Source organism: Glandiceps talaboti, chromosome 11, assembly GCF_964340395.1.
Source record: "Glandiceps talaboti chromosome 11, keGlaTala1.1, whole genome shotgun sequence".
Classification (NCBI taxonomy): Eukaryota; Metazoa; Hemichordata; class Enteropneusta; family Spengelidae; genus Glandiceps; species Glandiceps talaboti.
In genome coordinates, this window is record NC_135559.1 from 14,541,383 (window position 1) to 14,613,462 (window position 72,080).

The 72,080-nt window shown below is 35.5% G+C and overlaps 1 protein-coding gene across 1 annotated transcript; it reads right to left on the reverse strand.

Annotated features, from left to right (window-relative positions):
* Window positions 1-34,282: 34,282 nt before the first annotated feature.
* On the reverse strand, window positions 34,283-49,251 carry LOC144442408 (uncharacterized). Its single transcript, XM_078131751.1, has 3 exons — window positions 48,851-49,251; window positions 48,017-48,192; window positions 34,283-35,621 (listed from the first exon to the last, which is right to left on the reverse strand). The coding sequence occupies exons 1-3, from the start codon at window positions 49,202-49,204 to the stop codon at window positions 35,600-35,602; spliced, it is 552 nt and encodes a 183-aa protein (XP_077987877.1). The 5' UTR covers window positions 49,205-49,251; the 3' UTR covers window positions 34,283-35,599.
* Window positions 49,252-72,080: the final 22,829 nt, after the last annotated feature.

Below are 72,080 nucleotides of genomic sequence, written 5' to 3' on the forward strand. Positions count from 1 at the left end.
CACCTATACAGTTATAGGGTTATTTAAAAATCATTATGTTTTATGATAACAATATATCTATTAAAATATGAATGCTAACTCATAACTAACATGACTTACCCGAACTATAGACACTGATATCAAAAGTGAAATACTCCAGCGTTCCGTAATACTTTAATCCCTGCTTGGATTCCCATGCAAGTTCCACTATACCAACAAACTGATGTGTTCCCTCGCCAACATTGTAATCAGTGCTAACCGAGACATCCATACATAATTGAGGCTGATTAGCCAACCAGACGGTATTCATCTCATGAAAGCAAAATGATTAAAAATCTTCTTTTAATATACAATTTGTCAATCTCATAAAACAACCAGCGTGTACGTGATGTACAAGGTTATCTGTACCTTCCAGTGTAAAAGTAACAACTTTAGAGTTGGTTGTAATTATTTAAGTTCTAAGGATATATCATCTTCTTATGCTTGTATGCTCTTCGGAAATAAAAATCATAAAACTGGGCTGTTACCATCAGTTAAAAAAAAAAAGGAATCGTCAGCAATTTCTTTTATGTAGCCATTGTAGGATCTAATATGGCCACAAAATATTGTATGCATTTCGTGAGAAAATAAAACATTGTCAATATTCTTTAAAAAACGAGAGGGTGAGCCCTTTTAAACTGATGATGTAGTAACTAACTGATAACTGATGTAGTAACTATAAACCCGATATATAGTAAATATTTACCGATATTGTATCAAATTAAACATATACTGTATGAATTGACCAAAAATGTAACAAAAATACTACATTATCGGTTAATATTGATACGTTATAATAAATCTTTCTACAATATCGGGTTGATACATTATCGTTTAGTTACTACATTATCAATTGTAAAACAATTCTTTTTATTATTCCAAATGGACCGTGAAAAAGTTTTCATACGACAAACGTTGGAGAGATTTGCTAAGAGTTCGGGAAAATTGCATTAAAAATAGCCTCGATGTTGACAACATTTGTGAGTAGAAAATCAACACATGCATATCTGAACTATCTCATAAAGAGAATAATAATACTAACTTACATGTGTTCGATGAGAGGTTATACTCAAAGACTCTTCAGTTGCCGTATAATGGAGATTGTAATATTCAAAGTTTGTAAGATTTGAGGCGTAAGGTGGTAAATACTGTGTTAATGTAACGTTATAGGCTTTTCTAGCTGATACCTCTGTATGTCCTATACTCACACAGTACGGTATGCTCTCACTGTTGGGGAAATGATATCCAGTGCATGAATTTTAGAAATATTATCCAGTGCATGTATTTTAGAAATATTCGGAATCAGAAAAAACCACCATTATATTATCTTATTATTAATAAAAGGTAGTAATTTTTATCAATTTTATATCAAGTTACTCACTGACAGACGTTCTAAATTGAAAAAAGCTTATTACATTATCTAATTATCATTAGGTATCATTTTTATCAATTTTATATCGTCACTGACTGACACAGGCTCTAAATTTGAAAAGACAAATTTTAAATTATCTAATTATCGATAATAGGTAGTCACATTATCAATATCATGTTTACTTACTGCCCGATGATAGGAAAATTTCTGTTACACAAGTTTGGTTTGGATTAAGACAGATCTCATATCATATAAACCGTCATAGGTCGGTTTAAAAATGTTACAACATTATCGATACAGTTTTACTAGAATGTTGGTTTACAAAACTTGCTGCGTTATCAGTCATGATATTAAACAACTACACTCGAGAGATCTGATTGGTCTAGACATCGAACTAACGCGTCTAAAATGAGCGATAGTGCACAGTTGGCACGCATCCAAATCTTGATGTTCACTGTTCGTCTACGAACGTTGCAGTCCGTGCAGGGATGGGGCCGCAATTGAAACCAGAAAACGTTGCGTCTTATCTTGTTTCCGATATTTCCAATATACTGGTATAATATAATGGCGATAAACCACCCCTGGGAATGGTACACCACTCGGTTTTGACCAGTGAACCCAATGTATGCACTCGCTATCGCTCGTGCATATATTTAGTGCACTGGTCAAAACCTCTTGGACGTACCATTCCCAGGGGGTGGTTTATTGCTTAAATAATATATTGTTCATGGTTCCAAGAATCATGGACAGTACAATATAGTTACTTTGGAATGGTAAATTGGAAACGAATGTTACGTTTCGATCCGCCTACTACGAACATTAATCAAGCAAAAATTTAATTATTCAGGGTTCCGGCAATTCAGAGCTCGAGAGACATCAATAATGAATAATGAAATTATAGTTCGAATAAATAGTAGACGGATCGAAGCTTCGCATTTGTCTCCAATTTACCGTTCCAAATAAAGTAACTATATTGTACTGTTCTATTGATACCTAACACTATCAGGCCTTACTAAAATAATTTAATTTTTAGCCCCACCCAGTGGGTTCCGTCCGTCCGTCCGTCCGTCCGTCCGGCCATCTGTGCGTGCGGGCGTCCGTCCGTATTTACACAATTTCTCAGACGTGCAATATCCGATTTCTTTCAAACTTGACACAAAGGTGGCATATCATGTAGGACATATGCACGTACATTTGATTTTTGATAATTTTTATATGCAAATTTGATGTAATGGTGGCCATATTTGTAGTTAAAAAACAATATTTACTGCATAACTCAAAAACTGTAATACACAGACACTCCATTCAAGTGTCTACCCATAACTCTCAGATAAAAGCTATCTTTGGAGACCTTGACCTTTGACCATGACCTTCAGGGTAAATAACTACAATCAAGCTAATTCATGCCTATCACAAACAGATTGAAGTGTTTACATATTTCTAATTTCTTTTAAATCATGTTTACAAGTAATATTGAAGAAAGGAAGTATACACAAGCAATTATTTTTGGTGGTCATGTAATATTTACTACCGATATATTGCAGACACTTAATAGCAATTATGTGTGGTTAATGTCTTTTAGATCATGGCTACAGATAATGCAGAACCAGATAAATATATATACTAGTACATGTATTACGTTTGCTGCTCGTAACACTCTTTACTCATTGGCATCACATTTGTAGTGAACAACCAATTAACAACCAATTAACCAAAACTGTTAATACAAGGAGACTATATTAAAGTGTCTAACCCTATATTGTCAGGTTTGAACTCTCTTTTTAGACATTGACTTTTGACTTGGATCTGGTTCAGTTACTGAAATTCAGCAATTCCATGCATTATCACAGCCACTATTGTATTTATTTGTTGCCGCCAATTTCTTTCAAATCATGTCTCCATTCAGTCACATTTAAGGATGGGGAACTATGTCTTCTTTATCCTACATTCAACTATGTGATCTCCCCCATTTCTGTTTACTACACTATTTGGTTGATACGTTATTGGTTTTATTGTAACACGCCCAAATAACTACCACTTACCAAGGCCAACAAAAAGAGGTTGCATTAAATTACCTACCCTTGTTCTATACTGCTTGGAGTTGGCGTTACAATAATGTCCTGGATTTTCATATCTGGATCACCGTCTTGGCTACTCGGAATGACTTTTGCTTGTCCAATCCAAATATTCTGTGAGTCATTATACGAAACGCCACTCTCGATCCAGAATTCCGAACCAAGTGCAAAATCGTAATCCTCGAGTACAACTTCGATGATAACACTTATGGCCACTGCTTCAGTCTGTGTTCCGATGGCCGTGACATTTACGATGTTCACTTCGACAGAGTTTTGCCAAGTTGAGTTTGCATCTCCAGAAATGTACGGTCCAATCACTTCTCCAGGCGTAATGGCCCCCAATCCGTTCTCGATAGTTACAATTGCATTTAACACCGGAAGGATATCTGGAAACGTTACTATAAGCTCACCACTGAAAATGGAATCCTGAGGAATTCCTATGTATATTGTTATGTTTTTCTTTTGTCCCGTCACCATATTAAATGGTGGTTGTTCACTTTTGCCGTCGGTGATTGTAAAAACAGGACTTCCTTCTTGAAGGGATGATGCTGTTACATCAGTGTATCCAGGTGGTGTTGTTGTTGATGTTGTTGTTGTTGTTGTTGTTGTTGTTGTTGTTGTTGTTGCTGCTGCTGCTGCTGTTGTTGTTGCTAATGTAGTTGCAGCTAATGTTGAGGGAGGAGTGGTGGCAGCAACTGTTGTGTCCAATTGCGCTGTTGCACTTGTTGTTACTGTGTAATGAAATCAATATAATTATCCCAGGATTTTAATCTCAGGCTCTCGCATTATATTATTTTTTTAAGCACAACTGAACTGATAAGGCTCAGTAGAGCTATAGGCATGGTGCAGTGTCTGTCGTCTACATGTTGAATGGGGCTTAAATTTGGTGGGGATGATTTCGGAGGTGTTATTCTGCAGTTACTGTTCAAAACCATTTGACATAACCAGCCCTAGCAACCATGACGACACCCATAGCAAGAGCCATATGATGGTGTATATTGAAAAATAGTAAACTGTAATAAGTGGGCAAGTGAACAATGATTTAAACAGATTATGCAAATATGGCTAGCAACAAGACCACGCCCATAGTAACAACCAAATGAAGTTGTATATTGCAAAGATATTGGATTAATAGACAAGAGGATATATATTCCGAATATATATATATTATGCATTATACAAAACACCGCGCCCATAACAACAGCTAAATGATGGTGTATGATGTATATTGCAAAGGTAACAACATGGATGGTCAGGCAATTGGATAAACTTAAAAAAAAAAACGTTAAGTCACCCAGCAACGAAGATACTGCCCAGATCAAAAGGTGTATATGGTGTATATAAACATTGTGAAAACAATTAGTCAGAGCGTTTGGAAACCCTTTGAATTGAGTTTGTTGAGACCACCCAGTTCTCATTTACATTTACATTAAAAAATAACACATACAGTGTACTGTTGTGCTACAGTACCATTAGCGCTATTTTCTTATCAATGAAGCCAGGGTTACATTTGATCATTCTTCAGGTTTGGGCCTTCATTTCCTATAACTATGCAATTGTTTTCCACATTTATCTTTTAATCCTAACTCAAACTGGGACTGACTTTAATGTTTACAATATCACTTAAAAAGCATATGCCTTAATACAGAATAAATTGATATACATGAGTTGTAATGATATATTGTTGATTAAAACAAACCGAAACGTAAGCCCTACGGCATAGATTCATCACGAGTATTACTCTCAGATACTCATTTGCATATATTGAAAAACATTAAAATACTGATCCAATCAAAATCGTTCTAATTCATGAAAGGGGAAACACATTTAATGATTAATTAACGTATTTTAATTCATAATATCTCACGACCTTTACACTGTTTTCTTACCAGAAAATGCAATGGTAAATATATATCATTATTATTATTGATTGTCCCACAATAATGATATCATTATGGCGTAATATTCTTATAGAAAAGTACACCACATATTAAAGTATACCCTCTATCTTGACATGGGCCGTAAAACTTTAGTTTACTAAAATAGTTTGTGTATTACATTTTTTTCAGCGCATACAATTTGATATTTCATATCTTTGAAAAACATGAATTGCCAATAACTAAATCAATTATATTTCAATTTTGTATCCGATTCGATATAAAATATCCAGGGACTATGTTTGTTTTATGAATAGTGATCTAATTGCCATTAAAATGCAAAACGTAGAACAGTCATATTGTATCATTCAAAAGATAATTGAACATTCAACGAAATTCGTTAGAAATTGCACTGTGCCTTTGCAATGTCATTTTACCAGTTTTGATTATGCCAGAGGTCATTCAACCTAACAGTGATTTCCGGTTTTCATGGATGAATGAAACTGTGACAATACGACTGGAAATTGGACATTGAACACCAATGGCAAATAAATGAATCTAGTGTTGATATTTACTCAGTTCGGCTTAATTAAGTTTATTCAATTACTTATGGCGAGTAAATGTGAATGGGGTTTTAATCGCCTGGAATACTAATATTCAGCACTTTACAAATTGTATTCAGAACCCACATCACGATTCCGAACCTACCCGTTCATCAGTTAGATATTAACGGCATCGCACTGAGTGTGACAAGCCTATGTGTCGACGACATTTAAAAGTAAAATGTTCGGTTGATTTATCACGTGACAGTTTATTTACGCGCGTCCATTTATTCGCCAACGTTACATCTTTCTTCTATAAATGTGCAATTTCAAAGACTCCCTATGCAATTTTCCCAGTATTTTGATACATTAAATTGGCTAGAGAATTAAAGGTCACAATTAAAATGACAAAGAAAGGTCACATAATAACAGCAAAATGTGAAAAAATAGATAACCAGTCGGAGATCTCCTTAGTAGTTATTTGTCTGCGATACTCAGTTTGCAACGTGACATGACTATAATTAATATTAGTTAGAAGGGCTATGATGATGTTTTTGATTTGTACGGACGATATCCGTACCCCAACCCCTCTTCGAAAAAAGACGCACCCTCCTCGCTTCCTTCCTGCGTGAAAGATTAAAACATATACAGGACTAGCAATATTATTTTAAATGACTTTCACTTATTTAAGCTATTCCGCCACTACGAAATGTTCTTTTTATCTCATAGATTTAAAGGCCATTTTTTCAATCCTAAATGCTTGCAGTCCTGTTATCCTATCAGTGGAGACGTGGGGATTACATACGAGTATTCTTTTGTTCTGGGCCAATTTTTTTATCCCTCTTTCAGATATCTACATTTCACACTTAGGTTTTTATTCTGATCCGAACTTGGCCTTTTTAAGGGGCAGCGTTTAACTTTATGGGTATCAGTGATTTCTTGAAGTATTCACATACAAGCCAATACTAGATAGCGGTGAACCATATCTAGCAACTGGTGGCAATATAAACAGGTATACAAATATAAAATGATATTATGACATAATATTTGGGTTACTAAATAATTAAACAGCGCCACGATTTTGGTTAACAATAATTTGTTATTCAAAGTCAACGCCGATTTGATCCTAAATAACTTCACGAGTGTTTTCGAAATTTGTACACTAACATTAAGCAAAAATGGAATCTCGGTTGCATATGTCACTTTCATAATTTAACTTTAATGTGGTCATGTGACCCAAGTATTGATTTTTATAGTTTTAATTGATAAAGCAACTTAAACTGTGTTTTTTTAAAACTTGAAACAACAAGAAAATGTGAAACAATATAGACTAATCCGTGTCTGTAACTCAATAATTGCGAACAAAAAAATATTGGGAATGTGTAAACCTTGTTCTTGTACGTAGAGGAAGTTATATTTGTAAACAAACAGAGTGAACACTTGCAATCACTATGTTATATGCCAAGTCAGTGCATACATCTTCCACTTCACACATGTATTGAAATGACACCGTGCACAAATAGTTTGATTTTTTTTACCCGATAACTCTATTTGTAAATAACTGTCTTTACGTACAACGGCAACTTTTAACACATTTGTTTCAGTTTTGTTGCAAGTAACTGAGTCACAAACACAAACTTTGGCTATGTGTTTTACAAGGTTTTTTTTCAATTAGAAAAACATGGTACGGCCATTCTATTTATGGAAAAACCCAAAACAAAACAATCATATGCAAATTTCCCATCCATATGCCAACTTTAAAATGCAGCGTGAACTTACCGACTGTATCACATGTATCCATGAACTGAACGTCACTCGTTATCAGCTCCGTATTACTAGATGTAAAGTACGTGATGTCATATTGTACCGTTACACCTGTGCTCGCTGTGACTCTCACACCAAACGGGACATTTTTCGTCAAAGGTTTACCATAAAATCCACCACTGTTAATTGACATGGATATCCAACTGTCGTCTTTAATTTCCATGGCGGTAACAGGGTAACGTATGTCAACTGCTTTAATTTGGAACCAATATTGATTTGATCCACTCTGAAACTGAAAAGAAAATCAACTGCATCACGTCCATTCGTCCACCCTTTCTGTCTGTCTGTCTGTCTGTCTGTCTGTCTGTCTGTCTGTCTGTCTGTCTGCCTGCCTGCCTGCCTGCCTGCCTGCCTGCCTGTCTGTCTGTCTGTCTGTCTAATTATGAGTGAACGATCTTGTTATTCCAGCCTTTTCTCTCGAGAAACTAACCTTTGGAAGCACTTTCAGTTTCTTTCTGTCATGTTCTGATAATAGCATTGTTATGTATGGTGCCACGACCTTCCGTAGGTTACCAACTATTTGTAGGGCTATACCATACCCCTTTTTGTAAAATTTGGTTAATTTAGACGAATATAATTGGAAAATAGAGGCGGGTATGTGTCTTCGAATGCAGAAGACTTGTTTTTACAATATCTCCATACCTGAAATTTCATGTTCCCCACGGACGGACATCGAGTTATTTCCCAGGTCACTGCAGTAGGTATGCTATTTGCAATCTCGCCGTACACACCTTCGGGTAATAAAATATCTGTTGAACTTCCTCCCCCATAATCCTCGATAATAGTAACAATCACTGAGCCTATAGGTCCGGTTACATTGATACACTGACCACATGCCTGTACAAAAAAAAACAAGTGAAATAAAATGTATGCTTACTTGGTGACATGCTTTGACTCTACATAGGTCATGTTTGGAAAAATAGTCATTAAAATTTCGCCTCGTAAACATGCTGACAAGTTCTATGGATATTGTCTTCAGAATACAACTAAATATTGGTGCCACATGTTAACAATATACTCCCAATGTATCATAAAAAACATTGTGCCCAATAATGCTAAAAAATCACATTTTAATATTTAATTGAAAGTTAAAAATGTGGAAGACATACATACACAGTGTATTTGCAACACGTTAATGTGTTGAAGCAAGGTGGGCCGGGTATTGTTTGCATATTAAATGGCACGATGCTACCGTAATTTTGGTAGGATAATCCATCACACGACATTTATCGCGGGAAATTATTCAGACACCTCTAAAAAGTGTCACGGGGAAAACCCAGATAGAAGGGTCTTTATTGAGTAATGAAGTCCTGTAGAATCGCTGAGCATAGACATGCAAAGAAATATAACAGAGGAACCTACGTTGAAAATCATCTAAAATGTTTCCGAGTTTCATTTGACAGTTTTTGCATTGGTTTGATCTCTTTTGTACTTGTCAAAACAAATATTATTGTAAAGTTGTCGTCATCAATAGGTGTTCCCATAAACCATTGCAGGAACTTCCGTTGTTAAACTGACTGAACATTGTCAAGTGCTGTAGGAATTTTGCTTATTAATATCTTACCGTACAATATTAAATTTAAATTGATAGCAGTAATCAATACTTGCAGTGTACTTAAGGCAGCCACACACCTGACTGACCTTTTACGTTCAGTTAAAAAGTATTGATTTTGTAATAGTGTGATCAATTGAGTGAATTACAAACAGCGCATCAATTGATTATCACATCATCACTTCGTTTTCTTTACTTGGATTGATTTGGCTTCAACTGTTAAATATTGTTTTACCATGCTTTTAAATCTATTGTATGTATAGCGCTTTTGAATATCAATAAATAGAAAAGGCACTTTAGAAAATAAATAAACTTTAAAACTTTAAACTTAGAATAGAATAGAATAGAATAGAATAGAATAGAATAGAATAGAATAGAATAGAATAGAATAGAATAAAATAAAATAAAGGAATACGCTAGTAAAAAGTAGAATGCAGTATATAATATAATATAATATAATATATAATATAATATAATATAATATAATATAATATAATATAAGACAATATAATACAATACAATATAACACAATATAATATAATACGGTAGTACAGAATAAAATACAGTGGTGAAAAAAGAGAGTAAAATGTCACATAAAGACGAATTAAATAGTGTATTATGAAAGTGAATCCAATTGAGAGATTTGTATGCATATCAACATTATTTACAAGGGCAAAATACGTACATAAACTGTTCTTGAGGAGACATGTTAAACAAAGAATAGAATAGAATAGAATAGAATAGAATAGAATAGAATAGAATAGAATAGATTATAATAAAATAGAATAGAATGGACTTGAACAGAACGAAGCAGAATAGAATAGAATGGAAATGAACTGAATTTTTTAATGAGAATTTTGCATTAAGACTAATATAAGCAACTTTTGGTGAAAGTAATATAAAGATTTGCATTTCTATCAGTCTGTTCAAGAATAGGGCTATATATGGTCAAAAGGAAACATTAGAAGCAAAAAGATGCAATATGAAATTACAATATCGTTTTTAAAAAAGATTTACATTGTGGTTAAGGAAATATTTGCATCAGACACGTTATAATAATTCTAAACAGAAGTAAAATTAACTTTTCATTTCAGTTGTCCTAGTGTATAGTCCTATCTTACCTGCCCATTTCCAAGGTTGCCTATGCCAGCAACGTAGTCTCCTGCGTCAGGTATTTGACATGCACCACTTGAAATTGATCCCGAAGATGTTGCTGAACCACTGTATGGCCCGCCAAGATTATCACACGTTATGGCGACTGCCGCCTGACACTCGGCTTTGTAATATAAATATTTAACAAACTGCATATTATTATTAAATGAGAAACAAAGTTGAGGTTGATTTTATTTCATATGCATTGATTTATGGTTAGCATCCTAAGAACAGCAGTTATGTGCATCAATCCTGCATCGTGCAGCCTCTCCTTAAATAGAGTTATACAAAAAATAGGCAACATCTGGCTTAGAGGAGGCGCCTGGACACTGCCACAGAGCATTCTGAGAAACATACAAAGTGATGATTTATTTAATCTGTACAAACTTTGCTGAAAACGATTAATTATGCAAATGAATTATTAATATATAAGGCTATAATAACAAGCTTTATCGTCATTCTGTTTATACTAAATAATTTGAAATATTTGATGTTTGGAAAATTACCAAAAAGCTGTAATTACGACAACCTTTTAATAACCATATATAATCAATTCTTTTTATTCTCATGATATTATAGAACCGATTTAGATTTAGATTGTTTTAGTCGACAGGCAGGCAGATTTAGAAACACAACAAACAAACAAACAAACAAACAAACAAACAAACAAAAACACTCACATATACGTGCATACTTACTTAGCTACCCACCTACCTACCCACCTACCTACCTATATATATACATACATACATACATACATACATACATACATACATACATACATACATACATAAAACAGGGGGAGACTGACAGAGAAGACGGACAGTCAGACATGATTCTTCCCCAAACAAGTGTACGTACACAGTTTGTATGTCAATTTGTACATATTCAAAGAAGGTAACTTGAATACATTTCTTGAAGGCGAAACTCCTAGAACATCCACAGCTCAATAAGTCAAGTCGGAAAGTACAATGGAAATTTGCATATTGCGATTGACAGCTTGTTAAGATAACAGTAAGCATTGATTTATCCATACTATATTCATTTCAGGGATGCACACATTAACACCTTACTGTTAAATCGATTGTAAATTCAGTTAATGTGACGTCAGAAAACTAATTAGTCATGGGCGACAAAGACTCTAGAATTAATCGTTGGGAATAAATACACTGCTACTCCCAGCTCAATTCTTGAACTATGTATCGAAAAATGAACGTTGTAGTGTTAGAAAAATAACTCTACTCAACTATCGATATATCGAAAAGCAAAAAACATCTGTTCCGTCCGTTGTACAGAAAGTACGTTAGTCAGGGCGTGTTTTGGTTTGACTCATGCATTTTTACAAGGGAATGGAGGGAGGGGGCGGGGGTGAAGGGTTCACTTTTTACAAATTGTTTTTTTTAGCAAATGGGATAAGTGGAGGGTTAAATTTCTCTTTGACTCTGAGTCACCATATTGTGCATTTTGGGGAATTTGGTATCCCACTGCCACATCGGTTAGGGATAGGGTTAGGGTTAGGGTTAAGGTTAAGGTTAATGTCGGGATTATAATTAGGTACCACAATATCATACCATGTCAATCAAATTGCTGTTGACATCATGTAGTGAATCAATTGTTAGATGTGATGTGAGGAGAGAAGTCACAGTGGGTCTCACAGGAGTAAAACGGGAACAGATTGGTACGATATTGGGGATAATATAGTGGAGAGATTATCAGGAGTGTGTCCATCTAGTGTTTAATAGCAAGTTAATGTCCTGGCCTTAAGCTCAAATAATGAGATCCAAAAATAGGTATTGATTAATGCAGTACCGATTTCACACAAATGCATTCCGGTGGTAGTAGTTGGAAAATAACCGATACCGTTGACGGTGGGACGAAGTCCTTTAAACCATTGATTCTGGTCTAGAGTCGTTTTCCATGTCGTACAGCATTTAAACCATATTTTGAGAAAAAATATTTTAACGTTGGACGACGGTCATGTTTTAGGGAAAGAGAATAGAGGTCAATTTTAAACACTATGGAATCGGGGAGTGCCATAATTTACACAACAGCCCAGGCCTGATTCCTCCCCGGCCCTCCACCCGTGTAGTTACTGAAGGCACCCTTACTCACCCATGGTACCTTATCCCAGTGTAACCAGACCGCTTCTGAGCAAAATTTGACAATTTTAACATCTCAGTGCATGTAGTTTGGCCAATGTAAATGAGCGACTTAAAACTGTAACCATATTCGATGAAATTTTCCAGTCGATAAGATAACAGGCATGATATCTGTATTAAGCACAACAGTTGTCTAAATGATATCAGTGCCCTCATTTGAGGTTACCATAGTAACGACCTTCTACTCAGTAAATCCAATTTTGTACATGATAGAAAACGTAACTAAATTACTTGATATATGTTTGTTTTGTTATACCTTTTAAGACAAATGGATTTTCGTGTGTGGTGACCTAAAAGTGGTAATAAATATTAGTAGATTCTTACATGCAAACCGATCTATACTCACATACTGTATTCTCCTTTTGGGATTGAATGGAATTATTTAGCTCTTTAGTTTTCTTTTCGTAGTAATTGTTATGGACATTTAGATATCATTACCCAATTTTTTATTCGTTCAATCATGGAAACTGTGAGTTGCCTAAGGGGTCTTGTCACGACGAGTCGTTAGGAATAATATATTATTATACAATCTCAGGCAATAACCTGGCTTGTCCATATTTTAATATACATCATCCTCTATTGCATAAAATGCCATCTGTAGACACTCTGATGAATTGTTTATATACGCAGTATCAATATTTCATATATAGTCTAGTTCCTGACTGTTTTACAACTGGTCAAGTAATATTTTACCTTGGTTACATGAGCTCTCGTCCAATCGGAATGACGCATTAACTTGACTGATACAATAAACATCAAATAATGCAAATTATTGAAAAAGAAAAAAGAGCAATTCGACATCATAATTTGCTTAGACGTTTTCAAAAACCGGATCGATAAATCATATTGATAGAGTTTGTGATCAAACATGTCTCGAAACGGATCGGATCGGAGACGCAAAAGTAAATGTATTGTAGGCAAATAGTGACCTGTAGTGCTTGACGTAAGCTTTTGCTCTTCAAATGGATATTTAAACAAAGACTTTAAGAAAATAAGTCATTATGGACCTTGCAATCCATTCTAAGTATACTAAGATGCAAAGTACTATAATATATCCTGTAATATCCAATCAAGGGAATATATGTACTAATAAAATCTCCTGTAAGGGTACCTGTAACTAAGACCAATTTATCTGCGGTTACAAAGAATATGGCAAAGTTGTTTACAACAATGGTTGATTCATGTGTATCAGCACATTTCAAATAATGAACCCTCCACAATGTTCAAGTAACTGTTTATTAAGTAGTTGCTGCGTAACAGCTCTAGATTTCATGGCAAAACACGTCTAGTCTCCCAGTGCCCTCATAGCCAGGCACTACGTGTATAATATTCCTCGCCAAGGTTTAGCACTAAAGTGTGCTAGAACGTATTAGATCTACAGTCAGAGTGTTTACAATAGTAACGGTCAGAAAACTATTTTTACCAAAATATCATAAATTGGTAATGAAAAATCCTCTGTACTGGTAATTTTAAACTTAAAGTTTTGTTCCAAACACAAACTTGAATATTGTGAATATTGTTAACCGTAATTTTCGACTGCACACGTCAAAGACTGACGTATGCAGTTACAGATTTCGGACTATTTTTCTTTTAAATGTTGTGTTTAACACAAACGTTTGCCTTACATAATATCATATAATTTGTAAACTTGCCGTAGGATGGTAAAGCATATTGTAGCAACCCCCCCCCCCCAAAAAAAAAAAAAAAAATAAAAAAAAAATAAAATAAAAAAACAATTAAAAAAAATTCAAAATCAAAATCAAAGTTCAAAACAAACAGATACAAAAGAAGAACGAGAAGGAATAAAAACAGGAGCATGTCACCTAACAGTAAATACCTGAAATGCGTAACTCGTCCACGAGTACATTTTGCTTTTCTTCAAAGTTCAAGTAAATGCAGCAGTCACACGCGAATAGTGTTCCCACGGTATGTCAGCCTAGAGAGCAACTAGAAATGCTCAAAAAACCTTTTTTTTGTTACGAAAGATGTTTCCCCCAAGTGAACCCTGATGGCATTCAAATAAGTGATATTCAACATGCTGGTCGGACATCAGATAGCAAGGAGCTTAAATCTAAGTTTAAGCCTACGCATCCTGTTTGCCAACAAACAGAAACTTCCCCACTGCACAGCTATGGCGATGCAGGTGGCACTAAGGCTAAATTTGAACGGACATTTTATGATACACTTGAAATAAAGATTTACCTGAATATTTTGCATCTGTGGAAGCCGTGTCTTGCCCAATCAACAATTACATACTTTAAGCAAAAAGCACTTCAGCCAGACATGCGTATCGGAATACCAGTGGACTTTATATTAACCATAGTAAGCAAAATAAAGCGAGAGACGTGTACACTTACCGTTAAGTAGGAGAATAACGACGACGTATAGGGCAACCATTGTAGTCAACTAAGAGTCACGGGAATGATCCATAAAATGTCTCCGTGCCACGGTCACAGTCGTTGTTTAAAAGTTAACAATCAAATTATCAAATTCAGGTTTCTACCCGTTGATTTGCAGGTTGAATCAGCAAAGAATATGTCTACTATTTGTCTACTTCAAATCAAATGAGGTTTGTTTTTGAATAAGGATATACAGCTAGACATAGCGAGTAACTAGGCCCTCGAAGAAGACAACAGTACATGGTGGATAGAATAAACAGTATACGTCATATGCATATTATTATAATAGCATAGGATGTCTAGTGGTCAATATCTTTGTACGTTGGTTTGTTTCATTTCTCTCAATGATAAATTGGCGAGCACTACAAACATTGAACCTTTTTTCTCGACTGCTCAAATTAAATGGGAGCTTTTGATCATGACTTTCCATATTGATGACGTAATTGACCCAGATCGATTGTTAAATGGAGTACTTGAATTACCTAAATATTCGAATTACATTTACAGTTCACAAATATTCACCAGTCGTTTCCACGCATTTTAAGTAGTGTATAACTACAGACGATCAGAGTAAATGTCACGGCCTATTTCCTCGCTGAAAGATATCTCTACGCATTTTGCAAGATCAAAGTGTGCAGCCCAGTGTCACAACATTTACGAGGCATTAATTATTTTACCTAATACTGGATGAAAATATGGTTTAACAGACAAAAGCTGTTATACAAGTAAATAATAGAACAATGACGAACTCGATTACATTTACTGTACCGCATATTACAGCAACAATAAATCCACAGGTGATTGAAAATCAACACTGTTCAAGGTTTACTATATTATTAGTAAGTCAATTCTATTTAACATACAAACATGTTGAAGCTGCAGATAGTGCAGTTTTAAACAAATACATTACTTTGCTACTAGTACACTTAAGGGGCGCCCTTCACTTGATAATGCCTCCTGTGTGTTCATCATGAGATATAGAGACACATCCGTTCAAGACTGTAGCGAAAAAAACTGGACCAAATACATCATCTACCTTGAATAGGTCACTATACGACGTGACACCTTGCTACATAATAGTTTCGCTCAAATTTGCATAGCTCTGAAGTTTCCGCACGCGTTTCAGACTGAAAGCATCATCGTTGTGTATAATCCTTCAAGCACTCTCATCACCCTCGGGTTTAGCGCCAACAACGACAAATGCGTGTGTTTGATACCGGCTTTACGCTTAACTTCGAAAGAAAATGCCTGGGAAAGGAATTTAGGAAGGATGGGCCTTTGTAACGATTTGCTTGAAAATGAACGTTTATCATATCACTGCAAACTTTGCCATATGAAAGCTTGTCCCTCGTCCTTTTGAAATATTATAAGACATTTTGGATTCGCCGTGACGGTCTTGTTTTCAAAATGAAGTCAATCTTTATTTTCCGAGTTAACATAGTATTTTTCGGCCATATTGGTTTCTAAAATGAAGAACTTCTTGAATGCTATTTCAAACATTTCTACGGTCAACCCAGAATTTATAAATGGTGATTTTTCACTGAGAATAGGCTTCTATGGAGTGTATTGACATGATAAGTGTAGATCTTGATACTGAGACAGAATTGTCAACTTGCGCTACAAGAAGACTACAGTCTTTCTCTATTAAAGGAAATGAATATGGAGATACTCATTAGAATAAGGAACTTGCAAATCCGCCATGTTGAATGTTGTATCATGGGAAATGTGATAATAAATACTCATCAATTAGCATTATAAACAATGTTGATACATTGGTTGTAACCACAAATAATCAATTCATAGTTACCCTGACCATTGTGGGAGGTTTATTTTATCGGTGGCTCCAGATTAGGTATTACGATAACCTCAGATAATCCCATAATCCTTTGCGTCTGAGCATGCTCAGTCTGGATTGCAAGTTCCCTATTGGACAATATCAATACCAGAAGCATACACACATGATATACATGTATACATGTAAATAATTATGCTAATTAAAACAATTCACTTATATTTAGTGATACTCACAGCCTGCTGATACTAAGAAGCCTGTCATCCTTTACGTTACACCTAAATAATCAAAATCAACACAACGGCCAAAACTTTCTTCTATACTAAATATGATCCTGTGACATGACCCAGATGATTGCTTTAGAATCAGGAAATAGTGATCGTATTTTGCTTCGAGTTCTCTTGAACAAAGTATCAGCGTTATTTTGAAATCTGCATATTTGTTTTTCTTACATGTTGTTATTGTCGAGCTCTTTCCGTCTCGTAATGTTCATAAGCTTGAAATGTGTGCACCGTACGTGTCATCTTTCTATTGTACTAATGACTTTATATATACTTGTTGTACACAATAGGATAATGTTACAGAACATAACGATTATCATATTGCAGCGTGTGATAATGAGTTTATATAACTTACTATTTCCTCGTTGTATGGAGCGTAATCCACGTCAAAAGTCGAACTCGTCAAGTGATAAGTCAGGTACATCAAGTGACAAGTCAGGTACATCAAGTGACAAGTCAGGTACATCAAATGACAAGCCAGGAACGTCAATTGACAAGTCAGGAACGTCAAGTGATAAGTCAGGTCCGTCAATTGACAAGTTAGGAACGTCAAGTGATAAGTCAGGTCCGTCAATTGACAAGTCAGGAACGTCAAGTGATAAGTCAGGTCCGTCAATTGACAAGTCAGGAACGTCAAGTGATAAGTCAGGTCCGTCAAATGACAAGTCAGGAACATCAAGTGATAAGTCAATTTGTACGGACGTTGTATCATTTTTGGCAATTGATAATTCAATGTGGACAGTTGACAATTCATAGCGTGCAGTTAAATCAAAGCGTACGTTGAAGTTTGCACAAAGCACCCCAGCTTGCTTGGAAGTGAATACACGTCAACTGACGACTACTTTACAGAACGCATTTGGAAATCGTAATACCAATGTCTACAAAGCTAGGTATGCTCGTGACAAGTTATATGACCTAGGTCATGACCCGGAAAAAAAACATTACCCGTCTTACATCCAGTAATCATGTGTGCGCTCGCACATCTTTGCCAGTTTAGGCATTTTGCGGAATTACTTCAAAACGATGTTGAAGTAGTAGGCCGAGTTCAAAGTCGTGTATGTCTACTGTGTCAGTTGAATGCCATAGGTATGTGTAATAACGAAGTTGTCCAACTCATTCAAGAATACCATGGCCAACGAACTGTATCATTCCACACTGATTTCAAGCCGACTCAGGACTATTAACTGATGAAGAATTAGACGAGAAAATCCGTGAAATACAAAGAGATTTTCCTAACTGTGAGGTGTGGCTGTAGACGAATGATTGGTTTTCTTCGCTCGAGAAATCTTCGTGTACAACAAAGAAGGGTTAGAGATGCCACAGAGTTGATACGCATGTTGTTCTGATATGGGCACTTGAGGTACGTTCAGTACGCAGAAGCTTGCCATATCACGTGCACTCACCTTTAGCTCTATGACACATTGATGGAAATCACAAACTTATTCGGTAAGTTTTAAAATATTACTTTATTGTTTATTGTGGAATTATTTTTGATACATAGTTTTTATGGTTTTGTTGTGTCTTGATGATGATGATGATGATTAATTATTATTATAAACATAGAGAGAGAAAACATACAAACTGTGTTAGGCTCTCTCTCTCTCTCTCTCTCTCTCTCTCTCTCTCTCTCTCTCTCTCTCTCTCTCATTCTCTCTTGTCCTCTTACACACTCTAACTGTTCATTTAAATATATATATGTAAAGTGTATAATTATATTTATAATATACCTTGTGATATTGCTGCGCCATGATTCACTAGAATCAGTCACGTGATAGGAAAATAGAATGACTATTTCCCTAGGGAAATAGTTCCATCAGCTATTACATGGTCACATGACCATCGCAGGTCAAAATGGCAGCTTCTGATGATGTCGTCTGCCACTGCGAGTTCACAGCAAGAGGTATATTACAAAACACATATTGCTTGGCCTATATTCGGGCTATAGCACCCGTTCATTATCCCCTGTGGTTCATTATCCCCTGTATTAGGTATGTTTTGTCAGTTTCCCAAAGTAGTCTTATTAACACACTAACACTAACAGGGTTGTATAGATATATTTATACTTACTTGTTCTGTGGATAGGAAGACCTCCCTTCCAACTGTACCACTGGAATTTGCAAAGGCTAAAAGACCACTGGCCCATACAGTTTAAAAACATGACTTTTCTGGAGTAACCATCAATTCCTCCATGAATAATAAAACGCCACCTATAAGTATATAACACAATAATGGCTTGATTGAAATACTCAAAATTATGTAAAGGAACACTAAAATGGATCATAAATGCTAAGCAAGAATACATATTGCACAAAAACACCACTAGCATACATGATATAGATATAAATGCTAGGGCAAATAGATGTAAATACTAGGGCAATCAATTGGGCGGCTTTTGCATTCAAGTCACACACACACACACACACACACACACACACACACACACACACACACACACACACTGACAGACAGACAGACAGACAGACAGACAGACAGACAGAAAGACACCACACCATGATATAGCACTAGCAATTGTTCAGTTGTGCTAACAAGTGACTAAAATCATCACTACAAAATATTCTTCCCAATGTTTTTGACTTCTAAGTTTCTTTAAATTTAAGTCAACCACACATATAGGCAGACAGACAGATATTCATTGGCAAGACTATTTATCATGTCTGTAGCATGAATGCACCTGTTTTAATCATAGACAGTGTCTATGATTTAATTCAGCTGTGCTAAAATTTCCAAGCAACCGCAAACCAAGGTTAAACTTTATGCATTGACACATTGACATTGAGATGTTAAGTAGCCCACAACAGATTTAAACGACATTAATAAAACAATAACTAACCTTTCATTTCTAGGCCTGGTCAAGGCATTTTCCCACACCATGAATCACATTTTTTGACCCAAAATTCACATCTCTGTTGTGACCATTTTCATTTGAACAATTTGCAATCTACACACCCTGACCACCAAATACTAGGCCCATCAGTCTGTCAGTTTTCAATTTTATGTCATTTACACACACACACACACACACACACACACACACACACACACACACACACACACACATTTCACCATGCTCATAAGTTATAGCACAAGTGAACCTCTGTTCAGTAATGCTAATAATTAAATATTAAATAATAATAATACATACACACACTATATATGTATATATATTGAACACATATTGCCTGGCCATGAGGGCTATAGCACCAGTTTATTACACCAAGGAGACTGTGAGTTACCAGAATCACATGCTATTTCCTGAGGCTGAAGGGCGAGGGAAATAGCATATGATTCTGGTAACTCACAGTCATGAGGGGATAATGAACGGGTGCTATAGCCCGAATATAGGCCAAGCAATATGTGTTTTGTAATATACCTCTTGCTGTGAACTCGCAGTGGCAGACGACATCATCAGAAGCTGCCATTTTGACCTGCGATGGTCATGTGACCATGTAATAGCTGATGGAACTATTTCCCTAGGGAAATAGTCATTCTATTTTCCTATCACGTGACTGATTCTAGTGAATCATGGCGCAGCAATATCACAAGGTATATTATAAATATAATTATACACTTTACATATATATATTTAAATGAACAGTTAGAGTGTGTAAGAGGACAAGAGAGAATGAGAGAGAGAGAGAGAGAGAGAGAGAGAGAGAGAGAGAGAGAGAGAGAGAGAGAGAGAGAGCCTAACACAGTTTGTATGTTTTCTCTCTCTATGTTTATAATAATAATTAATCATCATCATCATCATCAAGACACAACAAAACCATAAAAACTATGTATCAAAAATAATTCCACAATAAACAATAAAGTAATATTTTAAAACTTACCGAATAAGTTTGTGATTTCCATCAATGTGTCATAGAGCTAAAGGTGAGTGCACGTGATATGGCAAGCTTCTGCGTACTGAACGTACCTCAAGTGCCCATATCAGAACAACATGCGTATCAACTCTGTGGCATCTCTAACCCTTCTTTGTTGTACTTAACCAGCACTATGGGTGCTGCCCATGGACTATGCGACTCACGAATAGCTCCACATGCCAACATGCCTTCAAGAAGAGATCTGACTTCATCATACATAGCAGGGGGTAGACGTCGATGTCTCTCACATACCGGTTTGTCATCAGTCAAAGGAATCCTGTGTTGCACAGCTGTACAGAAACCAAGATCATTGTCATGTTTGGAGAATATCTCAGACTTACGAGCAAGTAAATCTTGGACTTGTTTACACTGTGATGTAGTAAGTGGAGACTTACTAAGATCAATCTCTGTCAACAAAGAGTCAGATGTGTTCACTTCACTAGTAGGAGTAGCTGTTGCTAACTGTTGGTAGTTGTTTGGTGATCCAACCCAAGTCACGGCACTCACTTCACCAAGTACATCACCAGGACGAATAGTCACTGCCTTGGTTGACAGATTCTGCACCTGCACTGGCAATCTACTTTTTCTACCATTACACTGTAACTTTGTTGCCAAGGGGCTGACAATTAAATTACCAGAAAATCTTCTTTTGGTAGCCTCACAAGTAACCAGGTACTCATCACCCTTTGGTCCAGGTTTTGTCTTACCAACCAGGTTCAAAATAGTGTTTGGTTCTATCTGTACTGGTCTACGCAACTGGGCTCGTGCTACTCCAATCTTGCCATTTTCACCACAGAACTTTTCTCTGGCATCTAGATGGTCATATGCAGCTTGAACAGCAGCCGATATTCTCAAACTCTGTACATTCTTTGACTTTTTATACTGTTTGGTCTGTCTCCGGCAATAGTTGATAAGATTTGTACCAACACAGAGGGGAACTTCCCTATTGTATGCTGTATCAAGAACAACTAATACCAGGACATCCATTCCATTAGCAGTACCAAAGATCCTACTTGGAAAAGAAATGTTTACTTCAATATAACCAAGAAATGTGACTGTCTGTCCCTGTGCACCTGTAATTGTTAACAAATCTTCAATAGGCTGAATGGAGCATGATGATGAAAGATGTGTCTTATAGAATGACTCACTAACAGTTGTTACTTGTGATCCTGTGTCAATCAAACTGCGACAATGAACTCCATTTATGACAGCATCTTCCTCATTAGGATCTCCAACAATACGATCAAGGACGGACTGACTATGTACAATGATGTTGTTCCGGGCTTTCTTGACTCTAGTGCCTACCACTTGCCCACTAGTGGAGGCACTTGGGTGTTTAAAGATTCAGTACTGGCAGTACTATCAGTAGTGGTTGACTGGTTGTTATCAGCTTTAAGGTTTCTACAGCCTCTTGCTATGTGACCATCTTGACCACACTTGAAGCAGCGAATATTACCATGAACACGACCTGCTCCTTCAGGACTTCTCTGTTGTGCACGAGGTGACCGTTGTGAAGTTGTTCTGGTTCTTCCCCTTCCTCTACCACCATCTGTATACTCCATCAGCTGTTGTTGACCATCCACTGTAGTTGGTACCTCTCTTTTCTCTAACTCTGCTAATTTGGCTGTCAACAACTGTACACTCTGTTGTAATTCTTTTACCATGGGATCAGCTACCTTTGTCACATTAGACTGCTGAGGAACTGAAGACTGGTGAGTAATGCCTGATCTGGGCGGCTTAGAATAAAGGGCAGATTCTCTTACTTCCTGTTCAGCTACTCTTGTGATGCGAAGTAATTCATCGAAAGTCTTGGCTTGATCATACCTATGTCTTGCTACATTCTTAATCTGCTCACCAAATAAACCCTTCCAGAAGACAGTCTTTAATGCTTCATCTACAGCTGGTGCAGCTAATCCACCTCTTTCTCTGGCTTTATTGATAGCTACTTCCAAACGACAACCATATGCAGCTACACTTTCTCTTTCCTCTTGTTTGCTGTTGTAGAACTGCTGCAAGAGAGAAGCTCCAGATTCTACCACTCCATAGATACCAACTAGTTTCTCTACAATTGCCTCTATTGATGTATCAACACCCATATGCATGACTATTTTACTGGCCTCTCCACGCAATGACCTTCTGACAGCCGTCGTAAGAATTTCTCTGCTATGGGATCCATCTCTCAGAAGACAGTCAACTTCATACTTCCATGCCTCAAAATCAGAATCACCCTTGTTTTTAGGATCACCCGAAAATGTGACAATCCGTGGTGGTTGAAACAATGATGCAGGTAACATAACACTTGACTGATCAGAAGACATTGGACATGTCACTGATGGGCCACTGTATCCTGTTTTACTCGAAGTACCACTGGGATTGTTGTGCAATGGAGTGACATCATGACCTGCTTTTCTTACAACAGATATCATATGATCGAGATCTGCTTGACTTACTACATTATCATAGTCTAATGTAGGTGTAGACATGCTAGGACCTATAACAGACTTGGTTTTACGTCTATAACTAGGCATCATGAGTGGGCTTGTAACATACATAGGAGACATACAATACCTAAGTTCATCCTTCATGTTTGATGGGACAAGTGACACTTCGACTTGCTTATCCATAAACATTTTACCACTCAATATTCCAAGAGCAGTTTTCGCTGTTGCAATATCAATGAATTGACAAAATGCATAATCTCTACTACATGATAACTCTGGGTCAAATGGTCTTTCTATTCTAACAACTTCACCAGCAGATGAACAAAAATCTCTCAGTTGCTGAGAGGTTGCACTAATAGCAATACCCTTAATGAAAACTGTACTGTCTATTGGGTTATGACTAGGTGTACATGGTGGTGTATCCATGTTTAGTTTCACTTATGATTAAAATGTTATACAAAAGGGTGAAATGTAGCAAAGAAAAAAAATATTACAGATCAAACTTCAACCAAAATTATTGTACATACACTAGATGACTAAGAAATCTATATCAATGTTGTAAATGCAGCAAGGGTTCAAATCTGTGTCACTATTTATCAGGGTCCTTTTTAAATTTGATAATATTAACACAGTATTCAGCTACAAACAGCTAAAAAGATACAGGACTTCTTGATCGCATCAGCTTTTGGTCTTCTAGCTCCAGTGTAGTGGTAATACAGCTCCACAAAATACAGCTCCACAAAATAGGAATCTGGGTTATCATGCAAGTATCACTTGGTCAGTAGCAGCAGGCTTTACACATCAGCAAAGGAGTACTGCTAATATAGACCATTCAAACTTCCAGTTCTCCAGTTAACTAACAACAGTCTGTATCGAGGCACCATCAGCTTAAGTATCTTGTCTATACTTTAGCATTAGGGCCCCACGTTGGGCGCCAAATTATGTAACCAGTTTAAAGAGAACTCTGTGAATGAAGTAGAGAGTTGTTACTTAATGTAGGATGGATGAGTAACCATTCTACGGCAAATCTTGAGGGAAATACAAATAACAGGCAGAGAACAAAGTTTCTCCGTTCACTCAAGAAATAGTTTAATGGAATCTGCTTAAAATAAAATATACAATAGACAAAATAATATATAGACTTTACATAATGAATCTCTCTCAAAATAAACTTGATTCATCTTATAAGTACAGATATGCTAAATTAAGATACAAGTAATGGTGCCAAACTTATGTAATTGACTCGCCTCTAGGTGGCAGTGTAACAGTACAATGATTCAGATAGGCAATGTATTTTGGCAAAACTGACAGGAAACTCTATGCAAAAATACAATAGACGCTCTAAAAGTACTCATTACAATGAAATAGAAACTCGTAATCATCATTTGGAAAGTATCGCTAAAGTTACAAGTACAAAGTGTCTCAAACTACAATATGCATCAGTTGACTCGTGTAACGGCTATAAATAGAACACATGTAAGAACTGCATGGCGTCGCTAACTTTTGGAGGCAATTCACACGATCAAGTTCTAGTTCAAAATGCTACACAATAAACACTATAGATAATGTCTAAACATACCTGTGAATGAAGTAGAGAGTTGTTACTTAATGTAGGATGGATGAGTAACCATTCTACGGCAAATCTTGAGGGAAATACAAATAACAGGCAGAGAACAAAGTTTCTCCGTTCACTCAAGAAATAGTTTAATGGAATCTGCTGACGTAGCAAGACCCCACGCGTGGTTGTCCTCTCCCACCCTGTCACCTGGTGGCGTCACACAACCCTCCGTTACAGGCTTGTACTGAGCAATACTTGACACATGTATACTTAATAACAACTAAACCTTATACTCAAAAAGTGAAAAATGGAGTAGGTTACACATACATAGTACTACTAGTATACATAGTAGTACAGCTGTACCATACATAGTACTAGACATAATAGTAGTACAGCTGTACCATACATAGTACTATAATAGTAGTACAGCTGTACCATACATAGTACTACTAGTATACATAGTAGTACAGCTGTACCATACATAGTACTACTAGTATACATAGTAGTACAGCTGTACCATACATAGTACTATAATAGTAGTACAGCTGTACCATGCATAGTACTATAATAGTACAGCTGTACCATACATAGTACTACTAGTATACATAGTAGTACAGCTGTACCATACATAGTACTACTAGTATACATAGTAGTACAGCTGTACCATACATAGTACTATAATAGTAGTACAGCTGTACCATACATAGTACTACTAGTATACATAGTAGTACAGCTGTACCATACATAGTACTACTAGTATACATAGTAGTACAGCTGTACCATACATAGTACTATAATAGTAGTACAGCTGTACCATGCATAGTACTATAATAGTACAGCTGTACCATACATAGTACTACTAGTATACATAGTAGTACAGCTGTACCATACATAGTACTACTAGTATACATAGTAGTACAGCTGTACCATACATAGTACTACTAGTATACATAGTAGTACAGCTGTACCATACATAGTACTATAATAGTAGTACAGCTGTACCATACATAGTACTACTAGTATACATAGTAGTACAGCTGTACCATACATAGTACTACTAGTATACATAGTAGTACAGCTGTACCATACATAGTACTATAATAGTAGTACAGCTGTACCATACATAGTACTGTAATAGTAGTACAGCTGTACCATACATAGTACTATAATGATACAACTGTACCATACAGAGTACCATACATAGTAGTACAGCTGTACCATACAGAGTACCATACATAGTAGTACAGCTGTACCATACAGAGTACCATACATAATAGTACAGCTGTACCATACAGAGTACCATACATAGTAGTACAGCTGTACCATACAGAGTACCATACATAGTAGTACAGCTGTACCATACAGAGTACCATACATAATACTACAGCTGTACCATACATAGTACCATACATAGTAGTACAGCTGTACCATACAGAGTACCATACATAGTAGTACAGCTGTACCATACAGAGTACCATACATAGTAGTACAGCTGTACCATACAGAGTACCATACATAGTAGTACAGCTGTACCATACAGAGTACCATACATAGTAGTACAGCTGTACCATACAGAGTACCATACATAGTAGTACAGCTGTACCATACAGAGTACCATACATAGTAGTACAGCTGTACCATACAGAGTACCATACATAGTAGTACAGCTGTACCATACAGAGTACCATACATAGTAGTACAGCTGTACCATACAGAGTACCATACATAATAGTACAGCTGTACCATACAGAGTACCATACATAGTAGTACAGCTGTACCATACAGAGTACCATACATAGTAGTACAGCTGTACCATACATAGTACTATAATAGTAGTACAGCTGTACCATACATATAGTACTATAATGATACAACTGTACCATACAGAGTACCATACATAATAGTACAGCTGTACCATACAGAGTACCATACATAGTAGTACAGCTGTACCATACAGAGTACCATACATAGTAGTACAGCTGTACCATACAGAGTACCATACATAGTAGTACAGCTGTACCATACAGAGTACCATACATAGTAGTACAGCTGTACCATACAGAGTACTATACATAGTAGTACAGCTGTACCATACAGAGTACCATACATAGTAGTACAGCTGTACCATACAGAGTACCATACATAATAGTACAGCTGTACCATACAGAGTACCATACATAGTAGTACAGCTGTACCATACAGAGTACCATACATAGTAGTACAGCTGTACCATACAGAGTACCATACATAGTAGTACAGCTGTACCATACAGAGTACCATACATAGTAGTACAGCTGTACCATACAGAGTACCATACATAGTAGTACAGCTGTACCATACAGAGTACTATACATAATAGTACAGCTGTACCATACATAGTACTATACATAATAGTACAGCTGTACCATACAGAGTACTATACATAATAGTACAGCTGTACCATACATAGTACTATACATAATAGTACAGCTGTACCATACAGAGTACCATACATAATAGTAGTACAGCTGTACCATACAGAGTACCATACATAATAGTAGTACAGCTGTACCATACAGAGTACCATACATAATAGTACTGCTGTATAGCATGAGTTATAATACCAGTTTGAAACTTGTTTCACATTCACTCACCAAGCATTTGTCTTGAGTTGCCTCAAGGGCCTAAGTAGAAGTACATTTATGATAGATGAATAATAAATTCACTACTTCTTGCCTCAAAGCATGCAGTTGCGAAAAAAAGAGCTCAGTTTAATTGATTATTACAGTGGGTCTGTTAGTCCGTCCATAATGCATTTCTCAGACATGCAATATCCAGTTACTTTTAAGCCAGGCGCAAAGATGACTTGTCATATGGGACATGTGCAAGTCACTTCAGTTCACAACATACACAAGTGTCCAAGTGGCATGCCAGCCATGTTTGTTGTTAACAATGACTATTTATGGCATAACTCGAAAACTTGAATACATAGAGACTACATTATAGTGTCTATCCCTAAATTATTAGGTGTAAACTTTCATTGGAGACCCTGACCTTTGACCTTGGCCAAATGGGTCAATTATCTAAATCCAGTCCTATCCCGCATGTCGCAGACACTTTTATAATACATATAAAATTTATTAAAATTTTTTCCTATTTATTACTAATGTCATTTAAAATCATGATAGAAGTAAAGCATGTGAGGGAGTGCATTTTTGATGAAGACTTGTGAGTCCAAACTTAATGTCATTTTTTGCTTTTGATACAGTAATTGGGTCATTGGCTCATATATCAGGTACAAATGTATATTATTCACAAACACAAGTTCTCTTTGACAACTTTGATTGAAATACAGACATGCTTTGAACAAATAACCTTTACATCTCCAGTTTATTCAAATTTTGATCATTCTGTCAGATCCGGTTTAACTGAAGAAGGATATGTCAAGTCATTAGTTCAAAACATGCCTGTTTCAGATTCTAAAGTGGAAGAAGAAAACTTGTGTTTGAATCGCCATGCTTCTATGATGAACATACACTTATGTCATTGTCATTACACATCATCACCCTTCAACTAGTAAGGACCAATGGCTATATGGGCTCATATGCTCCTTCCTGGAAGGTAATGGGTTCTGAAATAGCATAGGTTAAGTACCAATATAGCCAGACTTAACATAATCATGGAGTATTGGTTAATTGTGGGCAACCGTAAGGACTAAGAGAGCTAGTTTATTCAGAAATTAGTTAACATATCATAAAAAACTGTTGCATATAATATATTTTATTCTCTTTTTTCCCAGATACCAAACCCTCTATCCATGATGTTTTGCAGTGTATAACAGGCGACAGGAATATGCCCTGGAAAATTTTCATATGGTTCAGTAGCATACCAATATCTACATTGCCAGACCCTGGTGTTTGTACCAAGGAAGTGCAGCTTCATGTCAGCCATGAGTCTTACCAAACTTTGAAAAACTCCTTTGATACAACTGTCACATTCCAATGTGTAGGTTTTGGGTGGTATTAACACATATTTTCTTGATCTACTTTTCAGCTGTGGAATTAATATGTTAAGATGATTTTCAGACAACATACACATGCAAAGAATGCTAGTAAGGTGCTGATTAAAAATATGCCTCATTTTGTGGTAAAATTCTTTAAATATTCACGGGTGCAACTTTAATCACAGTTGTAGTAAGTTACCAGAAATAGTGTATTCACTGGACTGGTGTAAGTTTAACCACAGTTGTACTAAGTTACCAGAAATAGTGTATTCACTGGACTGGTGTAAGTTTAACCACAGTTGTACTAAGTTACCAGAAATAGTGTATTCACTGGACTGGTGTAAGTTTAACCACAGTTGTACTAAATTACCAGAAATAGTGTATTCACTGGACTGGTGTAAGTTTAATCACAGTTGTACTAAGTTACCAGAAATAGTGTATTCACTGGACTGATGTAAGTTTAACCACAGTTGTACTAAGTTACCAGAAATAGTGTATTCACTGGACTGGTGTAAGTTTAACCACAGTTGTACTAAGTTACCAGAAATAGTGTATTCACTGGACTGGTGTAAGTTTAATCACAGTAGGTAGTAAGTTGCCAGAAATGTAATTTTGCATCATTTTTAGAAACATAGATTGCAAGAGGATTGCATTAGTTGTTTTCATAATTTCTAACATTATCTTTTTTTCTCTACAACACACAAAACTCAATCCAGTGTCTACCTATGATCAATGTAACCTTAGAAATTTAGTTGTGTTTTCTCCAATTCAATGTATTGCATAAACCTGAAGTATCTTTCCATTTTTGATGTCATCAATCCTCTCTAATGCTTCTCACTACACTGATTACAGATTAGATTTAGGGGCTAAGTGACAATATCTTGGAAACAACAAAGGGTTACTGCTTCGGTTCTACATTAAGAAGTCCAGAGAGTCGATTCATATGCTGCTAAAAATTATATCATTGCACTTTGTTTTAGAACAGGTGTGAAAACTTATGATTGAGGTGACAACTTCTGATGATGAGTTACTTGTCAAAGACTTTAATCAGTTAGATAGTTGGGACAAAATTAGCCTTAACTTTGATGCATTTAATAGGTTAATTTCAGTAAGTCCTTTCAAAAAGTATTTAGTTTTTTGAGAAGTTTTGAGAAATTTTGAGCTTACTTATAATAAAAATGTTCTCAGAAAATTCTTGTGTCCTTTACTGTCATAATAATTTTAGGATACTGACTTACAGGGAATGAAAACATTACATGTACTCCAAAGCTTGCACTATGAAAATCAAAACATACATACATCTGCAAGTTATACTTGGTCATCATGAAATGTTTATTCATTTTATTAAAATATACATGTATACCATGATACATTTTTGTTAAAATAATGTTACATGTTCACAATAAATTTAAATGACATGACAGCACTATCACAAAGTACAATTACTATCCGTGGTACTATATCACTGTCAAAGCCATCTATAGACCTGACGTCAGTCCAAACCCCCCAAAAGCATCAAATTCTATGAATATCTAGATCGATATAGGATCATATCACAATGACTGCGCGATAAACCTGCACAGATCTTCTGCTGCATTGAATGTCGTAAGGTAAGCCCACTAGGTGCCCTATGAGAGTAACGACACATAAGGATCTGAATCCACTTTTTTGGCTGAAATACTGAAAGCAATATTTTTGCCTGAGAGTTGTGCATAATCATTGATAAGGTTGGACAGAATATAGGTCAATAAGAATTGCACACAACACTTTTCGTGATTGTTCAAGAGTTACCACTTCGTTCCATTACTGTATCAGACAGCTGAATACAATAATATATTCATATTTCCCTGTCTTTTTGTTGTCCTTCAGTCAGTGTCTTGACATCAAACATAACATGACCTTGACCTTTTTGAATACTCCATTAATTTGTAACCAATATTCAACCATTGGTACTTTATCATGACAGGAAAGAGTTAACTATGTTAACTACATATATATCAATCCCATTACTTGATAATTCTGCAAGTGGGTCGATCAACATGCACAATTCTCTATATTTCTCCTCTTCAAGTGGTATTGTCACATCAGGAATTGTTACACTTACAAGTTCTGGTACATTTGTTAGAGTTGGGCCTTCCCAATCAACACCATATTCCAAATCCTGTCAAATGAAAATTGAAAATGAGATAATGGAAACCTGACTTTGCCAAACTTACTGTTGCAAAAGAATTTGGTCTAAATAGAAGAAAATTAAGTTAATAGTTTCAATAATACAACCCTGCCAATAGGTGTTGTTCTGTCCATATGTATGTAGGACGGTACTGTATATGAATGTCAATACTACATACTTATCAAAAATAATAAAACAATTATAGTAAAACAACTCACTGGATATATGACACAGAAGTGTTGCAAATAAAGAATTAATAAAGATTTCTGCACATCATGAAGTATTGAGGCAAAACAATTGAATTCCATCACACATACAATCTATATTTCAATACTTAATTAGCAAACTGAGACTGTGACAGAAAAGTAGGTGTGAGTATCTAGGAACATTTTGAAGGAATAATATGTGAGATTGAAATACATGCAGGATTAAATGTTATGCCAACTAACATATGCAATATTACATAGGAACATTGTATATCATGTCCATGTTGCAGGGTATGTTTTGCTACTGCTCTTCCACATGGTTGTCAAAAGTATACCTACTACACAGATATGCATTTCATCTCTATGCATAGACTGTTATACACATCTCTGAACCATAGATGCATGTATGTTTTGTTGAAATACAAGTTGCTAAACAGGTTGACACTATACGAAAAGTGGTATAGCCACACATATATCCTGTACAGGGTTGTGGACATGACTGTATTAGCCATGTGGTGGTATAGCCACACACATATCTAGTACATATTTGTAGACATAACTGTATTAGCCATGTGGTGGTATAGCCACACACATACCTAGTATAGATTTGTAGACATAACTGTATTAGCGATGTGGTGGTATAGCCACACACATACCTAGTACAGAGTTGTAGACATAACTGTATTAGCCCTGTGGTGGTATAGCCACACATATATCCTGTACAGGGTTGTGGACATGACTGTATTAGCCCTTTGGTGGTATAGCCACACACATACCTAGTACAGATTTGTAGACATAACTGTATTAGCGATGTGGTGGTATAGCCACACACATACCTAGTACAGAGTTGTAGACATAACTGTATTAGCCCTTTGGTGGTATAGCCACACACATACCTAATACAGGGTTGTAGACATAACTGTATTAGCCCTGTGGTGGTATAGCCACACATATATCCTGTACAGGGTTGTGGACATGACTGTATTAGCCATGTGGTGGTATAGCCACACACATACCTAGTACAGATTTGTAGACATAACTGTATTAGCCATGTGGTGGTATAGCCACACACATACCTAGTACAGATTTGTAGACATAACTGTATTAGCGATGTGGTGGTATAGCCACACACATACCTAGTACAGATTTGTAGACATAACTGTATTAGCCCTGTGGTGGTATAGCCACACACATACCTAGTACAGAGTTGTAGACATAACTGTATTAGCCCTTTGGTGGTATAGCCACACACATACCTAATACAGGGTTGTAGACATAACTGTATTAGCCCATAGTTGTTGTAGCAGCTTTGGATAACATATCCCAATAACTGCTTTGGTGTGCACAAGACTTGAGACATACTTTAATTCAATCAACCTGTTTAGCAACTTGTATTTCAACAAAACATACATGCATCTATGGTTCAGAGATGTGTATAACAGTCTATGCATAGAGATGAAATGCATATCTGTGTAGTAGGTATACTTTTGACAACCATGTGGAAGAGCAGTAGCAAAACATACCCTGCAACATGGACATGATATACAATGTTCCTATGTAATATTGCATATGTTAGTTGGCATAACATTTAATCCTGCATGTATTTCAATCTCACATATTATTCCTTCAAAATGTTCCTAGATACTCACACCTACTTTTCTGTCACAGTCTCAGTTTGCTAATTAAGTATTGAAATATAGATTGTATGTGTGATGGAATTCAATTGTTTTGCCTCAATACTTCATGATGTGCAGAAATCTTTATTAATTCTTTATTTGCAACACTTCTGTGTCATATATCCAGTGAGTTGTTTTACTATAATTGTTTTATTATTTTTGATAAGTATGTAGTATTGACATTCATATACAGTACCGTCCTACATACATATGGACAGAACAACACCTATTGGCAGGGTTGTATTATTGAAACTATTAACTTAATTTTCTTCTATTTAGACCAAATTCTTTTGCAACAGTAAGTTTGGCAAAGTCAGGTTTCCATTATCTCATTTTCAATTTTCATTTGACAGGATTTGGAATATGGTGTTGATTGGGAAGGCCCAACTCTAACAAATGTACCAGAACTTGTAAGTGTAACAATTCCTGATGTGACAATACCACTTGAAGAGGAGAAATATAGAGAATTGTGCATGTTGATCGACCCACTTGCAGAATTATCAAGTAATGGGATTGATATATATGTAGTTAACATAGTTAACTCTTTCCTGTCATGATAAAGTACCAATGGTTGAATATTGGTTACAAATTAATGGAGTATTCAAAAAGGTCAAGGTCATGTTATGTTTGATGTCAAGACACTGACTGAAGGACAACAAAAAGACAGGGAAATATGAATATATTATTGTATTCAGCTGTCTGATACAGTAATGGAACGAAGTGGTAACTCTTGAACAATCACGAAAAGTGTTGTGTGCAATTCTTATTGACCTATATTCTGTCCAACCTTATCAATGATTATGCACAACTCTCAGGCAAAAATATTGCTTTCAGTATTTCAGCCAAAAAAGTGGATTCAGATCCTTATGTGTCGTTACTCTCATAGGGCACCTAGTGGGCTTACCTTACGACATTCAATGCAGCAGAAGATCTGTGCAGGTTTATCGCGCAGTCATTGTGATATGATCCTATATCGATCTAGATATTCATAGAATTTGATGCTTTTGGGGGGTTTGGACTGACGTCAGGTCTATAGATGGCTTTGACAGTGATATAGTACCACGGATAGTAATTGTACTTTGTGATAGTGCTGTCATGTCATTTAAATTTATTGTGAACATGTAACATTATTTTAACAAAAATGTATCATGGTATACATGTATATTTTAATAAAATGAATAAACATTTCATGATGACCAAGTATAACTTGCAGATGTATGTATGTTTTGATTTTCATAGTGCAAGCTTTGGAGTACATGTAATGTTTTCATTCCCTGTAAGTCAGTATCCTAAAATTATTATGACAGTAAAGGACACAAGAATTTTCTGAGAACATTTTTATTATAAGTAAGCTCAAAATTTCTCAAAACTTCTCAAAAAACTAAATACTTTTTGAAAGGACTTACTGAAATTAACCTATTAAATGCATCAAAGTTAAGGCTAATTTTGTCCCAACTATCTAACTGATTAAAGTCTTTGACAAGTAACTCATCATCAGAAGTTGTCACCTCAATCATAAGTTTTCACACCTGTTCTAAAACAAAGTGCAATGATATAATTTTTAGCAGCATATGAATCGACTCTCTGGACTTCTTAATGTAGAACCGAAGCAGTAACCCTTTGTTGTTTCCAAGATATTGTCACTTAGCCCCTAAATCTAATCTGTAATCAGTGTAGTGAGAAGCATTAGAGAGGATTGATGACATCAAAAATGGAAAGATACTTCAGGTTTATGCAATACATTGAATTGGAGAAAACACAACTAAATTTCTAAGGTTACATTGATCATAGGTAGACACTGGATTGAGTTTTGTGTGTTGTAGAGAAAAAAAGATAATGTTAGAAATTATGAAAACAACTAATGCAATCCTCTTGCAATCTATGTTTCTAAAAATGATGCAAAATTACATTTCTGGCAACTTACTACCTACTGTGATTAAACTTACACCAGTCCAGTGAATACACTATTTCTGGTAACTTAGTACAACTGTGGTTAAACTTACACCAGTCCAGTGAATACACTATTTCTGGTAACTTAGTACAACTGTGGTTAAACTTACATCAGTCCAGTGAATACACTATTTCTGGTAACTTAGTACAACTGTGATTAAACTTACACCAGTCCAGTGAATACACTATTTCTGGTAACTTAGTACAACTGTGGTTAAACTTACACCAGTCCAGTGAATACACTATTTCTGGTAACTTAGTACAACTGTGGTTAAACTTACACCAGTCCAGTGAATACACTATTTCTGGTAACTTACTACAACTGTGATTAAAGTTGCACCCGTGAATATTTAAAGAATTTTACCACAAAATGAGGCATATTTTTAATCAGCACCTTACTAGCATTCTTTGCATGTGTATGTTGTCTGAAAATCATCTTAACATATTAATTCCACAGCTGAAAAGTAGATCAAGAAAATATGTGTTAATACCACCCAAAACCTACACATTGGAATGTGACAGTTGTATCAAAGGAGTTTTTCAAAGTTTGGTAAGACTCATGGCTGACATGAAGCTGCACTTCCTTGGTACAAACACCAGGGTCTGGCAATGTAGATATTGGTATGCTACTGAACCATATGAAAATTTTCCAGGGCATATTCCTGTCGCCTGTTATACACTGCAAAACATCATGGATAGAGGGTTTGGTATCTGGGAAAAAAGAGAATAAAATATATTATATGCAACAGTTTTTTATGATATGTTAACTAATTTCTGAATAAACTAGCTCTCTTAGTCCTTACGGTTGCCCACAATTAACCAATACTCCATGATTATGTTAAGTCTGGCTATATTGGTACTTAACCTATGCTATTTCAGAACCCATTACCTTCCAGGAAGGAGCATATGAGCCCATATAGCCATTGGTCCTTACTAGTTGAAGGGTGATGATGTGTAATGACAATGACATAAGTGTATGTTCATCATAGAAGCATGGCGATTCAAACACAAGTTTTCTTCTTCCACTTTAGAATCTGAAACAGGCATGTTTTGAACTAATGACTTGACATATCCTTCTTCAGTTAAACCGGATCTGACAGAATGATCAAAATTTGAATAAACTGGAGATGTAAAGGTTATTTGTTCAAAGCATGTCTGTATTTCAATCAAAGTTGTCAAAGAGAACTTGTGTTTGTGAATAATATACATTTGTACCTGATATATGAGCCAATGACCCAATTACTGTATCAAAAGCAAAAAATGACATTAAGTTTGGACTCACAAGTCTTCATCAAAAATGCACTCCCTCACATGCTTTACTTCTATCATGATTTTAAATGACATTAGTAATAAATAGGAAAAAATTTTAATAAATTTTATATGTATTATAAAAGTGTCTGCGACATGCGGGATAGGACTGGATTTAGATAATTGACCCATTTGGCCAAGGTCAAAGGTCAGGGTCTCCAATGAAAGTTTACACCTAATAATTTAGGGATAGACACTATAATGTAGTCTCTATGTATTCAAGTTTTCGAGTTATGCCATAAATAGTCATTGTTAACAACAAACATGGCTGGCATGCCACTTGGACACTTGTGTATGTTGTGAACTGAAGTGACTTGCACATGTCCCATATGACAAGTCATCTTTGCGCCTGGCTTAAAAGTAACTGGATATTGCATGTCTGAGAAATGCATTATGGACGGACTAACAGACCCACTGTAATAATCAATTAAACTGAGCTCTTTTTTTCGCAACTGCATGCTTTGAGGCAAGAAGTAGTGAATTTATTATTCATCTATCATAAATGTACTTCTACTTAGGCCCTTGAGGCAACTCAAGACAAATGCTTGGTGAGTGAATGTGAAACAAGTTTCAAACTGGTATTATAACTCATGCTATACAGCAGTACTATTATGTATGGTACTCTGTATGGTACAGCTGTACTACTATTATGTATGGTACTCTGTATGGTACAGCTGTACTACTATTATGTATGGTACTCTGTATGGTACAGCTGTACTATTATGTATAGTACTATGTATGGTACAGCTGTACTATTATGTATAGTACTCTGTATGGTACAGCTGTACTATTATGTATAGTACTATGTATGGTACAGCTGTACTATTATGTATAGTACTCTGTATGGTACAGCTGTACTACTATGTATGGTACTCTGTATGGTACAGCTGTACTACTATGTATGGTACTCTGTATGGTACAGCTGTACTACTATGTATGGTACTCTGTATGGTACAGCTGTACTACTATGTATGGTACTCTGTATGGTACAGCTGTACTACTATGTATGGTACTCTGTATGGTACAGCTGTACTATTATGTATGGTACTCTGTATGGTACAGCTGTACTACTATGTATGGTACTCTGTATGGTACAGCTGTACTACTATGTATAGTACTCTGTATGGTACAGCTGTACTACTATGTATGGTACTCTGTATGGTACAGCTGTACTACTATGTATGGTACTCTGTATGGTACAGCTGTACTACTATGTATGGTACTCTGTATGGTACAGCTGTACTACTATGTATGGTACTCTGTATGGTACAGCTGTACTATTATGTATGGTACTCTGTATGGTACAGTTGTATCATTATAGTACTATATGTATGGTACAGCTGTACTACTATTATAGTACTATGTATGGTACAGCTGTACTACTATGTATGGTACTCTGTATGGTACAGCTGTACTACTATGTATGGTACTCTGTATGGTACAGCTGTACTATTATGTATGGTACTCTGTATGGTACAGCTGTACTACTATGTATGGTACTCTGTATGGTACAGCTGTACTACTATGTATGGTACTCTGTATGGTACAGCTGTACTACTATGTATGGTACTCTGTATGGTACAGCTGTACTACTATGTATGGTACTCTGTATGGTACAGCTGTACTACTATGTATGGTACTCTGTATGGTACAGCTGTACTACTATGTATGGTACTCTGTATGGTACAGCTGTACTACTATGTATGGTACTCTGTATGGTACAGCTGTACTACTATGTATGGTACTCTGTATGGTACAGCTGTACTACTATGTATGGTACTATGTATGGTACAGCTGTAGTATTATGTATGGTACTCTGTATGGTACAGCTGTACTACTATGTATGGTACTCTGTATGGTACAGCTGTACTACTATGTATGGTACTCTGTATGGTACAGCTGTACTATTATGTATGGTACTCTGTATGGTACAGCTGTACTACTATGTATGGTACTCTGTATGGTACAGCTGTACTACTATGTATGGTACTCTGTATGGTACAGTTGTATCATTATAGTACTATGTATGGTACAGCTGTACTACTATTACAGTACTATGTATGGTACAGCTGTACTACTATTATAGTACTATGTATGGTACAGCTGTACTACTATGTATACTAGTAGTACTATGTATGGTACAGCTGTACTACTATGTATACTAGTAGTACTATGTATGGTACAGCTGTACTACTATTATAGTACTATGTATGGTACAGCTGTACTACTATGTATACTAGTAGTACTATGTATGGTACAGCTGTACTACTATGTATACTAGTAGTACTATGTATGGTACAGCTGTACTACTATGTATACTAGTAGTACTATGTATGGTACAGCTGTACTATTATAGTACTATGCATGGTACAGCTGTACTACTATTATAGTACTATGTATGGTACAGCTGTACTACTATGTATACTAGTAGTACTATGTATGGTACAGCTGTACTACTATGTATACTAGTAGTACTATGTATGGTACAGCTGTACTACTATTATAGTACTATGTATGGTACAGCTGTACTACTATGTATACTAGTAGTACTATGTATGGTACAGCTGTACTACTATGTATACTAGTAGTACTATGTATGGTACAGCTGTACTATTATAGTACTATGCATGGTACAGCTGTACTACTATTATAGTACTATGTATGGTACAGCTGTACTACTATGTATACTAGTAGTACTATGTATGGTACAGCTGTACTACTATGTATACTAGTAGTACTATGTATGGTACAGCTGTACTACTATTATAGTACTATGTATGGTACAGCTGTACTACTATTATGTCTAGTACTATGTATGGTACAGCTGTACTACTATGTATACTAGTAGTACTATGTATGTGTAACCTACTCCATTTTTCACTTTTTGAGTATAAGGTTTAGTTGTTATTAAGTATACATGTGTCAAGTATTGCTCAGTACAAGCCTGTAACGGAGGGTTGTGTGACGCCACCAGGTGACAGGGTGGGAGAGGACAACCACGCGTGGGGTCTTGCTACGTCAGCAGATTCCATTAAACTATTTCTTGAGTGAACGGAGAAACTTTGTTCTCTGCCTGTTATTTGTATTTCCCTCAAGATTTGCCGTAGAATGGTTACTCATCCATCCTACATTAAGTAACAACTCTCTACTTCATTCACAGGTATGTTTAGACATTATCTATAGTGTTTATTGTGTAGCATTTTGAACTAGAACTTGATCGTGTGAATTGCCTCCAAAAGTTAGCGACGCCATGCAGTTCTTACATGTGTTCTATTTATAGCCGTTACACGAGTCAACTGATGCATATTGTAGTTTGAGACACTTTGTACTTGTAACTTTAGCGATACTTTCCAAATGATGATTACGAGTTTCTATTTCATTGTAATGAGTACTTTTAGAGCGTCTATTGTATTTTTGCATAGAGTTTCCTGTCAGTTTTGCCAAAATACATTGCCTAGCATACTGACTGTCTGAATCATTGTACTGTTACACTGCCACCTAGAGGCGAGTCAATTACATAAGTTTGGCACCATTACTTGTATCTTAATTTAGCATATCTGTACTTATAAGATGAATCAAGTTTATTTTGAGAGAGATTCATTATGTAAAGTCTATATATTATTTTGTCTATTGTATATTTTATTTTAAGCAGATTCCATTAAACTATTTCTTGAGTGAACGGAGAAACTTTGTTCTCTGCCTGTTATTTGTATTTCCCTCAAGATTTGCCGTAGAATGGTTACTCATCCATCCTACATTAAGTAACAACTCTCTACTTCATTCACAGAGTTCTCTTTAAACTGGTTACATAATTTGGCGCCCAACGTGGGGCCCTAATGCTAAAGTATAGACAAGATACTTAAGCTGATGGTGCCTCGATACAGACTGTTGTTAGTTAACTGGAGAACTGGAAGTTTGAATGGTCTATATTAGCAGTACTCCTTTGCTGATGTGTAAAGCCTGCTGCTACTGACCAAGTGATACTTGCATGATAACCCAGATTCCTATTTTGTGGAGCTGTATTTTGTGGAGCTGTATTACCACTACACTGGAGCTAGAAGACCAAAAGCTGATGCGATCAAGAAGTCCTGTATCTTTTTAGCTGTTTGTAGCTGAATACTGTGTTAATATTATCAAATTTAAAAAGGACCCTGATAAATAGTGACACAGATTTGAACCCTTGCTGCATTTACAACATTGATATAGATTTCTTAGTCATCTAGTGTATGTACAATAATTTTGGTTGAAGTTTGATCTGTAATATTTTTTTTCTTTGCTACATTTCACCCTTTTGTATAACATTTTAATCATAAGTGAAACTAAACATGGATACACCACCATGTACACCTAGTCATAACCCAATAGACAGTACAGTTTTCATTAAGGGTATTGCTATTAGTGCAACCTCTCAGCAACTGAGAGATTTTTGTTCATCTGCTGGTGAAGTTGTTAGAATAGAAAGACCATTTGACCCAGAGTTATCATGTAGTAGAGATTATGCATTTTGTCAATTCATTGATATTGCAACAGCGAAAACTGCTCTTGGAATATTGAGTGGTAAAATGTTTATGGATAAGCAAGTCGAAGTGTCACTTGTCCCATCAAACATGAAGGATGAACTTAGGTATTGTATGTCTCCTATGTATGTTACAAGCCCACTCATGATGCCTAGTTATAGACGTAAAACCAAGTCTGTTATAGGTCCTAGCATGTCTACACCTACATTAGACTATGATAATGTAGTAAGTCAAGCAGATCTCGATCATATGATATCTGTTGTAAGAAAAGCAGGTCATGATGTCACTCCATTGCACAACAATCCCAGTGGTACTTCGAGTAAAACAGGATACAGTGGCCCATCAGTGACATGTCCAATGTCTTCTGATCAGTCAAGTGTTATGTTACCTGCATCATTGTTTCAACCACCACGGATTGTCACATTTTCGGGTGATCCTAAAAACAAGGGTGATTCTGATTTTGAGGCATGGAAGTATGAAGTTGACTGTCTTCTGAGAGATGGATCCCATAGCAGAGAAATTCTTACGACGGCTGTCAGAAGGTCATTGCGTGGAGAGGCCAGTAAAATAGTCATGCATATGGGTGTTGATACATCAATAGAGGCAATTGTAGAGAAACTAGTTGGTATCTATGGAGTGGTAGAATCTGGAGCTTCTCTCTTGCAGCAGTTCTACAACAGCAAACAAGAGGAAAGAGAAAGTGTAGCTGCATATGGTTGTCGTTTGGAAGTAGCTATCAATAAAGCCAGAGAAAGAGGTGGATTAGCTGCACCAGCTGTAGATGAAGCATTAAAGACTGTCTTCTGGAAGGGTTTATTTGGTGAGCAGATTAAGAATGTAGCAAGACATAGGTATGATCAAGCCAAGACTTTCGATGAATTACTTCGCATCACAAGAGTAGCTGAACAGGAAGTAAGAGAATCTGCCCTTTATTCTAAGCCGCCCAGATCAGGCATTACTCACCAGTCTTCAGTTCCTCAGCAGTCTAATGTGACAAAGGTAGCTGATCCCATGGTAAAAGAATTACAACAGAGTGTACAGTTGTTGACAGCCAAATTAGCAGAGTTAGAGAAAAGAGAGGTACCAACTACAGTGGATGGTCAACAACAGCTGATGGAGTATACAGATGGTGGTAGAGGAAGGGGAAGAACCAGAACAACTTCACAACGGTCACCTCGTGCACAACAGAGAAGTCCTGATGGAGCAGGTCGTGTTCATGGTAATATTCGCTGCTTCAAGTGTGGTCAAGATGGTCACATAGCAAGAGGCTGTAGAAACCTTAAAGCTGATAACAACCAGTCAACCACTACTGATAGTACTGCCAGTACTGAATCTTTAAACACCCAAGTGCCTCCACTAGTGGGCAAGTGGTAGGCACTAGAGTCAAGAAAGCCCGGAACAACATCATTGTACATAGTCAGTCCGTCCTTGATCGTATTGTTGGAGATCCTAATGAGGAAGATGCTGTCATAAATGGAGTTCATTGTCGCAGTTTGATTGACACAGGATCACAAGTAACAACTGTTAGTGAGTCATTCTATAAGACACATCTTTCATCATCATGCTCCATTCAGCCTATTGAAGATTTGTTAACAATTACAGGTGCACAGGGACAGACAGTCACATTTCTTGGTTATATTGAAGTAAACATTTCTTTTCCAAGTAGGATCTTTGGTACTGCTAATGGAATGGATGTCCTGGTATTAGTTGTTCTTGATACAGCATACAATAGGGAAGTTCCCCTCTGTGTTGGTACAAATCTTATCAACTATTGCCGGAGACAGACCAAACAGTATAAAAAGTCAAAGAATGTACAGAGTTTGAGAATATCGGCTGCTGTTCAAGCTGCATATGACCATCTAGATGCCAGAGAAAAGTTCTGTGGTGAAAATGGCAAGATTGGAGTAGCACGAGCCCAGTTGCGTAGACCAGTACAGATAGAACCAAACACTATTTTGAACCTGGTTGGTAAGACAAAACCTGGACCAAAGGGTGATGAGTACCTGGTTACTTGTGAGGCTACCAAAAGAAGATTTTCTGGTAATTTAATTGTCAGCCCCTTGGCAACAAAGTTACAGTGTAATGGTAGAAAAAGTAGATTGCCAGTGCAGGTGCAGAATCTGTCAACCAAGGCAGTGACTATTCGTCCTGGTGATGTACTTGGTGAAGTGAGTGCCGTGACTTGGGTTGGATCACCAAACAACTACCAACAGTTAGCAACAGCTACTCCTACTAGTGAAGTGAACACATCTGACTCTTTGTTGACAGAGATTGATCTTAGTAAGTCTCCACTTACTACATCACAGTGTAAACAAGTCCAAGATTTACTTGCTCGTAAGTCTGAGATATTCTCCAAACATGACAATGATCTTGGTTTCTGTACAGCTGTGCAACACAGGATTCCTTTGACTGATGACAAACTGGTATGTGAGAGACATCGACGTCTACCCCCTGCTATGTATGATGAAGTCAGATCTCTTCTTGAAGGCATGTTGGCATGTGGAGCTATTCGTGAGTCGCATAGTCCATGGGCAGCACCCATAGTGCTGGTTAAGAAAAAAGATGGGTCTACTCGCATGTGTATTGATTACAGAAAACTAAATGCTAAGACTATTAGAGACTCTTATGCAATCCCACGGATAGAGGAAAGTTTAGAAGCCTTGAAAGGAGCAAAATGGTTCTCGTGTATTGATTTGAAAAGTGGATACTGGCAGATTGGTATGGCGGATGATGACAAATCCAAAACAGCTTTTACGACACCATTTGGTCACTATGAGTGTAACAGGATGCCTTTTGGTTTAACCAATGCTCCCAGTACTTTCCAGAGGCTCATGGAGAAGTGTATGGGAAATTATAATTTCAAAATATGTCTTGTTTATTTGGACGATGTGATTATCTTTTCATCTACTTTTGAGGAACACTTGGAGAGGCTTGAAGCAGTCTTTGACCGTTTACAACAGTATGGCTTGAAAGTGAAAGCTTCCAAATGTCAGTTTTTCCAAAGCAAAGTCAAGTATCTTGGACATGTGGTGTCAGCTGATGGTGTGCAGACAGATCCTGACAAGATTGAAGCACTGAAGTCCTGGCCTGTACCCAAGAATGTAGATCAGCTGAGGTCCTTCCTGGGATTTGCTGGGTATTATAGGAGATTTGTAAAAGGGTTTTCCCATATCGCTAGACCACTTAACGACTTGACTGTTGGTATGCCATCAAAAAAAGAAGAAAGGACAGAAGAAGACTTTGAAGCCAGCAAAGCCACCAGAGTTCATTTGGACTGACCAGTGTCAAAGGGCATTTGATACCATCATTGAGAAGTTGTCTAACCCGCCTATTCTGGCTTATGCAGACTACCATCTACCCTTTGAACTGCACACTGATGCTAGCTATGATGGTCTTGGAGCGGTTCTATATCAGGAACAGGATGGTAAGAAACGAGTGATTGCCTATGCCAGCCGAGGACTATCACGCAGTGAACGAAATTACCCTGCTCACAAGCTGGAATTTCTTGCACTGAAGTGGGCTGTGACGGAGAAGTTCCATGACTATTTATATGGAAACCATTTCAAGGTAATTACTGACAACAACCCTTTGACATATGTAACCACCAGTGCCAAGTTAGATGCCACCGGTCACCGATGGCTTGCAGCACTTTCCACATACAACTTCAGCCTAGCATATCGTCCAGGTTCTCAGAATGCGGATGCAGATGGTCTTTCACGCAGACCGCACGATGGAAATGAAGATGATGGACCCAGTGACCATGTGAGACAGTTCATGGAACGGATGGAGGCTAACAGCAATAGAATGTCGTCAGAGTGTGTTGAAGCAGTATGCCAGTCTTACCTAGCCAAGACCTCTATTCCATTGGTAGAGTCCGTAAGTGTGAGTGCAACGGCAATTCCTAATACACTAGACAAACCACCACCTTTGCCAGGGAGTGAGTCATTGCCTACACTGACCAAGGAAGAATGGATAGCTGCTCAACAAAGAGATCCAAGTATCCAACGTGTTGTTATCTTGAAACAGGAAGGAAAGTCTCTATCTCGTACTAAGAGACAGAGTGAAAGTGTTGAGGTACAACGTTTATTACATGAATGGGATAAACTATGCTTTAGGAATGGTGTGCTGTACAGAAGTCGAACTGTGCACAGGGGAACCAAATCCTACCAGTTGGTACTACCTAGGCAGTACAGGGAAATGGTTTTAAGAGGTGTTCATGACGAGATAGGTCATCTTGGTAAAGAACGCACCTTAGACTTGGCAAGAGCTAGATTCTTTTGGCCATACATGTCTCGTGATGTTGATGTCAAGATTAAGACTTGTGAGAGATGCACAAGAAGGAAGATACCACCAGGTACCAGAATTGCTGCCCCGTTGGTTTCCATCAAGACCAGTCAGCCCATGGAATTGGTGTGCATGGATTATTTGACACTGGAGGAGAGTAAAGGAGGTATAACAAACATCTTAGTCATAACAGATCATTTTACACGTTATGCGGTTGCTATCCCCACCAGTAACCAAACAGCACAGACTACAGCAAAGCATCTGTTTGATAATTTCATGGTTCACTACGGTTTCCCAGCCAGACTTCATTCTGACCAGGGTCGTAATTTCGAATCAGAGGTTATTCAGCAGCTATGTAAGATAACTGGAGTTCAGAAGTCTAGAACAACCCCGTATCATCCCCAGGGTAATGGGCAGACCGAACGTTTCAACAGGACGCTTCTGGATATGCTTGGTACACTCAGTGAACAACAGAAGAAGGACTGGAAGTCATATGTGAGTTCTCTTGTACATGCTTATAATTGTACTAGAAATGACTCTACACATTTTTCACCATACTACTTGATGTTTGGTCGTCACCCTAGACTACCCATAGATGTTTATCTGGGATTGGAGCCTGCAGACAGTATAGAAAACACACATCATGACTATGCAGCCTTGTTAAGGGATCGTCTAGATTATGCCTATGGGCTAGCATCGGAGGAGTCAACTAGAAAGTCTAAAGATAACAAACGGAGATATGACTGTAAGGTTCGTGATTCAGTTCTGGAGCTAGGTGATAGAGTGCTAGTGAAAAATGTCAACATCAGAGGTAAGCACAAGATAGCAGATCGATGGGAGAAAGATGTATTCACTGTCATCAACAAACCTAATCCTGACATACCAGTGTATGTAGTTCGCCCTGAAACAGGTTCTGGTCGAGAGAGGACACTCCATCGCAATTTGCTGTTGCCATGCTTTTCTCTGCCCAGACCACCAGACATGAAACCAGCCATTTCCAAAGAAACTGTTAGAACCAGATCAAGAATAAAGACAAGAAGCTACAAAGCAAGTGACAACAGCAGTGACGATGATAGTTCTGATAGCTGTGAAGATATTGATTTTGTCCGTGTATCTACTAAGTGTAAACCACATGATGTTAGTTCCCATAAACACAAGCAATTGTGTGAAGAAGAGAAGATCGAGATCTTAGGTGAGGTAAATCCTAGTAATGTATCTATACGACACCGACACATTGATGAAACCATTCCTATGGAAGATGTTGAGACACCTTCTGTGACATTGGTTGTGGAGAAAGAGATTCCAACGTCTACAGTGGAAACATCTGTGCAGGATATTACTGCAGAAATGGTGACGTCTCCAATTCCGGATGCACAGGAAGAAGCTCAACCTGATTGTAGTGTTTATGTTGAAAAGGAAGTACAAGAAGAACCCAACAAGGAACCAGAAAGAGAACCCTTACGACGATCGAAAAGAACGATTAAACCACCTGATCGCCTTAATTTAACCCAGGTTTGTGTGAAACCAGATTGGATGGTGAAAGCAGACTACTTGTCATCTCTAGACTTGTCATCTCTAACACAAGATTTAGGTGAAGAGTCAAAGCATAATGTTTGTAGTGCTATCATTAGTATTGTTTCCAATGGATAATCATTGTATGTGATGTACACCATTGTAAGTGAATGTCGGGACGCCATTCCATTAAGAGGGGGAGGGTGTAACCTACTCCATTTTTCACTTTTTGAGTATAAGGTTTAGTTGTTATTAAGTATACATGTGTCAAGTATTGCTCAGTACAAGCCTGTAACGGAGGGTTGTGTGACGCCACCAGGTGACAGGGTGGGAGAGGACAACCACGCGTGGGGTCTTGCTACGTCAGCAGATTCCATTAAACTATTTCTTGAGTGAACGGAGAAACTTTGTTCTCTGCCTGTTATTTGTATTTCCCTCAAGATTTGCCGTAGAATGGTTACTCATCCATCCTACATTAAGTAACAACTCTCTACTTCATTCACAGGTATGTTTAGACATTATCTATAGTGTTTATTGTGTAGCATTTTGAACTAGAACTTGATCGTGTGAATTGCCTCCAAAAGTTAGCGACGCCATGCAGTTCTTACATGTGTTCTATTTATAGCCGTTACACGAGTCAACTGATGCATATTGTAGTTTGAGACACTTTGTACTTGTAACTTTAGCGATACTTTCCAAATGATGATTACGAGTTTCTATTTCATTGTAATGAGTACTTTTAGAGCGTCTATTGTATTTTTGCATAGAGTTTCCTGTCAGTTTTGCCAAAATACATTGCCTAGCATACTGACTGTCTGAATCATTGTACTGTTACACTGCCACCTAGAGGCGAGTCAATTACATAAGTTTGGCACCATTACTTGTATCTTAATTTAGCATATCTGTACTTATAAGATGAATCAAGTTTATTTTGAGAGAGATTCATTATGTAAAGTCTATATATTATTTTGTCTATTGTATATTTTATTTTAAGCAGATTCCATTAAACTATTTCTTGAGTGAACGGAGAAACTTTGTTCTCTGCCTGTTATTTGTATTTCCCTCAAGATTTGCCGTAGAATGGTTACTCATCCATCCTACATTAAGTAACAACTCTCTACTTCATTCACAGAGTTCTCTTTAAACTGGTTACATATGGTACAGCTGTACTATTATAGTACTATGCATGGTACAGCTGTACTACTATTATGTCTAGTACTATGTATGGTACAGCTGTACTACTATGTATACTAGTAGTACTATGTATGGTACAGCTGTACTACTATGTATACTAGTAGTACTATGTATGGTACAGCTGTACTATGTATGGTACAGCTGTACTATTATAGTACTATGCATGGTACAGCTGTACTACTATGTCTAGTACTATGTATGGTAAAGCTGTATTACTATTAATGTATAGTACCCAAATAACATTAAAGGTGACAAAAAACATGAAACCAACAGCTTAAATTCATACAGTACCTCCATGTCAATAACTCCAGTGTTTGGTTCAACGTCAGATTGGTCCTCACTTCACTGATGGACAGATTATCAACATCTACATTACAAACTTTTTGATGATTTTCCAAACAGCCTATAGTAACTTCCTTTCCACAATTCACACAGGATACTTTGGCTGCCTTACTTTCTCGCTCTTCCTAAAGCAGAAAAAAAAATACAAATAATTAAATCTTACTTGATTATTTAATGTTTAATTAAAAAACAGTAGTTACAAACATTTATCAAGCTATACAGGTCTTCCTTAGGGCCACAAGCTTGACTAGTTCCTAGGAACTATTTTTACAATATCCATTTTGTGTAAATTTTGATATTTTGTATATTTGTGGATAAATTTAGAGTATTTTGTAAGTCTATAAATTTCTGGCAATAAAAGTTTTTATATTAGTATATATTAGTATTTGTTAAATGCTGATATCAATTTTTTTTAAGGTGGTATGTATGTAAAAGGTACACAAGTTCTCTTGTCATTTTGTGCCAGTTTTACCAGCTTTCCACCTTTCTATTGCTGGGGTTCCCATACCTTAAACACCGGGATATGGCCAAGGTCAGTTAAAATATAATCGATACACACAAACCAAATAAAATATCTCTTTTGCCAAATCTGATGTGTGCTGAAATGAGTGTCTAAGAAAAATAAATCATCATTCCAGTATTTTCAAAGCTTCAACCTATCATAAGATCAATCTGTATATGTTAGCTATGTGCCCCTTATGTATTAGTCTTTCTTTGTATAAATTTGTTTTAAAATCTATTTCCTTGTTAATACCTATTATTCATTTCACAAATTCCACTTACCTCACAGTGAGCGCTGCTAGCGCTGTGATCTATCTGCATATTCTTTTGCAGGGGTCTCACATAAGCTACAGCGTGCTTTAACACGGACTCGTCCCTAAAATAAGGTACCGAATAGCCACTGCTAGGCATGGGTAGAGGGGTTAGTAGTTTGCCACCAGCATGCATGTTCCTGTATATTATAAATCCACCACCATCTGCCAGTTTAGGATAATGACGGTATAGAGTTTCCTGCAAATGTTCGAAACCACCATCCCCATCAAACGTTATTTTTCGCGTGCCCAGTCCCACCTTCCTAAGTTCCTCTCGTTCCAGTAGGGATGGTACACAAGACGTATCGTCACTGTCGTGGTGCATGTCTTACTGCTTCCGGGTCGATTACCGTTGTGATCCTCAGCTTACTTGTTAGAATCTGAAGAAAACTTCTATGACGAAATATGACGTAGGGTATGACGCGTCGTGACGTAGTTGAGTTGACAATCAGCCATCCTAAGGGGCAACATCAAAAGTTCAATATAATATATCTAACTTAATTGCTTAAGTTAGGTCCCAGACCCCCCCACCCCCCCATCTAACTTAACTGACCTAAAATTGAAAATCGTTTCAGACTCCTACTGTATACTTCCACTTTCAAACAACGTACCAATATAATACTGAATTATAAAAAAAATAGAAAACCATTTTAACTCAGAAAAATACTTTTATTGAAAACCAACAGAACACAACAACACTGAATTTACACGTCAAGTCACATTGATTACTAATACTGGTATGTCTGGTTTCACTTTCTTTTTTGAAATGGGAGACATTTCGTGACTGGGTGTAGGCTCATCAGCAACACTTTGATCGGATGATTTTTGTTTAACTGAAAAATACAGGGCCGGTCGGGAAAGTGTAGGAATCGCCTTTGTTAACTAGTTCGACTAAATTGATTGTACAGATAGATTTGATTCATAAAACTTGACAAGATGTTTTGCAAACAGCAGGATACCACTTCCCATTAAAGGCCATTCCAAAGATTAGATCGGATGTAACCATTTTCACTGGAGTAAAGAACTATATGTAGTAACATTGCAATTCAAACTGTAAAACCCTGTGTAAAACATTAACTGTCTCTGCAAAACATAGTTTCAACTAGAAATTGTATTTACCAGCTCTCATGCTTTTTAGCCTTCAAGTTGTTTCTGTCCAGTCGTATATATTCGCACGTTTCCGTTGATTTTGACTGTGACATCGCATCGCACCACGACAGTGATGAACACGTTGACACGGCGGCCACGGCTTTCACATGCATGTTCCAACTATCAATCATCTACAAACATCTAAAATCTGTTTGAAATTGCTAAACTATTGCAGAATAATTATTTCAGGCGATCGAACTTTTGATTTTCACGAAGGATTGAATCAACATCAGTCGAACGATCAACTTGTTGCGAGTGTAGAAATAAACATTCGCAATACCACGCTATCTACGACAATTTAGTCCAAGTTGAGAGGTCACATCAAACATGACATCTCATCGGTAATTTCCGGATTTACATTCGAATATAATAATACGAATATTCGTATTAGTTTCACGTTATAACTTATGGCCTAACTTAGAACCTTCGCGTAGGTGGATTATGGCAACGTCACGCGTCCTATCCACATAGTCTATTGAAATCAATTATCGTGAAGGTCCTTTAAAATTTACCACTACGATTGAATGATCGGCTCTGATCACGTACACACTGTGACTTCGTTAACTTTCAAACATATTTTTTAATGTATTTCAAAATAGATTGTTTCGACTCGACCTCCTGGGACATGAACTCGGCTAATGACCGTCGGTCATTTTTGTATTTGGCATGCCACAACTTCGTTGCGCTTTCCTGTACACCGGCCCGGGATTTGCCCTGTTGTTTTTTGATATTTAACTCCCAAATCTTGTTCGTTAGTTTCTGAATGTCGTTCGAAGGGCATTTATAAATTGTGTGAGGAGAACATATATGGACCAGAAAGTTGTACGAACCCTTCGTGTCTCGACGACGCCAACTGATGAAATGTGCGTACGCACACTCCGGATACCCACCTCGTTCCCAAATACCTATTTTGCAGCAAATTTGAAAGCTGAACCGCGTACCGCTGATAAATCGGACCGACTGTACGCAGTGTTTTAGGTAAAAGCAGCCTTGAAATCGTACTAAATTTGCCAAGTATGGCGTTAAATCGTTTTTGACGGTTGAGAAATTATTTTGGCCAAAACCCCCCCACCCCCAAACTAAAGCAATTAAGTTTTTTTGTAAACATCGATCTTTTGACGGCGCCCCTAAGGGGTACCAGTTTGGTAATAGTATAGATTGATTCATCCGCCAGATGCATTGACTTGTCGTTTTTTCAAGAGTTTGACTATCATCCAGACCTGACTTATTACTTGATGTTCCTGACTTGTCATTTGACGGACCTGACTTATCACTTGACGTTCCTGACTTGTCAATTGACGGACCTGACTTATCACTTGACGTTCCTGACTTGTCAATTGACAGACCTGACTTATCACTTGACGCTCCTGACTTGTCAATTGACGGACCTGACTTATCACTTGACGTTCCTGACTTGTCAATTGACGGACCTGACTTATCACTTGACGCTCCTGACTTGTCATTTGATGTACCTGACTTGTCACTTGATGTACCTGACTTATCACTTGACGAGTTCGACTTTTGACGTGGATTACGCTCCATACTCGTTGTTCATGGCCTTTGTAAGATATTGCCTTTCCTCTTACAGATGCATCAGTCTTCACTTCACTAAGTACAACGAACACATTCGCAGCTTAGAATCTTCCCTTCCATTAAATGACCTTCGTTTTTGGTAGCGGTTTTAGATTCGTGAAGGTAAGTGTTCTCCTTATTACAAACACGGCAACACAGGCAATCAACCGATAGAGGCAGTACGCGCGTTGTCGAGTTTGCAGACATGAGAGTTGCCAGTAACGCATGTGACTGGTAAACAACGCCTGTGTCTGGTTTAATACATATTCGGGTTTACGCCTGCGCATTTTGCACACGTTACAATTTGTTTGTGTATATAGTTATTCACATCATGCACATGTGTCACTTGTACTTCACGTGCAGTGCTAGTGCTCCTTCAAGTCACAGAATTGTCTGTGTTCCAGTCTAGATGTATACATCGCGAGAGCGTAGTGCAAGTGCGAACCAGAGGTGCGAACTTTCACGGTAAGTTGACCCCTGTTCTTTCATCGACAAAAATGTACACGTGTCACTATTATTAGAAAAACTATGCGTGTGTCTGGATCACAACAACTTGTAATTGTGTGCTAATAAGTATACACTATTCCATGATGGCAATATTCTACTCTATTTCGACCGTAATACAAAACAATCAATATTGGCAGCTGAATATTCCGGAGCAATCGCCGGCAACGATAACTTTGAATATTGTATATACCCAAATAACGTCATTATTTTGTATGATCATCATAGATAGCATTCTTGAATAGAATCTTAGCTCACGTCACAAGGGACTGATTCTCCATTGTCAGAAACGTTTCCCGTAATATCAAGCAGGACATGCAGTTTAGAAAGTAGTGTGTTTGTCGCTAGTATAGACCCACCCCTATGCATTGTCTCACTCTGAGTTGTAACACATAAACACAGATAAAGATAAGATAACGAGGTGTAACATTTATTATGCGTACATGATTATGAATGCATCTTTATGCTCAAAATACAATGTACAAAGCAATTGACACAAGTACAATTAACATTCTGTGGGTTTAAAATGGGCCATATAATGAGTTTTGAATAAACACAGCTGTTGGAATGAACGATGTTTTGAAGAGAACCATGCAAGATTGTGTATACATAGACAGTTTTCTGAGCTTTCCTAGTGACTAGCATGAAGTTTAACAACAGACATTGATACTGGTAGTAGTACTGTATTCTCAGCTGTGTCTACAGTCAGTCAATCTTTACATGCATGGTAAAGCATACAAAAATAACATGCAGAAATAAAATGATTAAAATATATTCTTTTAACCAACTGATGGAGCACTGTTTACATCGACTAGAAAGTTTCCAAGAGGAAGTCTATCATCTGAGGTCAAAATATGCAGAAACTGAATGAAAATTTGAATTATCTAATGAAAAAGAAGAAGAATAAGTGCCTTTCTTTAATTTGTATAATGAGAATAAAGCATGAAATGATGAAATTCATCTTCTACCGCATAATTTGACAAAATTTAAAGATTCTTTCATCATGTACAGGAATCTTAGGAGTACACCATCTCCCCAACTCAATATAAATATTATAATCCAAAATTCTAAATTTAGTCACTAGTCTTCTACCAACTGGATTTTTAATTTGCAGAAGATGTTTCTCAAAACCAAAAGCTGTTTTAAATAATCCAGGGAAATAATCTAAATGTTCTCATTTTGTTTTTATTAGTACTTTTTTCTTCTAATGTCATTATGTAATTCCCTGTACCATGATTACAAAATTCTAGACATAAGTCATAAAATTATGATGAACCTTCCTAGTATAATTAAACCTGCAAAGATTTGACCACACACTGTTCTCATTATATTTAACAAGTAAGTTTCTAATAATAAAATATAAATACCCCATGTTGAATAACACATAGAACAAATGTAGGCTGCTCACAATAAATTGTCCATCGACAATTAATCTATACCAATACTTTAACAGAAGTTTAATTACAGTGAAATTAGTGGGGAAATGACCTAATTCTCCAACAATACCACATCTTGATATCTTATAAGAAACCCAAAGTAGAAATCTATAAAAAGAAAAAAAAAACATCAACAAGAATCTGAAAATTTCTCAATTTCATAACCCCAAACTTCACATCTGTAAGTCACAATAGCAACAATTAAATAATCAAAGAGATCTAAAGCCACATCAATAGAAATACTCTAGTTAGAAGAAATAGTTATACATGAACTTAAGAGAGCTCTCGTGGATTTAAACTTCAAGTTATTGAGGTTTTGTTTAAATTTACTGTTAGAAGAAATAATGATACCAAGAAAACAGTATTCTCTTAGGCTTACATTGTCGAGAGTAAAATTATAAAAAATAAAATTTGGATTTCCTGTATTTACATATGACCTTGATTTCTTAATGTTGATTATTATTTTCTACTTTGTACAAAATAATGTAATTTAAATAAACAACTTTGCAACTCAACTTTAATTTCTAGTGGTAGAGACTCATCAGCATATAAAAGACAATTCAGAGACACACTTGTAAGTTTCACAGGGCTATCATTCTTGACAAAACAAGCTCTTTCCAAACTGGTGGATTCTAAATCAACTCTTTCCTTGTTTTTGACCTTCCTTTACCAATCTTAGACTAAAGTACTAAAATTTATTACAAAAATGTTCGCAATTTTCGTTTTAAACATGTACAAATGTAACTACATTTTTGTATGAGGCCAGACACCAGAGTTATACCTAGCCTTACAAACTATGCTCTATTCCAAATTCATTCATGCTACAACAACACTGTCACTGTTTCTCACCTACTTCTATCCATCTTAGTCTAAACTATTAAAATTTATTAGAAAAATGTCAGCCATTTTGATTTTTAGCATGTAACTAGGAGACCAGACACCAGAGTTACCTAGCCTTACAAACTATACTCTTTTCCAAATTGATTCATGCTACAATAACACTGTCACTGTTTTTCACCTATTTCTATCCATCTTAGACTAAACTACTAAAATTTATTAGAAAAATGTCCGCCATTTTGATTTTTAGCATGTAACTAGGAGACCAGACACCAGAGTTACCTAGCCTTACAAACTATACTCCTTTCCAAATTCATTCATGCTACAATAACACTGTCACTGTTTTTCACCTATTTCTATCCATCTTAGACTAAACTACTAAAATTTGATAGAAAAATGTCCGCCATTTTGATTTTTAGCATGAAACTAGGAGACCAGACACCAGAGTGACCTAGCCTTACAAACTATACTCCTTTCCAAATTGAATCATGCTACAATAACACTGTCACTGTTTTTCACGTATTTCTATCCATCTTAGACTAAACTACTAAAATTTATTAGAAAAATGTCCGCCATTTTGATTTTTAGCATGTAACTAGGAGACCAGACACCAGAGTTACCTAACCTTACAAACTATACTCCTTTCCAAATTGAATCATGCTACAATAACACTGTCACTGTTTTTCACCTATTTCTATCCATCTTAGACTAAACTACTAAAATTTGTTAGAAAAATGTCAGCCATTTTGATTTTTAGCATGTAACTAGGAGACCAGACACCAGAGTTACCTAACCTTACAAACTGTACTCCTTTCCAAATTGAATCATGCTACAATAACACTGTCACTGTTTTTCACCTATTTCTATCCATCTTAGACTAAACTACTAAAATTTATTAGAAAAATGTCCGCCATTTTGATTTTTAGCATGTAACTAGGAGACCAGACACCAGAGTTACCTAACCTTACAAACTATACTCCTTTCCAAATTGAATCATGCTACAATAACACTGTCACTGTTTTTCACCTATTTCTATCCATCTTAGACTAAACTACTAAAATTTGTTAGAAAAATGTCCGCCATTTTGATTTTTAGCATGTAACTAGGAGACCAGACACCAGAGTTACCTAGCCTTACAAACTATACTCTTTTCCAAATTGAATCATGCTACAATAACACTGTCACTGTTTTTCACGTATTTCTATCCATCTTAGACTAAACTACTAAAATTTATTAGAAAAATGTCAGCCATTTTGATTTTTAGCATGTAACTAGGAGACCAGACACCAGAGTTACCTAGCCTTACAAACTATACTCTTTTCCAAATTGATTCATGCTACAATAACACTGTCACTGTTTTTCACCTATTTCTATCCATCTTAGACTAAACTACTAAAATTTATTAGAAAAATGTCCGCCATTTTGATTTTTAGCATGTAACTAGGAGACCAGACACCAGAGTTACCTAACCTTACAAACTATACTCCTTTCCAAATTGAATCATGCTACAATAACACTGTCACTGTTTTTCACCTATTTCTATCCATCTTAGACTAAACTACTAAAATTTATTAGAAAAATGTCCACCATTTTGATTTTTAGCATGTAACTAGGAGACCAGACACCAGAGTTACCTAGCCTTACAAACTATACTCTTTTCCAAATTGAATCATGCTACAATAACACTGTCACTGTTTTTCACGTATTTCTATCCATCTTAGACTAAACTACTAAAATTTATTAGAAAAATGTCAGCCATTTTGATTTTTAGCATGTAACTAGGAGACCAGACACCAGAGTTACCTAGCCTTACAAACTATACTCTTTTCCAAATTCATTCATGCTACAATAACACTGTCACTGTTTTTCACCTATTTCTATCCATCTTAGACTAAACTACTAAAATTTGATAGAAAAATGTCCGCCATTTTGATTTTTAGCATGTAACTAGGAGACCAGACACCAGAGTTACCTAACCTTACAAACTATACTCCTTTCCAAATTGAATCATGCTACAATAACACTGTCACTGTTTTTCACCTATTTCTATCCATCTTAGACTAAACTACTAAAATTTGTTAGAAAAATGTCCGCCATTTTGATTTTTAGCATGTAACTAGGAGACCAGACACCAGAGTTACCTAGCCTTACAAACTATACTCTTTTCCAAATTGAATCATGCTACAATAACACTGTCACTGTTTTTCACGTATTTCTATCCATCTTAGACTAAACTACTAAAATTTGTTAGAAAAATGTCAGCCATTTTGATTTTTAGCATGTAACTAGGAGACCAGACACCAGAGTTACCTAGCCTTACAAACTATACTCTTTTCCAAATTGAATCATGCTACAATAACACTGTCACTGTTTTTCACGTATTTCTATCCATCTTAGACTAAACTACTAAAATTTATTAGAAAAATGTCAGCCATTTTGATTTTTAGCATGTAACTAGGAGACCAGACACCAGAGTTACCTAGCCTTACAAACTATACTCTTTTCCAAATTGATTCATGCTACAATAACACTGTCACTGTTTTTCACCTATTTCTATCCATCTTAGACTAAACTACTAAAATTTATTAGAAAAATGTCCGCCATTTTGATTTTTAGCATGTAACTAGGAGACCAGACACCAGAGTTACCTAGCCTTACAAACTATACTCCTTTCCAAATTCATTCATGCTACAATAACACTGTCACTGTTTTTCACCTATTTCTATCCATCTTAGACTAAACTACTAAAATTTGATAGAAAAATGTCCGCCATTTTGATTTTTAGCATGTAACTAGGAGACCAGACACCAGAGTGACCTAGCCTTACAAACTATACTCCTTTCCAAATTGAATCATGCTACAATAACACTGTCACTGTTTTTCACGTATTTCTATCCATCTTAGACTAAACTACTAAAATTTATTAGAAAAATGTCCGCCATTTTGATTTTTAGCATGTAACTAGGAGACCAGACACCAGAGTTACCTAACCTTACAAACTATACTCCTTTCCAAATTGAATCATGCTACAATAACACTGTCACTGTTTTTCACCTATTTCTATCCATCTTAGACTAAACTACTAAAATTTGTTAGAAAAATGTCCGCCATTTTGATTTTTAGCATGTAACTAGGAGACCAGACACCAGAGTTACCTAGCCTTACAAACTATACTCTTTTCCAAATTGAATCATGCTACAATAACACTGTCACTGTTTTTCACGTATTTCTATCCATCTTAGACTAAACTACTAAAATTTGATAGAAAAATGTCCGCCATTTTGATTTTTAGCATGTAACTAGGAGACCAGACACCAGAGTGACCTAGCCTTACAAACTATACTCCTTTCCAAATTGAATCATGCTACAATAACACTGTCACTGTTTTTCACGTATTTCTATCCATCTTAGACTAAACTACTAAAATTTATTAGAAAAATGTCCGCCATTTTGATTTTTAGCATGTAACTAGGAGACCAGACACCAGAGTTACCTAACCTTACAAACTATACTCCTTTCCAAATTGAATCATGCTACAATAACACTGTCACTGTTTTTCACCTATTTCTATCCATCTTAGACTAAACTACTAAAATTTGTTAGAAAAATGTCCGCCATTTTGATTTTTAGCATGTAACTAGGAGACCAGACACCAGAGTTACCTAGCCTTACAAACTATACTCTTTTCCAAATTGAATCATGCTACAATAACACTGTCACTGTTTTTCACGTATTTCTATCCATCTTAGACTAAACTACTAAAATTTGATAGAAAAATGTCCGCCATTTTGATTTTTAGCATGTAACTAGGAGACCAGACACCAGAGTGACCTAGCCTTACAAACTATACTCCTTTCCAAATTGAATCATGCTACAATAACACTGTCACTGTTTTTCACGTATTTCTATCCATCTTAGACTAAACTACTAAAATTTATTAGAAAAATGTCCGCCATTTTGATTTTTAGCATGTAACTAGGAGACCAGACACCAGAGTTACCTAACCTTACAAACTATACTCCTTTCCAAATTGAATCATGCTACAATAACACTGTCACTGTTTTTCACCTATTTCTATCCATCTTAGACTAAACTACTAAAATTTGTTAGAAAAATGTCAGCCATTTTGATTTTTAGCATGTAACTAGGAGACCAGACACCAGAGTTACCTAACCTTACAAACTGTACTCCTTTCCAAATTGAATCATGCTACAATAACACTGTCACTGTTTTTCACCTATTTCTATCCATCTTAGACTAAACTACTAAAATTTATTAGAAAAATGTCCGCCATTTTGATTTTTAGCATGTAACTAGGAGACCAGACACCAGAGTTACCTAACCTTACAAACTATACTCCTTTCCAAATTGAATCATGCTACAATAACACTGTCACTGTTTTTCACCTATTTCTATCCATCTTAGACTAAACTACTAAAATTTGTTAGAAAAATGTCCGCCATTTTGATTTTTAGCATGTAACTAGGAGACCAGACACCAGAGTTACCTAGCCTTACAAACTATACTCTTTTCCAAATTGAATCATGCTACAATAACACTGTCACTGTTTTTCACGTATTTCTATCCATCTTAGACTAAACTACTAAAATTTATTAGAAAAATGTCAGCCATTTTGATTTTTAGCATGTAACTAGGAGACCAGACACCAGAGTTACCTAGCCTTACAAACTATACTCTTTTCCAAATTCATTCATGCTACAATAACACTGTCACTGTTTTTCACCTATTTCTATCCATCTTAGACTAAACTACTAAAATTTGATAGAAAAATGTCCGCCATTTTGATGTTTAGCATGTAACTAGGAGACCAGACACCAGAGTTACCTAACCTTACAAACTATACTCCTTTCCAAATTGAATCATGCTACAATAACACTGTCACTGTTTTTCACCTATTTCTATCCATCTTAGACTAAACTACTAAAATTTGTTAGAAAAATGTCCGCCATTTTGATTTTTAGCATGTAACTAGGAGACCAGACACCAGAGTTACCTAGCCTTACAAACTATACTCTTTTCCAAATTGAATCATGCTACAATAACACTGTCACTGTTTTTCACGTATTTCTATCCATCTTAGACTAAACTACTAAAATTTGTTAGAAAAATGTCAGCCATTTTGATTTTTAGCATGTAACTAGGAGACCAGACACCAGAGTTACCTAGCCTTACAAACTATACTCTTTTCCAAATTGAATCATGCTACAATAACACTGTCACTGTTTTTCACGTATTTCTATCCATCTTAGACTAAACTACTAAAATTTATTAGAAAAATGTCAGCCATTTTGATTTTTAGCATGTAACTAGGAGACCAGACACCAGAGTTACCTAGCCTTACAAACTATACTCTTTTCCAAATTGATTCATGCTACAATAACACTGTCACTGTTTTTCACCTATTTCTATCCATCTTAGACTAAACTACTAAAATTTATTAGAAAAATGTCCGCCATTTTGATTTTTAGCATGTAACTAGGAGACCAGACACCAGAGTTACCTAGCCTTACAAACTATACTCCTTTCCAAATTCATTCATGCTACAATAACACTGTCACTGTTTTTCACCTATTTCTATCCATCTTAGACTAAACTACTAAAATTTGATAGAAAAATGTCCGCCATTTTGATTTTTAGCATGTAACTAGGAGACCAGACACCAGAGTGACCTAGCCTTACAAACTATACTCCTTTCCAAATTGAATCATGCTACAATAACACTGTCACTGTTTTTCACATATTTCTATCCATCTTAGACTAAACTACTAAAATTTATTAGAAAAATGTCCGCCATTTTGATTTTTAGCATGTAACTAGGAGACCAGACACCAGAGTTACCTAACCTTACAAACTATACTCCTTTCCAAATTGAATCATGCTACAATAACACTGTCACTGTTTTTCACCTATTTCTATCCATCTTAGACTAAACTACTAAAATTTGTTAGAAAAATGTCCGCCATTTTGATTTTTAGCATGTAACTAGGAGACCAGACACCAGAGTTACCTAGCCTTACAAACTATACTCTTTTCCAAATTGAATCATGCTACAATAACACTGTCACTGTTTTTCACGTATTTCTATCCATCTTAGACTAAACTACTAAAATTTGATAGAAAAATGTCCGCCATTTTGATTTTTAGCATGTAACTAGGAGACCAGACACCAGAGTGACCTAGCCTTACAAACTATACTCCTTTCCAAATTGAATCATGCTACAATAACACTGTCACTGTTTTTCACGTATTTCTATCCATCTTAGACTAAACTACTAAAATTTATTAGAAAAATGTCCGCCATTTTGATTTTTAGCATGTAACTAGGAGACCAGACACCAGAGTTACCTAACCTTACAAACTATACTCCTTTCCAAATTGAATCATGCTACAATAACACTGTCACTGTTTTTCACCTATTTCTATCCATCTTAGACTAAACTACTAAAATTTGTTAGAAAAATGTCCGCCATTTTGATTTTTAGCATGTAACTAGGAGACCAGACACCAGAGTTACCTAGCCTTACAAACTATACTCTTTTCCAAATTGAATCATGCTACAATAACACTGTCACTGTTTTTCACGTATTTCTATCCATCTTAGACTAAACTACTAAAATTTGATAGAAAAATGTCCGCCATTTTGATTTTTAGCATGTAACTAGGAGACCAGACACCAGAGTGACCTAGCCTTACAAACTATACTCCTTTCCAAATTGAATCATGCTACAATAACACTGTCACTGTTTTTCACGTATTTCTATCCATCTTAGACTAAACTACTAAAATTTATTAGAAAAATGTCCGCCATTTTGATTTTTAGCATGTAACTAGGAGACCAGACACCAGAGTTACCTAACCTTACAAACTATACTCCTTTCCAAATTGAATCATGCTACAATAACACTGTCACTGTTTTTCACCTATTTCTATCCATCTTAGACTAAACTACTAAAATTTGTTAGAAAAATGTCAGCCATTTTGATTTTTAGCATGTAACTAGGAGACCAGACACCAGAGTTACCTAACCTTACAAACTGTACTCCTTTCCAAATTGAATCATGCTACAATAACACTGTCACTGTTTTTCACCTATTTCTATCCATCTTAGACTAAACTACTAAAATTTATTAGAAAAATGTCCGCCATTTTGATTTTTAGCATGTAACTAGGAGACCAGACACCAGAGTTACCTAACCTTACAAACTATACTCCTTTCCAAATTGAATCATGCTACAATAACACTGTCACTGTTTTTCACCTATTTCTATCCATCTTAGACTAAACTACTAAAATTTATTAGAAAAATGTCCACCATTTTGATTTTTAGCATGTAACTAGGAGACCAGACACCAGAGTTACCTAGCCTTACAAACTATACTCTTTTCCAAATTGAATCATGCTACAATAACACTGTCACTGTTTTTCACGTATTTCTATCCATCTTAGACTAAACTACTAAAATTTATTAGAAAAATGTCAGCCATTTTGATTTTTAGCATGTAACTAGGAGACCAGACACCAGAGTTACCTAGCCTTACAAACTATACTCTTTTCCAAATTGATTCATGCTACAATAACACTGTCACTGTTTTTCACCTATTTCTATCCATCTTAGACTAAACTACTAAAATTTGATAGAAAAATGTCCGCCATTTTGATTTTTAGCATGTAACTAGGAGACCAGACACCAGAGTTACCTAACCTTACAAACTATACTCCTTTCCAAATTGAATCATGCTACAATAACACTGTCACTGTTTTTCACCTATTTCTATCCATCTTAGACTAAACTACTAAAATTTGTTAGAAAAATGTCCGCCATTTTGATTTTTAGCATGTAACTAGGAGACCAGACACCAGAGTTACCTAGCCTTACAAACTATACTCTTTTCCAAATTGAATCATGCTACAATAACACTGTCACTGTTTTTCACGTATTTCTATCCATCTTAGACTAAACTACTAAAATTTGTTAGAAAAATGTCAGCCATTTTGATTTTTAGCATGTAACTAGGAGACCAGACACCAGAGTTACCTAGCCTTACAAACTATACTCTTTTCCAAATTGAATCATGCTACAATAACACTGTCACTGTTTTTCACGTATTTCTATCCATCTTAGACTAAACTACTAAAATTTATTAGAAAAATGTCAGCCATTTTGATTTTTAGCATGTAACTAGGAGACCAGACACCAGAGTTACCTAGCCTTACAAACTATACTCTTTTCCAAATTGATTCATGCTACAATAACACTGTCACTGTTTTTCACCTATTTCTATCCATCTTAGACTAAACTACTAAAATTTATTAGAAAAATGTCCGCCATTTTGATTTTTAGCATGTAACTAGGAGACCACACACCAGAGTTACCTAGCCTTACAAACTATACTCCTTTCCAAATTCATTCATGCTACAATAACACTGTCACTGTTTTTCACCTATTTCTATCCATCTTAGACTAAACTACTAAAATTTGATAGAAAAATGTCCGCCATTTTGATTTTTAGCATGTAACTAGGAGACCAGACACCAGAGTGACCTAGCCTTACAAACTATACTCCTTTCCAAATTGAATCATGCTACAATAACACTGTCACTGTTTTTCACGTATTTCTATCCATCTTAGACTAAACTACTAAAATTTATTAGAAAAATGTCCGCCATTTTGATTTTTAGCATGTAACTAGGAGACCAGACACCAGAGTTACCTAACCTTACAAACTATACTCCTTTCCAAATTGAATCATGCTACAATAACACTGTCACTGTTTTTCACCTATTTCTATCCATCTTAGACTAAACTACTAAAATTTGTTAGAAAAATGTCCGCCATTTTGATTTTTAGCATGTAACTAGGAGACCAGACACCAGAGTTACCTAGCCTTACAAACTATACTCTTTTCCAAATTGAATCATGCTACAATAACACTGTCACTGTTTTTCACGTATTTCTATCCATCTTAGACTAAACTACTAAAATTTATTAGAAAAATGTCAGCCATTTTGATTTTTAGCATGTAACTAGGAGACCAGACACCAGAGTTACCTAACCTTACAAACTATACTCCTTTCCAAATTCATTCATGCTACAATAACACTGTCACTGTTTTTCACCTATTTCTATCCATCTTAGACTAAACTACTAAAATTTATTAGAAAAATGTCAGCCATTTTGATTTTTAGCATGTAACTAGGAGACCAGACACCAGAGTTACCTAGCCTTACAAACTATACTCTTTTCGAAATTGATTCATGCTACAACAACACTGTCACTGTTTTTCACCTACTTCTACCCATCTTAGATTAAACTACTAAAATTAATAAGAAAAATGTCAGCCATTTTGATTTTTAGCATGTACATGTAACTGAGACCGGACACCAGAGTTACATGTACCTAGCCTTGCAAACTTTGCTCTTTTCCAAATCTCATTTAACAGAAACATAACTAGCAAAAGAAATCATGATCAAATACTACACCAATACTTTGACCATAAATATTTGCAAGTTTTAGAGTTGAACAATAAATGTATTAATCCTTTGTTAACTTTCTTATCTCTTACAGGTTTGTTACACAGTACATAACAGATGTCCTATTCAAAGAAGCTGTTGTTTTGCTCGTCTCTAAGAGAGAAAAAATAACTTCAGACTCTATGTGTAGTAAAACAGAAATTTAGATCTTAAATCAATTAGTTGTGCACAAGGACATGAGCTCTATTTTGAACATTTTTAATACAATTGAAATGAAGAGTGTGTGTGTGTGTGTGTGTGTGTGTGTGTGTAAACAACTCAGTCGAAAACTGCAGTCCGATTTCTTTGATACTTGGTGGTCATGTTATATTGGATGTCTAGTAGTGAAATTGTTCAAATGAAAATGATCACATCAGATATATGGGTTTTGGGTCAAAAATGTGATTTTTGTCAAAGAATTTAAACTACCAAACTACTGGGCAGATTGGCCTGAAATTTGGTGGGAAGATTCTCAGGGGTGTGTAAATTAAGATTTGTTCATGACATGATGTTTCCATGTGTAATATGCAAAGTAGGGCTTTTTGGTTAAAAACCTACAATTCCAAAACTACTCAGTAGATTGGGCTGAACTTTTAACAGGGATGTATCTGCCGGTGTATAGATGAAGAAATATTAAGCATATAATGATCTCATCAGTAACATCAAAATTAGGTGTAAACATGTAAATTGGTCAAAAATTTATATCTCAAAAAGTACTTGGTCAGGGAAACTGAAATTTGGTGAGATGGTTCTAGAAGTGTTGTTCTGCAGATTTCCTTTAGAATAGTTTGATACAATTGGCCCTAGCAACCATGACCATGGCCTTAGCAACAACCAAATGGCAGTATATTTTGGTTAAATAAGAACACCATCTGGTAGGCAGTTAGTAAACATTCAAAAAATGTATGCAAATATCCCTAGCAACAGTGGCCCCGCCCATGGCAACAGCCCAATAATCACATATGTGACAAACATAACATGGTTGGATAGGCAACTGGATAGTCATTCAACAAATGAACACCTATTTTTAGAATGGACTAGCATATGGATAAATATTTTAAAAAACTACAGTTGTGCTACATCGCCATTGGCAGTATTTTGGAAAACAATAGTTGTGCTACAATGCCATTTTATATTTCTTTTTTTCTAAATATTTTTTTTCATATCTGAGGTAGTTATGTTTTTCATTGTTCTCCATATGCTCTCTGTTTTTGGTTTCTTCTCATCAGATGTACAGTCATTACATTTTGGAAGAAAAGTTTTATATTGTCTTTTTAAATTGATGTCAGTTTGTGCATCCACCAATTCTTGCGAGACTTCATAATTTTTGTGATGTTACAATTTTTTTCTTGAACTTGTTAATAAAAAGGTTAGGGTCGGCAGTGAAAAACTAGGCAGGGTCAGATAACCGGAATCAAACAATTATTTTTTTTTATTGCTTTAAGAATTATTCAGAACATGATGATTCCATTATTGATATGCAAATTATGGCTAAAATGTGTCTTTTTGGTAAAATAATCTTTAATTCCAAAAGTAATGAGCTGGAAATTAATTTGAATGGCTCTTGGGGTATATAGATGAAGAAGTGTTAAGCATATGATGATCTCATCAGTGACATGAAAATTAGGTATAAAAATGTGAATTTTGTTTAATCTTGTCTCTTGGCTCTCTTCGTTGGTGTAAACACACATGTGTTTTTGTAATTTGTACTTCAAGCACTTGTTAAATGAGAATGTTAAAAGACACAATCTTTTGTCATTAGAAAAATTTTGGATATTGCAAAGAGATATAGTCATATAACTTAAATCATGGATAATATTAATAAGTAATAAAATGTAAAATGAACAGAAAACCAGTGTGGACTTCTATATATCTGACAATTTTACATGTTATACACAGAGTGAAGCTAGCATGTAAGTGGTGAATGATTTCATTTTATTTGATTCAGTTTTATTTTTTGTTGTTGAATGAGACTGATTTTAGGGAGCGATCAGATTTTACGCTGACTGTTTGTTCACCCCACCCCTGCTGACAAATAAAAAAACACTGCCCCCCCCCCCCACATCTGTTGACAAGAAATATTCTTGTTCTTTCTTGCAATATATAAAGCTCTTTAGGCAGGAACCCTATGAGAAGTATGATTGTCTGTTCATAGCTGTGCAAAATATTCATGGTTTTAGTAACCAAAAGTTCTAGGATATCTCTTACATTGAGTGAACTATTATCATTATAGATTAATTCAGCTAATTATAAAGTACATTATTAGAAATGAAATTAACATAATTGTAAACCTAGGGGTTTCAGTAAGTTTCAAAGTAGGGAGAGAACTTGAAAAAGTGTCGGGAGAAGTGCATGCTATGCCCATGCGTGCATGCTATACAAGTGGGAGGGGGTGTCCCCCTCCCATGGTAAGATCTTTTGAAAAATGAACACCTTTTGGAGGCCATTTAGAGCACCATTCATAAGTAAAACACAACTTAGTTATATCATAAAAGTATCACTAATTTTAGGGTTTCAAAAGTTTAAATCATTTCAAGTCATATTGACACAAATGATAATGAAAAAAAGATCAAGTACAAAGTATAGTATAGTTTGTTTTATTTATTTACTTGCCCTATGTGGGCTTACCAAGTGAACATTTTGTTCAATACAAATACATCCACTGGGCTTATAATAGTGTATGGTACTATACTATAAACTATACAAGACTATATACTATATACTATGCTATGCTATATACTATATACTATATTATACTATACTATATACTGTACTATAAAATATACTGTACAATACTATACTATAATATTCTATACCTATACTATATTATATAGTATATAGTCTAGAATGGTAGTCTAGTATAGTATAGTATAGTAGAGTATAGTAATGTATACTATATGGTATATAGTCGTGTAGTATAGTAGAGTATAGTATATGGTATATAGTATAGTGTAGTATAGTAGAGTATAGTATATGGTGTATAGTAGAGTAGAGTATAGTATATGGTATATAGCATAGTATAGTAAAGTATCGTATATAGTCAAGTATAGTATATAGTATAATATAGTATATTATATAATATAGTATAGTATATGGTGTATAGCATGATAGCATAGTATAATATAATATAGTATAGTGTGGTATAATATAGTAGAGTAGAGTATATGGAATATAGTATAGTGTAGTGTAGTGTAGTATAGTATAGTATATCATATAGTATGGTATATAGTAAATTATAGTGTATAGTATAGTATAGTATATGGTATATAGTATAGTGTAGTATAGTATAGTATAGTATATGGTATATAGCATAGTATAGTATAGTATCGTATATAGTCAAGTATAGTATATAGTATAATATAGTATATTATATAATATAGTATAGTATATGGTGTATAGCATGATAGCATAGTATAATATAATATAGTATAGTGTGGTATAATATAGTAGAGTAGAGTATATGGAATATAGTATAGTGTAGTGTAGTGTAGTATAGTATAGTATTAAATCAAGTATAGTATAGTATATCATATAGTATGGTATATAGTAAATTATAGTGTATAGTATAGTATAGTATATGGTATATAGTATAGTATACTCTACTATATAGTATAGTATACTATATACCAGACTATACTATATACTGTACTATATAGTATATTATATAGTATACTATACTATACTGCATGTATATACTAAACTATACTATACTAAACTATACTATACTATACTGTACTATATACCAGACTATAATGCTATATTGCTATAATGCTATGTACTGTACTATATATTAAACTATACTATATACTATGTATTTTATTATGCTATATACTATATACTATACTTTACTATTCTGCACTATACTATACTGTACTATACTACACTATACTATACTATAATATACTACACTGTACTGTACAATGTACTATACTATATTATACTATACTATACTATGCTATGCTATATACCATAAACTATACTATTTTATACTATACTATATACTAGACTATGCTATATACTGTACTATATACTATACTATATTATACTGTATACTATACTATACCATACTATACTATACTATACTATACTATTCTATACTACTAGTATACTATATACTATACTATATACCATACTACCTAGTATAGTATACTATATACTGTACAATACTATACTATATTATTTGATACCTATACTATAATATATAGTACATATTATATATAGTCTAGTATAGTACATTATATAGTATAATATATAGTATAGTATACTGGTAGTATAGTATAGTATATAGTATAGTATAGTAGAGTATATGTTATTTTGTGTAGTATAGTATAGTACATAGTATAGTGTAGTATATATTATAATATAGTATATTATATAGTATAGAATAGTATAGTATAGTATAATATAGTAGAGTATATAGTATAGTGTAGTGTAGTATAGTATAGCATAGTATATCATATAGTATGGTATATAGTAAAGTATAGTATATGGTATATAGTATAGCATATCATAGTATAGTATTGTATATTATAGTATATAATAGTATAGTATATTATGGTATAATATACTAGAGTATAGTAGAGTATGTGGAATATAGTATAGTTTAGTGTATAGTATAGCATACTATACCATACCGTACTATACTATATACTGTACAATACAATACTATAATATTATTCTATACCTATACTATCATATATAGTCTAGCATAGTATAGTATAGTAGAGTATAGTAGAGCATATGGTATATAGTATAGCATAGCAAAGTATAGTATAGTCTAGTATAGTATAGTATAATATACTAGAGTATAGTAGAGTATACGGAATATAGTGTATAGTGTATATTATAGTGTAGTGTATAGTATAGCATACTATACCATACAGTACTATATAATATACTCTACTATATACAGTACAATAATATACTATAATATTATTCTATACCTACACTATTGTATACAGTATAGAGTCTAGTATAGCATAGTATAGTATAGTATAGTGTAGTAGATTATAGTATAGTAGAATATATGAAATATAGTGTATAGTGTATATTATAGTGTAGTGTATAGTATAGCATACTATACCATACAGTACTGTATAATATACTCTACTATATACTGTACTATATACTAGACTATACTATCTAATGTACTATATACTATGCTATACTATACTATATACTACACTGCACTATACTATATACTCTACTCTAATATACTATGCTATTCTATACTATACTATATACTAGACTATGCTATATACTGTACTATATACTACACTATACTTTACTATACTATACCATGCTATACTCTACTTTATACTAAACTATGCTATATACTGTATACTGTACTATATATTATACTATACTATATACTATAAACTATATTATACTATACACTATACTGTACAATGCTATATACTAGACTATGCTATATACTATATACTGTACTATATACTATACTATACTCTACTGTACTATACTATATACTATACTATACTATATACTAGACTACACTATATTCTGTACTATATATTATACTATACTATATTATACTATACTATGCTATATTATATTATGCTATGCTATACTATACTATATACTAGACTCAGTATATACTATACTATGCTCTATACTATGTACCATACTATACTATAGTATACTAAGCTATATACTAGACTATGCTATATACTGTACTATATACTACACTATACTATACTATACTATACTATACCATACTATACTCTACTATATACTAGACTATGCTATATACTGTATACTGTACTATATATTATACTATTCTATATTATACTATACTATGCTATACTATATTATGCTATGATATACTATACTAGACTATACTATACTATATACTGTACTATACACTTGTCTTTACTATATACTATATACTATGCTATATACTATATACTAGACTGATAATGCAAAGGCACCTATCAAAGACAGAGAAAAGTGAACTAAGTTTACTACAAGAAATGTAACACCTTAAAGAGATTTGAGTACAAACATTTTAACCAATACACACAACATACTAGTACTTTGTGCAAAAAATCAGTCTTGTTTACTTATGATAGAGGGCGCTGTTTACGATCATGTCACAGCGGAGAATGCTTCCATGATTATCTTAGGGAGAAAGATCAATACACTCTCTGGATAATAATGATACTGTAAACTTTCATACAAATATCATTCATTTTGGATTTGTAATTTATAAAACAATTTTATCATGGCTTCCTACTTGAAAAATAGCACCAATGGCATTGTAGCACAACTGTACAGGTTTTTAAAAAAAATGTTTATCCACATGCTGATCCATGCTAGGTATATGGGGACAGGAGAACTGACTTCGATTTGGACAGAAAAAGTTCAGAATTTAGCTGGGGACAGGGCTTATACCAGTCTATTCAAAGGAATACATTCCTGGGTTTACTAGTATTTGTTAAAAAGAAATACATGTACTTCATTATCTAATTTAGTCACTCACATAAACATACTTCACAAATTAGAACAACGGAAGATTTTCACATGGAATCACATGTATCACCCCATCAACATACTCTGAATGCCAACATGGTCTCTAACTAAATCATAATGATACTGTATATAACTATAGGAACTACACGTAGACTACCATCAACACCAAAAACACAGGAAAGTACAAAACTCACAACTAAATGCTATTTATTCTCACAACTTGAAGGTCAATAACGGTCAGTGACCTTTGACCATGGGAAGCATGAATGGAATATAAAACAAGCATATAATATGCCTAAGTGTCAATAGAATTTTTCAGAATGAGTTTTGGTAAATTTGCTGTAAAATATATGTACGTTTGTTTAATATGTTGTATCATTCAATGCCAATAATACATTAGGATAACCACTGAAACCTTGTACCTCACAAAGGCAAACACACGGTTTGATTCTGTCTCATTGTGTGATTGCTGGCGATATAATATACATAACAAAAGTCACATTGCTCACTGTCTATTGTAAAGTACTAGTCAGGCCTATGGTGGCGATAGTAGTAGGTCAACTTTCTTCAATGAACTAATGTGAAATCCTGTATATAAATAACAGTTTGCAAATGTCATAGTGTATGGTGATATGGTCTATTTAAGTCATACAGCGATTTTGACTATCGTCTCTGTAGGGAAATAATGACTTGTCTCTAGACTAAGTGTGTGAGGAAGTAATGGTGAGAATAATGTATGTATACATTGTATGTGTATGTATGTATGTATGTATGTATGTATGTATGTATGTCTGTATGTATGTATGTATGTATGTGTGTGTGTGTGTGTCTGTCTGTCTGTGTATATGCATGTGTGTGTGTATGTATGTGTGTATGTATGTATGTATGTATGTATGTATGTATGTATGTATGTATGTATGTATGTATGTATGTATGTATGTATGTGTGTGTGTATGTATGTATGTATGTATGTATGTATGTATGTATGTATGTATGTATGTATGTATGTACGTACGTGTGTGTGTGTGTGTGTGTGTGTGTGTGTCTGTCTGTCTGTCTGTCTGTCTGTCTGTCTGTCTGTTTGTTTTTATTGATGTTGCTATTCCATACCTGGTGTTGATTCACTGTCTCTGACTATAAATGTGCCAGCTGGCAGTCCTGGTCGTAGAAGTCTTTTCTCTGCATCCTTGTGTGTAATTTTACCAAAATACCAACTGTAATATAACAAAACCAATCAATTAAAGAACTGACTTAAATGACACACTCAAAACAGCAGTAACTTCAACTATTTTTTTCCATAATTTTTCCTAAAATCACACTTGCTAATGCAATGATGGTCAACTTCGTTCAGTATCTCACAACTTGATAATTAGTTGACAAGCAATTAATTATTGCACTATGTTATGTTGTAGTGTTCTGTATACTATAGAGAAATGAAATAACCCATCATTAGAGTAAATGTATGGATAGACAGTCTGGATGCCAACGTGGTTTCTAAGTGAACTATTATTACACCTTTTTTGTTTATGCCTTGCAACATTTATACTCTTAAGACTTGTGAGTCAACTTTTATCTAAATAAATGTGTGAACAGATAGTTTCCAGGGGATTGCCGCTCATTTGCATTGTCAAAGATACTTCATTTGCACATTGATAACATATTTGCATATTACTTTCATGGATC

Coding starts and splice junctions, on each gene's coding strand:
- LOC144442408 (XM_078131751.1), bottom strand. CDS start 49,204: ATGCACCACGACAGTGACGATACGTCTTGTGTACCATCCCTACTGGAA. Junction 48,193..48,850: donor CTAGCAGCGCTCACTGTGAG/GTAAGTGGAATT, acceptor TTTCTGCTTTAG/GAAGAGCGAGAAAGTAAGGC. Junction 35,622..48,016: donor CTGGAGTTATTGACATGGAG/GTACTGTATGAA, acceptor CTTTTTTCCCAG/ATACCAAACCCTCTATCCAT.